At 44.8% G+C, this 60948-nt stretch overlaps 2 protein-coding genes across 3 annotated transcripts; both read right to left on the bottom strand.

The window, feature by feature from the left end:
* Nucleotides 1–584: 584 nt before the first annotated feature.
* On the bottom strand, nucleotides 585–20465 carry LOC120946573 (thymic stromal cotransporter homolog). Of its 2 annotated transcripts, none has more exons than XM_040361150.1 (6): nucleotides 19734–20465; nucleotides 17094–17225; nucleotides 12465–13585; nucleotides 10655–10738; nucleotides 6480–6636; nucleotides 585–1824 (listed from the first exon to the last, which is right to left on the bottom strand). In XM_040361150.1, the coding sequence occupies exons 3-6, from the start codon at nucleotides 13498–13500 to the stop codon at nucleotides 1737–1739; spliced, it is 1365 nt and encodes a 454-aa protein (XP_040217084.1). In that variant the 5' UTR covers nucleotides 13501–13585; nucleotides 17094–17225; nucleotides 19734–20465; the 3' UTR covers nucleotides 585–1736. The 2 variants fall into 2 exon arrangements, with proteins under 2 accessions (XP_040217084.1, XP_040217085.1); XM_040361151.1 differs by lacking the exon at nucleotides 19734–20465 and adding an exon at nucleotides 19233–19263.
* Nucleotides 20466–43315: 22850 nt separating this feature from the next.
* Nucleotides 43316–50754, bottom strand: LOC120946557 (thymic stromal cotransporter homolog). Its single transcript, XM_040361149.1, has 4 exons — nucleotides 49412–50754; nucleotides 48518–48601; nucleotides 45626–45782; nucleotides 43316–43625 (listed from the first exon to the last, which is right to left on the bottom strand). Exons 1-4 carry the CDS (start codon nucleotides 50472–50474, stop codon nucleotides 43571–43573), a joined length of 1359 nt encoding a protein of 452 aa, XP_040217083.1. The 5' UTR covers nucleotides 50475–50754; the 3' UTR covers nucleotides 43316–43570.
* Nucleotides 50755–60948: the final 10194 nt, after the last annotated feature.

Below are 60948 nucleotides of genomic sequence, written 5' to 3'. Positions count from 1 at the left end.
ACTGTTAAGATGTTAATTAATGTTAATCACCTCCAGCTACCTGGCTGTAGTGATAAAAGCTTGCTGTGATTGCATTCTATTGTCTATTGTGATAATTAAGTGATAATTAAATCAAAGTGAGGAGGACTAAAGAGACACAGATTACGGTAATCTAGCCTGGGAGAGGCTAAATGCTTTGACCAAACTTAAATGTAAGGTCACACGCAGCAAAGTGAGAGCATACCCACAAGGGGGGAGCACGAGTGTGGTCATATACTATATATCATTTTATTGAACCTAGCTCTTATAGCTCTCCTAGATACAAGTAGCCATCTGAAACAAAACCGGAGATCGGGTCAAAATATGCCAATGTTTTGCTACGGTGGACCTAACTTCTTCTCATTGAGATCCATAGTGGCTGATGATACGGACTGGAATGGACGAGTGCTTGAAAGCCTGGGTTGTTTTTTAAATTATTTCCTGACAGCGTTGTCGTGAATGTTTTATTGATGGTATGGTGAAGGATTTGATTCTGCTTTTTTGGTAACTGATTTGCTGAAATATTTTGATTGTATATATGCTGCAGTAAGTTTCTATATGGAGTCTTTTTTTTTTTTTTTTTGACAGATGTTCCTTTCTGAGCTCCAGTTATACATTTTTGCATATTGATCTTTATACTAGCTTTTTGGGGGAAATTCTACAAACAAGGTCCTTACCTTGAGCTAGAGAAAAGTCTTGGTACACTGCAGCCTGAGAGACCCAAGCCTCAATACACATTGTTTTAGTGTTAATAAAAGTCAGTGCATTTGATGTTAGAGTTAGGTGTGACATACATAATTATTCATTTTACATATAAGAGGTGTAGCAGCTCATGTTTCCTACCCTCTGACTAATTAGTACATAGTTTTGCTACTGTAGTCTGGCAATACACATACATGTACCTACATCTTGTAAAGCAAAACTTAAAGAAGAGTTCCAGGCTCTCTCAAAAAAAATTCAGCAGCTACAAATACTGTAGCTGCTGACTTTAATTAGGGCACTTACCTGTCCAGGAATCCAATCCAGTGTTGTCCTCTCCCAAGATGATTTTTCAATCAGCTATAGGGTGCTATCACCGGCATCTCCACTAAGGGATACTGGCAACGAAGCCTTGCAGCTTCACAGCTGGTTCCCTGCTTTAAAGTGGAGCTTCACCCAAAAGGGGAATCTCTGTTTATCTGTCTCCCCCCTACCACATTTAGCATCTTTTTGGGGTGGGAGCAGGTACCTGTCAAAACCCGCTCCCCCCCCCCCCAAAAAAAAGATAGGCGTTCTCTGAATGACACCTTTGCTAAATGGGCGATGGGATCCTGAAGATAGCGAGGATCACTGCAGTAATGGTGACTACCACAGTGATTCTGCACTCCCACAGGGACTGTCCAAGTATGGAATATGTATACTTGTATGGGTCCAAGCTGGACTAATGTAACTGCAAAAAAAAAATACTTAGAATTCACCTTTAAAATTGCTTGGCACCACCCATATCACTGAAGCACATCAATAAATACTTCTGAGGAAGTCCTTTATTTTGCATTTCACATTTCCAGTCCAAATTACATAAGTCTAATAACGTGTTTGGTAGTCTTACTAGGTCAAAGACCTAGTGGAACTTTAACCAGACCTGAATATAAGGAATTCCCCTTTCGCTCATAATGTTTACTCTACTAGTCACAGTATATGTTTGCATTATTGGCTCCTGGTAAGAGGAATACCAGAGCTCAGTTTTCTTCAGGAACTTGACTTGATTTTCCTGTGATTCTGATTGTCCTTTGATCCATATTTAAACACCTATTGCAGGCTGCAATTCTAAAATAAAAAAAAAAGAGAACAATAATATTTAATATATAACTAGGAAATACATCCACAATTCCCTACAAAGTCAAAATGTAGACTATTTTGTTTAAGATCCAAAATGTAGTTCTTCGACATTCAATAAAACACAGACCCAGATGTGGGCAAGGGCCCCTTGACCCCCCAGCACTACTGTAGAAAAAAAAGTGAGGATTGGGCTCTTGTTCCTCCCAAATGTTCATCTTTATACAACCATAGTGGTAAAACAATTCAAGACTGAATGTAGCCTGGGGGTAACATACAAGCATATTTATTAAGCAGTGAATGTGACTTTCACCAAACATTCATTGGCTGTGAATCAATCACAAATACATTTTTTTTTTATAAACCTTTGTACCTGCATGTGCATTGTTCATGTAGTTTCATGGTGTTATTTGTTGCCCTGTCTGCACAGCCTATAGTAGGCATGTGGGACTGCAAAAGGTTATGTATGACCTATGTCTGTAGTCTAAGAACTGACAATTTCTGTGAAGAATTTAGATATTCTAGAATCCGTAGGTTTTTAAAGTTTAGTGCTCATCAAGTAACAACTAATTAATTCGATTTGAAAAAGACACAAGCAGGCTGAGCAAATAACAGAGCTCAACATGCAGTTTTTTTTTTTTTTTAACATTAGTGCTCCCATATTTGTGATGCAACATAGAAGAAATTGTGAGGCATGGATTGTGGCCTGGTACAAGATGCCTATCCCTTAAGAACAGAGCCCTGAGGTACCCTACTCTTAACAATTAAATACATATGCCATTAACCACTACCTTCTGGACATGCTCCTACCACCAGTTTTCTATCCAGGTACATAAAATATCTCCGATGCCAAAAGACCTTAAAGTGGAAGTAAACCCACTTTTATCCTTTCTAAACTACTGCCATAGTGGTTATCTATAAGGATATACATGCCACCATGTCAAATGTCTCCCTTCTGTCTGTTATGAGACCCTAAAAACTGCAGATTCTGTGGGCAGGTCTGTTGTTCGGAGCTCGTGGGTGGAGTCGTGATGTCAGTAGACTCCCCACCCACCTCTACACTCCCCTTGGCCAGGCATTGATATTTCTTACACCAAACTTCTGCTGGTCTTGTGGATTATGCCCAATGATCACCAACATCCAGTCAAAACCCAGGAAAGCCACCACATGACTTCAGCATGCCCAATCGTGCTGAGGTGTGGAGCAGCCAATCCTGGGAGAGCTGGAGAAGAAAGCAGGAGGGGAGCTGAAATACACAGATTGTCTCTCTCACACTCATGCATGAGATATGTAAATCACCTGTCACTCACAGGAAGAGGGAGAAGCAGACATTTATTTCTCAGTCTGACCGTTTTTATCTCACTGAAAAAAGATAAGAGGACTGCTTAGAGCTGGATTAACTTTTCGTGGCAAGACTTGGCATAGATGACATGAAATCCTATACTGTACAAGGTGCAAACTTTAATTAAAAATTAAAATGGTTTACATCCACTTTAAAGTGCAAGTAAACCCCCCTATCATTTTCAGCCAAGGAAGCTGCCATCTTTGCCTTTGTTTAATCTACAACTGCCATGATGCTGCACATGTGATGAGTTATGACACCAGCCATTGGATGGTTTGACAGTTTGGTTGAGAGCACAACCAATGGGAGTGTTACATTTCCGGCCCATGCCTGAAATGAAACTTTTATGGATAAGTTTACTTCCTCTTTAACTTGTAAATTAAGCATTTATGGGGGTTCTGTGCCAAATGCCTTGGGAAAATCTCGATATGCTGGATCCACGGATCTTCCTCTATCAAAATTACACATCACCTCCTTATAGAATGTTAAAAGGTTGGTCTGACAAAAATACAGGTTGGTTACTACTAATGATACTATTTTCATCAGCAAATTCTTGTATATGGTCCCTTTATCATTCCTTCTAATATCATTGATGTTAGGCTGACTGGTCTAATAGTTTCCGGGTATATATATTTTGCCCCTTTTTTTGAACACTGGTACTTCATTTGTTTTTCACCAATTTGCTGGTACCATTCAGTCAGTAAAATTAAGAGTAATGGTCTGACTATGACATGGCTACGTTTTTTTTTAGAAATCTTAGGTGTAAGCCATCTGATCCCAATGATAAATTCACGTTTTTCACGTTTTTCTAGTCTATCTTTATTATCAGTTTCGGTCAGCAAGAAAGGAGGGTACATTCAATATATTGTAATTAACATTACTGTTTTTTTTATTATACCCCTTATTTTTGTTGTTGTGAATGGTCCTACCAAAATGTGTGGTCAAGAAGCCACCAGATGTCTGAAACAAGTTGTACCTGCAATTATAGTTGCCCATTTTGCTACCTCTTACATTTGCTGCTCAATACATTTCAACAGCGTCCCACCCCTTATCAGTACCAAGAGATCAAGTCGTGTCGAAGTCATAAAGTTGTTAAACCTCTTTATTGTGCTATATTCTCTCTGTACAAGGGCCTATTTAGATACCAGTGTAAAAAAGTGTCCACATTTTTACTAACTATCTCGACCGTTTCATTTTCATTAACTTAAAGCGGATGTCTGCTGAAAAAAAAATATTAAAAGCCAGCAGCTACAAATACTGCAGCTGCTGACTTTTAATATTAGCACACTTACCTCTCCTGGTGTCCAGCGCCGTCGGCAGCAGAGGACGAGCGATCACTCGTCACTCTGCTGCCCCCACCGCCATCCTCGGTGAGGGAACCAGGAAGTGAAGCGCTCCCTACGGCACATGCGCGAGTCGTGTGCGCCGTGCTCACTGGTCCCTGCTGTGTTCTGGGAGCTGTGTGTTTCCCAGACGTCCTGCCCCGCAGTCTACCCGCAGACTGTGTGGCCAGAAGTGGGTGCAAATATCTGTCTTTAGACCATTTTGTCGACGTATATCGTCGTGTGGCGGTCCTCAAAAAAATTATAATAATTTCTACTTTTGGTTATAAAACATATCCAATTTCTTCATAAATGTAGGCCAAAATGTATCCTGCTACATGTTTTTGGTAAAACAAAAAACAAAAAAAAATCCCCAATAAGTGTATATCAATTGGTTTGTGTGAAAGTTAGTGTCTATAAACTATGGTATACCTGTATTTGAAAATTGATCAATCCTGATGTACTAATGGCCTCTCATTTCTTGGGTCCATTTAAATGCCAGGACCATACATATACCCACCACCTGATAACCCATTTTTGGAAGGTAGACATTCTAAAGTACTTAGTAAGAGGCAGGGTGAGTTTTTTAAAGTTGTAATTTTTTGTTGTAAAAAGAAGATAAATATATATATATATATATTTATATATTAATACCAGTAAAGCATCATCAGTGACTGGTGTGGCGGTGACCAGGGAAACTGACTGGGGCAGTATGTAAAATGTAACCGTGCTTTGACGTTGAATACCGTTCTTATGGCAGCAGATAGCACTTTTATCAGTGGCGGAAGAGGTGGTCACCCTCCTCCCACCACTTCTCGGTGGTCTCCACCGCTTATCCAGAGCCATTGGTAGCGGCGGAGACTATCGGGTCCTTTCCCCTGCGAGGCATGTATTTGAGTTAGAGAATGATGGCCCCCACTCAACTCCATACCATTGGATGATGGAAGCAATGTCAAACGTCATTTCCACCCACTGGTCTTAAAGTGAGAATTATAATTCTAGCACTAGATTTCCCCTATAACTAAAAACAGGTAGCCTGTAGAAAATGTTAAACATCACCAATGGAGATATTTAGGTGCCAAAGTTTGTCACCATTCCACGAGCGGGCGCAATTTCAAAGCATTACATGCTGGGTATCAATTTACTCAGCATAACATTATCTTTCACAATATAGAAAAAAATTGGCCTAACTTTACTGTTTTCTTTTTTTTCTTAATCATAAAAGTGTATTTTTTCCCCCAAACAACGGTTTGTAAGACCGCTGCGCAAATACGGTGTGACAACGTATTGCAACGACCACCATTTCATTCTCTATGGTATTTGAAAGAAAGAAATATATATATAATGTTTGGGGGTTCTAAATATTTTTTCTAGCAGAAACAAAATGTTTTTAATTTGTAAACAGCAAATTTGAAAATTAGGCCCGGTCCTTAAGTGGTTGAATACTTTTTCTTACAGTGGCACTGGAGTACTTAGGGGGGAATCAGGGATTTTTTTTTCTTTTTTGATGATCACTGTATAAGCAATAGTATTAGCTGTTATGACTTGGTTAACATTCATGAACAGCTTGCTTATGGTTGTGATCTGTGATTGGCTACATCTAATCACATGATACAGGTAGCCAGGTACCATGTGACTTCTGTGGGCCAACTACAACCGTAAGCACGCTGATCAGCAATCACAGATCACAACCGTAAGCAAGCTGTTCATAAATGGAAATCCATTGACAGCTTGGTCACATTGTTATCATGTGATCACTATGATTGGTCATAGCAACCACATGATACCCCGCTCATAGCTCTGATGGACACAACAGTCACAGCAGTGCATGGCTTCACAGCCAGGGGGCATGCTAGTGCACCTGTGCAGCTCCTGGCCTACAGGTACACGATTGTGCCTGTATATGCCGCATGGTCGGCAAGTGGTAAAATAAAACGTTAACCATATTAAAAACGATTCTCAAATATATATAAATGACTTACCCAATAGGAATAATGCTGAGAAATCCAAGGGTGCCAAATAAAATAAAACAGAATCCACTGTTCCAATCTAGTGTAGCTTGATAAAGTTTGTTGAATCCAGCTGAAGTGCTCACTGCCACAACTTCTATTGTGAGCTGAAGTGCCACAAACACTTTGCCTGAAATAAATGTCATGACAAGTTTGAGTTATCAATTTTTTATGTGACTGTCAAAATGAAGTCAGTTTTATACAGTGAAGATTCAGAAAATAGCATGGGGTAAATTTGTACAAATCATACATTTTATTATTAATCGAGAATATGGTGACACTAAACAATATCCTTATTCTCAAAAAATCACCTCATATACATCCATGTAAACCCTTACAGACCACTTCCTACAGGTAAGCCTAGATTAAGGCTTACCTGTAGGTGCAACAAATATCTCCTAAACCTACACGGTTTAGGAGATATTTCCAAAAGACATGTACCGATGGCTACGGCGCATGCACCGTAGACAATGGCGCTCAGTCGCACTGAGCATGAGGTTATTAACGGCAATCATGCCGTTAGTGGCGGCACCCATAGGATGTGCAGGAGTGACGTCATTGACGTCAATCACAGCGCTGGAGCCACAATACAAGGAAGACACTCGGGGAAAGATGGCGTAGATGAAGGAGAGGAACGAGCACCGCTGCATGGGCTTCGATCTCAGGTAAATAATACATAATGAGCTAGTATGCTATGCATACTAGCTCATTATGCCTTTTTCTTTCAGGGATTTTAAATTTTTTTTAAGAGGATATACTTCCTCTATAATGGCCCAGTAATCTGTTTGTCATTAAAACATTCTTATGCCTCGTACACACGGCCGGAAGTGTCAGAAGTCAGATGGGCTTATTTTCTCAGAAAGTCCGACCGTGTGTAGCCTCCATCGGACTTTTTTTGTCGGAAGTCCGACGGACCTTAGATAGAGAACCTCTCTTTTTGTCCGTCTGACTTCCGACTTTTGCACAGTTAAAAGTCCGGCTGCGTGTATGAGGGATTACTGTGTTTTTATGCCATCTTGTAACATCCCACTTCAATTTGTTTGGAATGAGCAGAGCATGTTAGCGCAGTCATGTGCAAATTCCATAGACCATCTCAGGAGCAAGCATGGTGGCTATGTTCCTACATACAGTGTGAGTGTTGAGAACAAACATAGCCACCCTCTAACCAGAATCTGGATTATAGCAGATGAGACTGGGGCACTTTAAGGTAGAAGGTACTTTGAGTTAAAAGTGAATTTAAAACTTTCCATTTGTTTTTAAAACATGTCTTACTTACCTGCTCTGTGCAATGGTTTTGCAAAGGGCAGCCCCTTATCTGCCTCTCTTAGGGTCCCCCTGGTTCTACTACTGGTTTTACCTCCCCACCAAGTGCCCCCATTACAAGCTACCTTCTATGTGGGCACTCGTGCGTGTTCAATGCCGGGCTGTTTGTAGGTTTGCCACCTGTCCGGGATTCACCGGGTTTGGAATTATACATCCGGGTTTCAGACCGCCTAAAAACCAGACACACTATTCAGACCAGACTATGGCTTCCTAGCAGGGTTGCTGGCTGCAGATGTGTAAGCCGAGAGTTTGTGTCACTCTCTTTCACACTGCCCAAAGCCAGCACTAACAATCCCCCCCCCCCACACACACACACACACCAGTAGTGTATTTAGGTTTTGTGCTGCCCTAGGCCTGACTAAACTCATGCACCCCCTAATTTAAATATGACCCACCCCTTTCTGTCAAGACCACACCCCTTGCTGTTTAAGACCCACCTTGAAATTTTTGAGTGCGGGCTGAGGGCCGTGTGGGGGTGGGCAATGAATGCCTTTAAGGCCTCGTACACACGACCGAACAGGTCTGCTGAAACTGGTCCGCGGACCAGTTTCCGCGGACATGTTCGGTCGTCTGTACGGCCTATCGGACAATGTTTCGGCCGACCGGACAGCATGCTAAGAAACATGTCCGCTGGCACCATGTCCGTCGGACATGTCCGATGGTCTGTACGACTCATCGGACATGTCTGCTGGGCCAAAATCCCCCGCATGCGTCAAAGTGATTCGACGCATGCGTGGAAGCATTGAACTTGCCGGGTCGCGTACCTCACCACGTCATCGTCGCGGCCACGTCACCGCGTATCCTGTTCGTGGGGAATTTGGTCTGATGGTGTGTACAGCCATCAGACCAAATGATCCCAGCGGACATGTCCGATGAAAACGGTCCGGCGGACCGTTTTCATCGGACAGTCCGACCGTGTGTACAAGGCCTTAGATTTCCTCTCACTTCTTGTTTGGCTATGGGGCAGGAAGTGAAGGGAAATCTCTGCAATGGGACAGGGATGGTAAAAAATAAACTGACAGGGGCTATAACCCTCCCTTACTCTATCCAACATGAAAAGAAAGTGTTGCCTATAGTTCTACTTTAAGCACAAATTTCTGAGAATTTCATGGAGAGGACTAAGAAAATATAACCATGCCAATGGTGCAGCAGAAAACATAGAGCACAGTGAGGAATGTTTGTGGTCCAGAATGATAGGACAGTCAAAATTATAAGCATCGCGCCCCCCCCCCCCCCCCACAGTTGCAGAATGCCAGCCGCCCGCATACCGGAAGCAGTGCGGCCGCTTTATGGGGCGCTAAGACTGGCACTGCTCTAACAGTGTAGCGCAATCCGGCGGGGACTCTTTCCGTGCTTCCCCCTGCAAAGTGCTGCCCTAGACCTGGGCCTTGTTGGCCTAGGCCAGGATACAGCATTGCCACTCCCCCTTACATAAGAGTCATCTCCATACATGAAAGTTATAAGTGTTCCCCCTGAAATCAGGGTTCCCAGAGCATCCCTTATGTCAGAGTTCCCAGAGTTCTCCCTTACATCAGAATCTGAAGAATCCTCCCTTACAGTGTAAGGAAACTCTGCGAGTTCAGATGTAAAAGGGGAACTCTGTGGATTCAGATGTAAAAGGGGAACTCTGCGAGTTCAGATGTAAAAGGGGAACTCTGTGGATTCAGATGTAAAAGGGGAACTCTGTGGATTCTGATGTAAAGGGAGACTTGTGATTAATTTCATATGATCACAGGAAAGTTTAAGCAATTCCTGAATGCAGCTTTATTGCGTTATTACCCATCTGCAATGGTTAGCCTTACTACATACCATAATTCTAACCCTCACTCCTACCTGTTACACATTTGCAAGTTTATTTTTTGAGAGGAGGAACCAAGTACATTTTCAGGTACTCACTCCCACTTCCTCGTCTAGATGAGGATTTTGAAGCCCTATGTCTGCCTTCCCTTGTCCGCAGCCTTTTGGGATATATGTCAGACATCCCAGGAGGTTTCAGGACAGTCTCTTCCAGTTGGCGGATCTCGCACATGTGCAGTGGTAACGGGAGCTGGATGTTGGTCATCAGGAAGTGACCGTCTGCTTCAGGTCATGCTTCCCTTAATCAGTGGATCTCACTCATGCGCAGCTGGAAGCCGGTTGTGAATTAGAAAAAGGCCAACCAGCTCCCAAATCTGACCTACAGCACTCTGCATCCTATTCAGAGGCGTATCTAGTGAAAATAGCGCCTATGGCAAGCACTGAAACTGCGCCCCTGTCTAAACATTTAAAACCCATCTTTCAGATAACCTTAACAAAAAAAAACAGCTAACAAAACTAGTGATATTTATCATCCCTTGTGATATTTATCATCCTCTTTATGGAGAAATCTGGGGTTTATTAGACCCCTGATCCATTATCTGCCCTCCGAGGCCAGGTAAATGCAGAACCAATACTGGAAGTGATTAAATCTTCATCAATTAAGGCCTCAGTTTTCACAGAGGAGAGCGAGAAACTGATGTTCCTCCTTCTTCTTTGTGTGCTGCCAATCCGACCAGATGAAATGGGAGAGCCTGGGAGAACAGGGGAGGGCTGTGGCTGAACGCAGCAGGGATAGCGCTGCCATTGTCCATTAGCAAAGGTGCTGAAATGGAGATCATGCCTATGCTCAGGAGGAGGGAAGAAGAGACCCTCAGACCCTGGTAAGTGCCTTGCTGCCCAGCCACTCAACAGCGCCCCCTTCATATGGCGCCCATGGCACTTGCCATGGCTGCCATACCCTAGATACGCCACTGATCCTATTACTTAACATTTTCTGTTTGCATTTCATTTGAAATATTACATCTCACCATATGATGATCCTTGAATTTGTTTAGATATCACTGATCTGATGGTTGGTGTAGGTATTTGTGAGAACATCATTACACTTCGAGCTTAAAAGAAAAAAATATAAGATTATTCACAGATGCAGGTTTGGAGAGAAAAGTTTATATTAAAATATATGTTAGTACACCTATGTATCTGTAGGGACACCCTTCAGGCAGCAATTGAAATGCGTAGTCACAGCCTTTTGGTAACAGCAACATTTAAATGTAGTGAAGGCCACTGTGTGCATAAACAGCTCAGCGGCAGGCTGAAATATTCAATATAATGTACTTACTTAGCTATTAGCATGTCTGGGAAATTTGTAAAACAGTGGGCCTCAGAATGAGGGTGGATATCAGTGCAGAACCAATAGTGGCACCTGAAGCTTGCCTAGCCAAAACATATGTAATGGTTGTGGCTTTTTCCAAACGGGTTCCAATAGTGGTGCACTATTGTCCTGCAGTACAATAGGAGTTTTAACAGTAGAGAAAGGATATACCCTCGCTTCAGAGGTGTGACTGGACGGAAAAAATGTGTCTGCATTGACGTCAATGGGAAAAAACGTCACTGTGATAATGTAAGTGGGAGGAAAAAAAATGCACCTGAAACTGGTGTCAATCTGAGGAGAGCTAGTTTAGCGTATCTGTCAGTGGGATGAAGGAGGAGGGCTGGAAGGCTGATTGAAGCTCTCTGTGGTGCACTGAACCAAGGGACCCTGGGTGGCTCTAGGGGAGGTAGTATGGCTGACAGACACTAAAGAAAGTAGGGTGGCTATAAGGGTCTTATGGGCTTTAAGGAGAAGAGGGGGGCTGAATTGCTCCACCTACGCTCTGTGTGCCCACAGTTCAGAGCACACAGGAGGCAGCTTCTCCTTCTCATTTCTGGTTATGTAGTATGTCACATGACAGTAGAAGATAGTAAAAAAGGCCGTCCACCCTCACCTGCCCATACTGGGAAGAAAGTTAGATCTTAGCAGATGCCCCTTCTCACTGCTGTCTTCAACCCACAGTAGGCTGTTACTGGAGGGAAAATAGAGCAGACAATTCCCTCCTGCAACCAGTAACCTTATTTGCTGCTTGCTGCTGGGGCAATGAGAGGGAATGGAAGAAAGGAAGGGGATGATGGAAGGGTGTAGGAAGACAAAAAAGGAAAGAAATAAGGAAAGGAGAAGAAAAGCAAAAGAAAGGAAGGAACAAAGGAAGAAAGGTGAACAAGGGAAAACTGTTTATATAGGCACATTTATCCTTTGACTAAAATATTCTAAAGTACTTAAAGTGGAGGTCCGGCATTAAAAAGAAAACAATTAAAAGTCAGCAGCTACAAACACTGTAGCTGCTGACTTTTAATAAGGACACTTACCACACTTGTCCAGGGTTCCCGCGATGTTGGCAGCCAAAGCCGAGCAATCGCTCGGGTCTTGGCTGCCACGCCACCATCCTCGGTGAGGGAATCAGGAAGTGAAGCATTGCGGCTTCACTTCCCGGTTCCCTACTGTGAATGCGCGAGTCGCGCTGCACTATGTTATTGGGCGGATGTCTCCTGGGACACACACAAGGAGAAATTTCCCTGGAGGCAGCGCGAGAAAGAAGACCACCGCGGACAAGGAAGTGGCAGATTAGGACGATCTGCCTAGTAACAGCCACTTCTGGTACGTATAAAAACATTTTTATTTATTTTTTACAAATTTTTTGTAGCCTTTTTGGCTTTATTTTTGGGTAGACCTCCACTTTAATTTAGCAAATATCTGAATATTGCTGAATATTACTGACTGTATCAAGAATGCATTCTACTTACCAATATAGTACATAAAGGTCCAGCGCACAAAGGCCATTATTAGAAGTCCAGAACTGAATGAAATTATTCCAATGACAATCATTGCCAGGTCTCCCATACATTGGCTCAAAATGAAAACTCCTAGAAAGCTGGTGATGTATGTCATGTAAGCTGCAGCATTACCATAGCCAACATCAACAGGACCCCAACTCAGTGGTGCTTTCAGTACAAAAACATTGATCACATCATCAGCAGCAGTGAAAGAAATATTAAAGAGGACTGCACTAGTAAACATAGTTATAAATATAAGCTTGGATGGAAACACATATGTCGATTCCTCAACTGAGTGCCCCTGTATCGTAGTATTATCAGTGTCGTTGATCAATGATGATCTGCTCTCAGAGCAATTGTCTTCCTCAGGTGTCCGCAGAATAAACATACTATATAGAAAACATAAGGCATAGCAGCCAGTGCTGCAACACACAAGAATAGTCCCTTCACGGTTTGCAATATTTAAATGAACAAATATGTGTCCAGAAACCAAACTTCCCACAAATCCAGCCACGCCATACACCATTTCAATGATGATGAGTCGTTGAGAACGTCTCCTCTCTGAAGAACATAGGGAGGCCCAGGCCATAACCCCAGCCCAGTAGGTTGTGAACCAGCCAGTTAAACCATTTAGAGCAGCAGAGCCAAACATGATTTCTATAGGCCATTCCCAAAGAATGATGAACAGCAAAAAAATCCTTGATAGAAGATAGCCTAGCAATGGTACACATATAGTCACTTTTTTGCTGGTTTTGTCTCCAATTTTTGCCAACATATAAGCAGACAGTAAAGGAGTTAGACCCATAATAACATTGTAAATGATATAAAAGTTTGAGATGGCTTTCTGCAACACATCATCAGTACTAGAGTTGGTAGAAACCGGTTGGTTGTTGATGGTCTTGTTATAGTGATTTCTTACAACCATAAGAAGAGCAGTGTCATAAAAAGAGCTGCCAATCTGTGTCCCAGCAACCACAGGCTCAATCCAGGTCCTTGCTGTGTCCATTGTACCGGAAAAAAATTCTATATCAAATAATCACTATGAAGTATTCTTGTGTGTCAGTATGAAGGTTGCCACTGAGCCTATTGAGCTGTAAAGAATATTTGTGTTATTTATGACATTTTTTTAATTATCATTCTAACTAAAAGATATTTTACAAAAAGACATACTGGAGAATTTAATAAAGTTATACGGACCATTTTCTGGTGGTAGTTTCCTCAAGAATTACCTGCACCATATTTAATCAAGCATGTGTGCTAGTTTTGCCAACATTTTCAACACGTAGCAAATTCAGGCAGTTTAAAATACTGCAACTCTAGGAACCTATCACTATGGCAGCAACAGATTTCTGAAGTGGAAAGCAAGTCAAACCCAAACTAAGTTTAAATCTTCTCCAAACTCGATTCAAAGCCTATTCTAACTACTCTGTAAAGCAAATACACCTATACTTAACCTATTCTGAAGGTACTCCGGTCAATGGAGGGAGGGATGGGAATGACAGCCCACAAAGGATGCCCCATAGTAAGCTTTTGGGTGATGACATTGCCCAGGGCAGGCTCTGCAACAGCTGTCGATATCTCTTCTACACTGAAGCCAGCGCTAGAGATATCATGGCCGGACTGGAACGACTTTAAAATAAGCAAGTATACAGATCTTTCCTTTTACAGGGTAGATAGAATAGGCTTACAATGGGGGTGGGAGTAGATTTAGGGTTATTTTATGGTTTGACTTGCCCTCCACCTTAAAGAATTGCCACCAGTTCTCAGATTAGGAAACTGGCGGTAATTAGGACCAACTCTGAGCTGGCATGCAACATATCCATGCTGGGAAGCTGGTGTGTATGACAGCTACCAACAGCATGCTGTATACCCGGCCTCATTCAGCTGTCGTCCAGGAGAATCCCCAGAGGAAAGATCAATGTAAACAAAGGGTTTGGGGATACATGTGATGGTGCTACCTAAATATGGCAAAGCCCATGACCCAAATATGGCAAAGCCCATTGGATAGGCCGAGCCTGATGGGGAACTGAGAGACTAGCATTTTTTGTTTGACTGACAGCGCACACAATATGCAGATTAAAAAGCTGATATTGCACTAGAGGCAAGGTATCTGTCCACTACTTTTTCACTGTGAAACGTAAGTAAAATGGACCTGATGAGGAACTAGTCCCTGAGTTCCCCAACAGGCTCGACCCACACCTAGTACAAAACTCCTCAGCCATGCACTTTTCAGTGTCATGGGTGCAGTGGCCTATGAGGAGGAAGGAGTATACACATACGAGTTCGCAGCCACATGAATAAAAGTCCACAAACATCAAGTGAAAGCATCAGTTACAAATCTTCTAAAAAACAATAAAGTCCAGGAACAAGCAACATTTTTCAACTATCCACAGAATGTATTAAGAGATGACCAATACACTCGTGTCCCTTCACCACAAATAAAGTCGGCCTCTTACCAAATATGAGTGTAGCACTACCCCCGGAGGAGCCGCTGGTTAGATTTGGGATCAGCGTATTTAAGTTACCTCTTCGCTGTGTCTAGGGGTGATGGTAGTGTTGAGAGCAATAACCAAATGTCTAGGACCGTTGGTTGATGTTTTCAAATGCTTTATTTTCCCAGTCAAACACGACCAACATGTAAACTTGAGGTAGACAGGATAGGTTGGTGAAGGAAGAGCAACTTCACAGTATCAGGCTATGGATAGTAAAAGGCAGTCCTGCCCCTCTTTGTAATTATATTCATCTGCGTCGCCACTCCAGCCAGAGTGGGTAAAAGTGCCCCTGGACAGACCCCTCTCACAGGCCTGGCAGCCAGAGCGCCACTTAAAGCTTCTGGGAGAAACAAGTCTCTACCACCGACTTGGCTCTAATCAAATTGAAATGTTAGGTGAGACCTCTGCCACAGGCCTAGTGCTGAATTTGTGGACGTTAGAGCGAATCCTCCCAGTATGTCCTTTTGGGGTTACCGACTGACAGGGTGAATATGACCTGTCAATGTCCGGTCACCCAGATCCCTGATGGTTCGTTCAAGCCCTGTTGAACCCTGCCTCCGGGTTCTCCTCAGACCGATCCCCCACCGAACAGCACCCAGCTTGGGATCTTCTCAATAGAAGTGGGGACCCAGTAAGTCACTGGGGCCCCTTTGCAGCATCAGTTGCTCCAGGCTATGAGAGCCCAGAGCCAGGAACTCTGTGTAGCACGCGACCCTGGCCAGGTAGGCCATAGTGGTGGGGCCCGTGATGTGCGCACACCCTGAAGGTGGGTGCCGCACCTGGAACCAGGAACCTGTGAAGAACCCCGAACGGCCTCCGCCACAGAAATACCTCTCCCCAGCATGCCTCGCGAGTGAAAACTCCTCCAATTGGCTGCTGGGAAGAAGCGGCTCCGCCTGGACCCCTCTGGCGCCACCTACCGCCCAGAGATGAGACTGCATCTCTGCGGCACAGACTGACCCACAGGACAATCCAGATTTGGCAACAGCCAAATTTGTCAAATCAAAGAATGAGAGTAACATAACTCTCTCATTCTCCCACTAAATTTAAATATAGCACCTGTACGAAAGTACACAGGCGCTACATGAGAAATCCTCACCACAGAGAACAGTCATACATGCGATTAACAGACCTCCAGACATTCATAAATGGCAATAGGACACCAACTTCAGGTTTCAGTGATTCCAAGGATCAGTATGTCAGATCAGGCTGCATCCGCACTGGAGGTGAACAGAGACCACGCATAGTATAAAACCTGCCAAACAATTTATTTAAAACAATAAACAGGTACTTAGAGGTGAGGCTGGGTTCAGGCAGGGGTCCAGTGTGTCCCTATTATCCATTTCAGGGACGAATCTGGCCCAAATTTGTGCCGGAATTTGGACTGAAACAGAGCCAAAGAATCACAGGACCCCTGTGCAATTCACTCCACAGCCACTCCAAAGCTGTGTAAACCGACTCCATTGAGAACTGGTCACAATTTCCTGTCATGCGAATTGGATGCGGGGAAACAATTTTAATCACTGAAACCGGAAGTTGGTGTCACTGAAACCGGAAGATGAATGACTGGATGTATGTTATTCACATGCCTGGCTGATCTCTGTTGTGGAAATCTTTCATATTTGGAAGGAGGCCAACCTTATTTGTAGTGAAAGATACAAGTGTTTTGGTCATCTCTTCATACATTCACAGAGTCCGTGGATAGTTGAATATTTTCACTTGTTCCTGGACTTTACTGTTTTTTAGAAGATTTGCACATCACTGATGTTTTCACTTGATATGTGTGGCCTTTTATTTGTGGGGATGTGCAATCATTGTATATGTATATCTATATATAGAGTCTGACATCCAATATTTTGATGTTTAATGGGTGCTGCGCAAAATAGTATTTTTGTAATGAGGAATGAGTGTCTAGTATGGACACTTTGATTCCAGTGTGGGCACTAGCAGATTCATATACTTGTCTCCGACAGATATACGAGTCAGGCACAAGCACTGATACTTTTGGCGCTATGCTCCAACAGAATTCTAAAGGATGTCTACATAAAAAAACCTTCATGAATTCCCCTGACCTCAGTGCAGACATCAACAGATTCATGTACGGTACCTCTGGCAGGTCCTAGGGTGCATCCATCCCCAGGGTGAAAACGCTGCTCCTCCATAGATACAGTCAGTCACTGTGTAAGCCCTGTCACCCTAGGACAGGAAGTATGTGGCAGGATCACCAAATCAGTTACACCTGCAAAAAATAAAAAAAATTCAGTCACCACAGTAGGCTGCAATAAGGAACATTTTTTTTGTTCTTGAGTATTGATACATATTACGGCACTTTCACCCCCTTCCTGCCCAGGCCAAATTTAAGCCTTCAGTGCAGTGGCATTTTGAATGACAATTGCGTGGTCATGCAACATTGTACCCATCTGAATTTATTTATTTTGTTGAGACATATAGAGCCTTCTTTTGGTGGTTTAATCACCACTGGGTTTTGTATTTTTGCTAAACAAATGAAAAAATTAAGAAAATTTTAAAAAACAAAGCAAAAACAACCTTTCTTTGTTTCTGTTATACAATTTTGCAAATAGATAATTTTTCTTCTTCACTGGTGTGCACTGATGAGGCTGCACTGATGGGCACTGATGAGGCTGCACTGATGAGGTGGCAATGATGGGCACTGATGAGGCTGCACTGATGGGCACTGATGAGGCTGCACTGATGAGGTGGCAATGATGGGCACTGATGGGTCAGCACTAATAATCAGGGCACTGATGATCAGTGTAAGTGTGCTCTTGCATGCGCAAGTAGGGAACTGGACAGTGAAGCCGCAACGCTTCACTTCCTGATTCCCTCACCGAGGATGGCGGCGGGGGCAGCCGAGAGACGAGCGATTGCTCGGCTTCGGCTGCCGACATCGCGGGCACCCTGGACAGTTTTTTTTGTCAAAGCTTAATTGAACAAGCTGAATTAGCCGATTAGCTACCATGCACAGCTACACCAGATTGCTCGAGTTTTAATAAATCTCCCCTATAATGTCTTAAGGCTGTGTCCTTAAAGCAGAGGTCCATACAAAAAGTAAACCTCTGCTTTTCGGACCCCCTCCCCCCCCCCCGGTGTCATATTTGGCACCTTTTTAGGGGAGTCACGCCCATTCCCGTCTCCCCCGCTGTCTTCTGGGAAACACACTGGTCCCAAGATACAGCGGGGACCAGTGAGCACGCACCGCGCCGCTCGTGCATGCGCAAGTAGGGAACTGGACAGTGAAGCCGCAACTCTTCACTTCCTGATTCCCTCACCGAGGATGGCGGGTGGGGGCAGCCGAGAGACGAGCGATTGCTCGGCTTCGGCTGCCGACATCACGGGCACCCTGGACAGGTAAGTGTCCATTTATTAAAAGTCAGCAACTGCAGTATTTGTAGCTGCTGGCTTTTAATATATATTTTTTTAGGTGGACCTCCACTTTAATACACCTATCAGGCAGAAACCCTTCCTACCAGCCTTATGAATGATATATCTACATAGGCTGTGATTTATAGCTACAAACATATCATAGGATTTCCTGCAAGGAATGATCGGAAATCAAAAAGGAACATCCGAGTCTAGATTATTTTCTAACCTTTTTTAGGCTCAGTTCAAACTCTGAACTGCACCATATCCCTGTTCAATTCACATTTAGTGAGGAGGGATTTCGGTACATTAATTTTGAATGGGCTCAAATCACACCAAAGATGTGCATGCAGCAATTTTGGAACCAAACTGCAACCGGATCGCATGGTTGTTTTGCACCATGTGATCCATTGCCAGAAAATGCACTGCATTTGCGACCTGGGTTTGGGGTGTCCTTAGGATTGCACTGACCCCAGCTATAGATCACAAGAGCAGTGTGATTTCCAGGAAATGCGCATTGGATTATGCACCACATTAATATAAACCTGGCCTTAAGGTAACCTTTTTGTAGTCATTCATACTGCATACACTATAAATTAACTTTCAAGCATGTTAAAGTCCTGCACATCATGTAATGATTATCTAAAGTAAATTTTATTTAAACACCTGATCTGTCATTCGGTGATTACAGTCATATCACCTAACAATGAAAAAACGAATACAGTCATGCCAAAACATTTCCGATTAGCGTCATAGAAATATTTTAAACCTGATTTAGACATCTGAATTCAGTATCAAAGTGTTACTAAACCCACAACAGTAAAAACAGTGTGTATATGCAGTAAAGCATGCTTGTTGTACACACTGTGGAACCTAAGGGGTTAATCCTCTGCATTGTGTAAAAAGGCTGTTTGATCCTGTATGCACAGAATCTCCTCTTCTTCCACTGACTCCAAAACCTGTCCAGATAAGACAGTCACTCTGCACATGCTCAGTTTGGTGTTTATTGCTAGAGAGTTTTTTTTTTTTTTGGGGGGAGAGTGTATATGATCAGCACAGGGCCAATCAGCACTGTCCAGACAGAGGGTCAAGGAACGTGCATCCTGATAGGACAGCTAGTGCAGTATGAAACTCCTCCTACAAGCTTTACCAGACACTGATAGAAGTCACTGCTATATACTGCTGATGAGAAAAGGTATTTAGCAGTTTAGATTTACAAAAAATATTGCATTCAGATGTCCTGTGTACTGTGGGAGACCGGATTTAATGAATGCAGGTTCTGGGTTTAGTTACACTTTAAGAAATAAGCAAAGTTTAAGTGCCTCTGATATAGTCAGCTGCAGGGAATACAAAGTTTTATACTCACTTTTATGTGCTCAGAAAACAGCCAGCACACAGGCACACACTGCTCTGCACTAGTCCTGAAATGCCATTCTTTGGGATTTGAAAGTGCTGACTGCAACAGACTCTGCTCTGTTTTACTTCCCGACTTCTGGTGTAAAAAAAAAATCAAGCTAGATTCAAGGGAAATCCCTCCTCCTGGTGTCATCTACGCAGAAGAATTTTTTTAAGGCATAGAAGGCGGGGAATTGTTACATTTCTTGTTGCTTCACACTGCACTTCTCATCCATAAACCCTGAAGTACTCCTTGCTGTACTTCATTCCCTGGGATTAATTAGAAGCAGAGCTATTAGGTCTAGTACTTATTTTTTGTGCAAAATTTTAGGTGGTCATCAGTAATATCTAAATATAACAATTTTATATTACATTTTTTTATGGTTGTTCACTTTTACAGAGATGGCCAGTTTATGAAGGTGAGATCTGAAGATCTTACTGGCCATCTCTGTACAATATCTCCGTCCAAGCTTCTTCAGCCCAAAGGTGGAGAATCTGTTAGAGAAGCTACTTTCTTCCTAGATCAGCACCAGCAAAATGTAAAAGAGAGAGAAAGAGAGTGATATAGAGATCTAGATAGATAGATGGATAGAAATATATACAGCATGCTTTTGGGTGCTATTCATGGTTAATAACACCCCAAATGCGATCAGCAGCCATGCATTTTGCCACACATTTTGTCATTTGACAAATGCACTACAAACGCGCCAAAACACAAAACAAAACACACACAATGCTCCATACTCAAAAGTTTCCCTTTGGCGCTTTTTTTAATTCACATTTTGGTGCAGTCTTTTTTAAAGAACGTCCCGGAGCAAAGGGAACCTAAGTGGAGTGGCAAAATGACTGGGGGGACGCTGTGTAGGTTGCACAGGAAGTGATGCAAGTAAGAGGGCAGTATTGTGTGTACACAGGGCTGTGCTAGCCATATTTATCTGTGTCTATTAGCAAGGGCGGATGGGCGGAGCCAGGCATTCGGGCGCGAGTAGCAGAAGAGGTAACACACAGCACTGATATTTCTGTGTTGTTACCTCTTCATGGAGCATTTAGACAGCCTGCTCAAGCGGTTGCGTCGTATGCATCTTTTGACGAGGTGGAGCACAGGGCCATCTTTTCCATTGGGCACGCTGGGAAGTTGCCCGGGGGCCCCGCTTGCCTGGGGGGCCCCACCGGCTGCCCAGCAACTCCAGTAAAAAATTGTGGAGAGTGACGGGTTATGCCGCGTACAGACGGTCGTTTTTTGTGATGAAAAAAAAACGACATTTTAAAAAACGTCATTTAAAATGATCGTGTGTGGGCAAAACGTCGTTTTATGTCTTCAAAAAAACGACCAAAAAAAAATTCGAACATGCTCAAATTTTTTGTGTCGTTTTTCAAAACGTCGTTTTTTGTTTCACAGAAATTGACCGTGTGTAGCAAAAAACGACGTTTAAAACAACGTTTTTAAACCCGCGCATGCCCAGAAGCTAGTTATGAAGTGAGCTTCAATGGAAAAAAGTGGTGAAACGTAACCTCGCTTTGCTAGAGCATTGTGAAATAACGATGGTGTGTAGGCAACATCGTTTTTAAAAATGATGTTTCAAAAACGTTGTTTTATTTCATGATTTAAAACGTTGTTTTTTTTCATCACAAAAAACGACCGTCTGTACGCGGCATTAGAACTGCCCATGCCCAGTTTGCGGAAATCACAGAGAAGATCCGGTCCTCCACGAGTGCGGGGGGTTGCTGATGTAAAATAATGTAAGGGGGCACTGATATAAAGGTTCCCCCTCCTATATTAGTGACCCCCCTTACCTTAGTGTATTAACTCACCAGAGTGCCCCCCACATCAGAGTTCCCCTTTACATCAGTGTCTGCAGGATTCTCCCCTACAATGCAAGGGGGAACTCAGTCTGCGGACCCTGATGTAAGTGGGAAAGAGAAAGCAGTGGACTATAAGGTGGTCTCTGGTCACCAGAGCCCCCCTCCACATCAGAATTCCCTCCTTAGATCATGATCTGCAGCGTTCCCCTTTACATAAGAGTTCCCTTTCACTGTAAGGCCCGGTACACACGAGCAAACATGTACGATGAAAGCGGTCCGTCGGACCGTTTTCACCGTACATGCCTGCCAGAGGGCTTCTGTACGATGGTTGTACTAACCATCGTACAGAAGTCCGCGCGTAAACAATACGCGGGGCGTGTCCGCGTCGTCGCCGCGACGATGACGCGGCGATGACGCAGAGACGTGGGCGGGCCTGCCATTTAAAGGCTTCCACGCATGCGTCAAAGTCATTCGACGCATGCGAGGGACGGCGGGCGCCTGGACATGTACGGTAGGTCTGTACTGACGACCGTACATGTCCGAGCGGGCAGGATTCCAGCGGACGGTTTTAAAACACGTCCAGGAATATTTGCCCGCTGGGAAAAGGCCCGGCGGGCAAATGTTTGCTGGAATTCGGCCCGCTCGCGCCTACACACGACGGAACATGTATGCTGAAACTGGCCCGCGGACCAGTTTCAGCATACATGTTTGGTCGTGTGTACGGGGCCTAAGGGGGAATCCTGCAGACTCTGATGTAAGAGGAAACTCTGTGCTGGCTGGGTTATAGTAACCTGACCTTCATGTCGATGAAGACATTTTTTTTTACTTTTGTTTAACTTAAACACATTGCTAATAGCACTAGCTACTGTATATGTTTATAGTTTAAATGCTGACATTTGCATTGTTCGGCACTGAAAACTGTAATTTTAGGTACTTTTTTTGCACTGGCAGTAAAAAATGTGGTTCTGCCAGGGCCCCTGTGCACTGTATTGCCCGGGGGCCTATAATGCTCTTAAGATGACACTGGTGGAGCAGTGGGTTCAGCGTTTTGGGAAGGGTACACTTATAGTGTCAGGTTGTTGGGGTGCTGTTGGGAGGGGGACTATTTTGTAGACAGATGTTTAACCATGGGTTGCGCAATTTCCTTGGGTGGTCAAGGATTTGTCAGGCCTTGTTTAAATTTTGCATTATTTAGATGATTTCTTGGTGATAGGTGTGCCGAACGATCGGTCCTGTCTCATTTTGTTGTTCACCATCTAGCACGTTTTCAACGTTTTTGGTGTTCCGCTAGTACAGGACAAGACTAAGGGTCCTGTTATGATGTTGAAATTTGTGGGTATCATTATTGATACCAACATTATGGAATGCTGGCGGATCTTCGTGAGGCGGTGGCGACAGTGTCCCTCCGTTCGAAGGTCAAGTTGCGAGACTTGGAGTCATTGTTGGGAAAACTCAACTTTGCATGCCGCATTATGCCGATGGGGAGGGTGTTCTGCAGACGATTGGCGGCTGCCACGTCTGGGGTCAAGGCCCCACATCACTTTGTTTGGTTGAGTCAGGAACATAGGGAAGATTTGCGGGTTTGGGCGGTTTTTCTGGAACAGTACAACGGCAGGTCGTTTTGGCTAGGACCTGAGGTACAGGCAAGAGACTTGGAGCTCTTCATGGATGCGGCAGGTTCTGTGGGTTTTGCGGCTTATTTTCAGGGGTGATGGTGCGCTGACCAGTGGCCGGAGGAGGTGGCGGGATCGGCGTTGATCAGGAATTTGATGCTGTTGGAATTGTTCCCCATATTGCTGGTAGTGGAACTTTGGGGGGCGGAATTTCAGAACCGGAGGGTTCGTTTTCATTGTGATAACCTGGGGGTAGTGCATGCGATTAACTCATTGTCGGCATCGTCCTTTCTGGTTGTTCATTTGTTACATCATTTGGTGTTAAGGTGTCTAACATTGAACGTTGTTGTGTGTGCTGTGCATTTCCTGGGGGTTGAGAATGAGGTGGCTGATGCGCTCTCTCGTTTGCAGTGGGACAGATTCTGGCGGTTGGCTCCGGAGGCGGAGCGGCTAGGGGTTCCATGCCCCAGTGGTTTATGGGATCTCGTGTTAGAGCACTAATGTCATTGGTTCAACGGTCTGTGGCAGAATCTACCCGGCGGTCGTATGAGTATGTGTGGCGGGAGTGGCTCGAGCTGGTGAGTGATCTTGGGGTTGGTTCCAGTGCTGATGACAGGCTCAATGCGTTGCTGTATTTTCTGGGCCGCAATTGTGAGCAAGGGGTGTCTGTTGCACGTTGAATGTTAAGATGGCTGTTTTGGCATTCTTGTTTAAATTGGGGGGGGGGGGTTGAGGATGTTACAAAGGCATTTGTAGTGCGCAAGGCTTTGCGGGGTTACTTCGAGTTGTTAGTGGGGGTGTTACCCCAGGTTTGCCTTTTTGCCTTTGAAGTTCAGTTTTTTCGGACAGCTTTCGTGGTGGCCTTTTTCAGGGCGTTGAGAGTGGGCAAATTGGTTAGCCCTTCGAAAGTCAGTAGCAGGTGGGTTGGACGTCTCTGATGTATGGGGAATCAGTCACGCTGTTTATATTGAAGTCTAAAGCCCCATACACACGGTCACACTTTTTGCCAACCAACTTCAAAATCTGCAAGTTTTCTAATTTGTCTGACTGTGTGTACGCTCCATCGGACCAACTTTTTCGGGTTTTATCCAACAAAAAGTTGGGTCTGCAAACGGACCAACTTTTCGGCAACAAAAGTCTGATGGTGCCTTATCTGACTGTGTGTACAGCAATCCAACCAACTTTTGGACAAAGTGCAAATACGCATGATCAGAACCAATGTTAAAAGCAACAAACAATAGCAGAGATTAACCAAAGGGTGGCGGTAAAGAGCAGAAAATAGCAAAAAAAACACGTGATGTTAGGAAAGTTTTAGAAAAGTTTGCAGAAAAGTCTGACTGTGTGTATGCTATGGGTGTGCCCGGACAAATCAATTAGGAAAAAAATCCAAGGGAAATTTTGTTGGATGTCTGACTGTGTGTATGAGCCTTTAGACCGAACCATTGGGTAAAGGGACTAAGGTGTTGGGGAGAGTTCCTGGGCTGGTGTTGTGCCCGGTTGCGGTACTCCAGGAGTGGTCGGTAATACAGCCTCCTGGTGTGGGCCCCCTTCTTGTTCACAAAGACGGGTTGCTGTTGTCTAGGTATCAATTTGTGGCAGTGTTCAAACGTTGCCTGGGGGCCTCAAAGTCGCAGACTATTCATCCCATTCCTTCAGAATTGGGGCAGCGACAGAGGCTTCCCGCTGGGGTTTGAGTGATGAAATATTGCAGCGTATAGGACGTTGGGAATCCCACCGGTTCAGGCTGTATGTCCGCCCTCACCTTCTGTGGGGGGAGAAGTTTGGCTGTGTTCCCCCTCAGTGTCCGTGTTTTGTGTTATGTGGGCTGTTTTTTCAGGGGCTATGCATTGTGGGTGGTATGTATGGTGCCGGACTTCTGTATCTATGTTTCTTTTTTTGTTCTCTGTCTTTCAGGCCCAGTATGTCTGATGTGGATACTGGGCCACTCCTATGTGCACTGGGGGGCAAAACGGGCTTTGGTTAGGCCGGAAAGGCGGGCAGATGGGTTTTTCACGGGCGGATGTCACGGTACGGTGGATAGGAATTCCAGGCATGTTGTGGTCCAGAGTAATGCCGGAAATACAGCGGTATGCTCGATTGGACAGGCCCCAGGATGTGCTGTTGTTGCACGTTGGGGGCAACAACCTTTGCCTCAGGGCCTCCCAGGATCTTATCAGGGATGTAAAATGGGATTTCCTCCGACCACGTTCGGCCTTCCTGGGTACCATTGCAGTGTGGTCTGACATCATTGGGAGGTTGTCTTGGCGGGGGGCCCGGTTTGTGGAACATATCAATAAAGCCAGAGTGAGGGTGAATAAGGCGGTGGCTAAATTTGTGGTCCGTAATGAGGGTTTGGTGGTTCGCCATTGCGAACTGGAAGGGGAGAATAGCCTTTTTTTAAGGGGTGATGGAGTACACTTGTCCGCGGTGGGCATTGATATGTGGGTCCTGGGGCTCCAGGATGGTCTCCAACGTGCCTTACGGCTGTGGCGGGCCACCCATGAGTAAGCAGTCACTGGTGGGCGTGTGTGGCAGGGGTCTCTGGTTCCTGAGGATCGGATGGTGGTTAGTATATATGTGTATATATATCATATATGGTTGGTACGGGTTGGGGCCTGTCTCGGTATGTGCACCTTCCCTATCTGGTAATATGGGCCATTGGTCATCGAGCTGAAAGGTGAAAGAAGGTTCAAATCATTTGTCTCTGAGCTGGTGGGATCACAGCTAGAGGCCAGGATGCTGTGGTGATGGTGGACAGCCAATGAGATAGCATTTTACCTTCGTTCAGGAACCGCAGACGCAGCAGTTAAAACATTTTTGGGTTATATGTTTATATGTGTTAAATATATATATTTATTTAAACACATATATATATATATATATATATATATATATATATATATATATATATATATATATATATATATATATTTATTATTATTATTATTATTATTATTAATAAACAGGATTTATATAGCGCCAACAGTTTGCGCAGCGCTTTACGTCAGGGAAGACAGTACAGTCACAATACAAATCAATACAGGAGGGATCAGAGGGCCCTGCTCGTTAGAGCTTACAATCTAGAAGATGGCCATTTAATCCAGAAGGTGTTATGTGTTTAATTTATTAGGTTAAGGTTAAGTAGTGAGGGGTGTAGGGAGGGTTAGGGCAGCAAGCACACTAGCCTTATGCCCTGTACACACCATCACTTTATGTGATGAAAAAAAACGATGTTTTTAAAAACGTCACTTTAATTAACCGTGTGTGGGGGAAAACGTCGTTTAATGTCTTGTAAAAAACGACCAAAAAAATTTGAAGCATGCTTCAATTTTATGCGTCGTTTTTCAAAACGTCGTTTTTTACTTCACAGAAATTGACCGCGTGTAGCAAAAAACGTCGTTTAAAACTACGTTTTTTCACCCACGCATGCCCAGAAGCTACTTATGAAGCAAGCTTCAATGGAAAAAGTGGTGAGAACGTAACCTCGCTTTGCTAGAACATTGTGAGAAAAACGATGGTGTGTAGGCAACTTCGTCTTTGAAAATTGAAGTTTCAAAAATGTCATTTTTTACTTCACAGAAAATGTCGTTTCCTGACGCATTCATGGCAGCACACACTGGGTTGTGGCTCCGCCCCCACAACCTGACAGGATTGGTTAGCTATAAATTTGAAGGGGAGACACCCGGCATTATTCTCTTTTTTTATCCTCACCTGACAGGACGTGGACGTACAGCTTGTCTCCTACCGCTATCGCCCCAGCAGGTTCAGCCTCTCCTGTTTGGAAGTCCCCCTTGTACAGTCTCTAATAGAGCTTTATAGGGGGAACCCCGCTCTGGTGGTCTCAGGGGTTAATCCCGGCTAATTTCCTGGCATATAGACAAGCTTTAAATAAGCTTAAATAGGCAGTGGGCTCTCCCTCTCTCCTTCCCTCTTGAGGTCCTCCTTCGTTTTTTTTTTTATCTTTACTATTTCCAAACAAAACGAATCTCTACACCTCTACTGTGCCCACTGAAGTTCTATTACTGTGCACTTAAGTACCCTTTCATTTTTTAGTACCTTTTCAAGCCGCTTGCTGTATTCCTACAAAGCAGGCTCTCTGAGCCATGTAGTTCCTCAGCCGCTGCGTCCCCCGGACGTCCTGCGCAGGCGCGCAGCAGTGTAATGACGCCAGAGAGCTCCCTCGCCCTCATCCAAGATGGCGCCGGGACGCGCGAGACGCTACTGCGCATGCGCGTACGCGTCATCAGCGCCGCGACGGCGGCGCCAAATTTAAAAAGACAAAAATTTCTTTTTGCTCCCTAAGGCTGCTGCTTTGCCCGAAATCTACAGGGATTTCTCCCTGGGTATGCAGATCATCTTCCCCTTCTAACCTTCCCAGTCAAATGGCTCATAGCTATTTATTTTTTTATTATTTTTTTTTCTTTAACCAAATCTGTTGGCTTCCCTTTCAGCTTCCACTTCCGCTGCTTCCTGCATTCCTTATGGAGCCCACTGCCCTCGCAGACCACTACCAGCAAACAAGGTATGGAGACCGCCTTATTATTAGGTAAGTAGAGAAGAGACAAAAAAGAGAGCCGGCCGCTAACACTGCCTTCTGTTGCAGTCCCATTAGGCCAAGAGACGCAAGCCCACGGCGCAGGGAGAGGTCCAGGCATGCATCAAGCAGGAGGTCCCGTAAAAGTCGGTCAAGATCTCCCTCCCGACACCATCGATCAAGGCATAGCCGATCACGCCGCAGCCGCTCCCGTCACAGCCGGTCTCATCACGAACGGTCTCCCTCATACCACCGCCAGCGCTACCATACCCGTCCTGCAGCAAATGCCTGCTGGGTCTGCGGTGCTACTGCTTTGCCAGGAAAGCTAGCATGTCACACTTGCTTCAACGAAGCAACTAAAGAAAAGGAGACGGACGCCAGGGTGACTACGGATCTCTCTTCCCGATACCACATAGAGGAGCCAGCACAGGAATCTATCTGGACGGCACATCCTCTGGCCCGTGATGAACCCACCCCAGGCACTTCATCCGCTTCGGGCCCATATGCCCAGCTAATAGAGGCTCATTCCGATCAGGAGGATCGGGAGCTCGTGTCCGGATTTGACTTTAGCCTGGTCGAACCCTTTGCTCGCTCGGTTAAGGAGACAATAGGTTGGGAAGAACCCGCGTCGGAACCACCAAAGGTTGGGAAATACTTCCCCGAATTAAGGAGGGATCCAGAACTGTTCCCTTTCATTGAGGAATTGGAGGACCTCATTAAGGAAGAGTGGGAAAAACCGGACAAGCGGCCCGGTCTGTCTAACAAACTTACTAAATTGTATCCTCTTAAGGAATCTAAGATCGCTTCCCTCATCAATGCTCCTGTTGTGGATTCATCACTTATGCGGCTCGCCAGACACGTCACTCTGCCAATAGAAGACGCGGTCTCATTCAAGGACGTTCTCGACCGCAAGATCGACCTGGAGTTGAAAAAAGCATACTCCACGGCGGGGGGAGCATGTAGACCAGCAATTGCCACAGCGGCTGTCGCCAAGGCCATTTCCGTATGGGCAGCCAGCGCTGAGAAGGCTCTCCTAGAAGGTGCCGACCGGGGGGACATAATATCTTCCTTGCAGGAGATCAGGCTAGCCGGCGACTTTGTGGCAGGGGCCTCGGTGGACGTCATTTGTTCTTCGGCCAGGTCCATGTTAGCCTCAGTGATGGCCCGCAGAGCCTTATGGCTGAAACCTTGGGTCGCTGACACATCTTCAAAATCCAACTGGTGCAAGATTCCGTATGATGGCACAAGCCTGTTCGGTACGAAATTGGACTCGGCGATCTCCAAAGTCACTGGAGGAAAGTCGGGACTTATTCCCTCCGACAGGAGGCCCAAGCCTCAGAAAGGTCCTACCTTCAGGCGCAATCTGCCCGAGAGATACAGGGAGGCCAGGTCCTATCGTCCCGGTCGTGGAGGTTCCTTTGCAAGGGATTGGAGACCTACTCGCCCTCCCTTTGCGAGGGGTCAGAAGCCCAGGACCAATACTGCAGGGGATCAGCAGAAGTCCTTTTGAAGTATTGCCTGCCCACCCAGCTCAGGTGGGCGCCAGGCTCAGCAGTTTCGCACAAATATGGTCAGAACACATAGAGGACCCATGGACTCTTTCCACAATAAGACATGGCCACAAATGGATCTTTATGGGGGCATTGCCTCGCGCTACTTTCCAACCCACCAAGATACCGTCTTCCCTAGACAGAAGGAAGCTACTCAATCAATACATCTCAGAACTACTCCAGAAGAAGGCTATCGTGGAGGTTCCTTTGCACCAAAGAGGCAGGGGATTTTATTCCCCTCTCTTTTTGGTGCGGAAGAAATCAGGGGATCTACGGCCCGTGCTGGACCTCAAAAGGCTCAACAGAAGGATTCAAATAGAAGCGTTCAAGATGGAGAGTCTCCAGTCAATTCTCATGGCAGTGAATCTTGGAGATTGGATGCTGTCGATAGACCTATCAGACGCCTACCTTCATGTGCCAATCCACCCCGCATTCCAGAAGTTTCTGCGCTTTTCCATCGGCCAACATCACTACCAGTTCCGATGTCTACCATTCGGGATCTCTTCAGCTCCTCGGACATTCACAAAGGTCCTTCTCCCCCTCATAGCATTCCTCAGGGAAAAGGGGCTGCGGGTACATCATTACCTGGACGATATCCTGCTCTTAGCAGCAAATCGGGAGACTCTACTCCTCCAGCGGGAGATCCTAATCTCGTCCCTCCAGAAGTTCGGCTGGCTAATCAATTGGCAGAAGAGCAGCCTTCAGCCATCACAATCCATGGTATTCCTGGGGGCAGAATTGGATACCAAGCGGAACAGGGTACAACTACCCTTAGAGAAGGTGCAGCCGTTAGTACGGAAGGTTCGGAATCTATTGTCCTCAAGTTTCACGTCGTCCAGAACCTGCCTCAGTATGCTGGGCTCGATGTCATCAACCATACCCATGGTACAATGGTCCCAATGGCACATGAGAACCTTGCAAAACACCTTTCTCAGACAGTGGGATGGAACCTCGATGCACCAACTCATCAGCATCCCCAGCCATGTAGGACTCTCTCTTTTGTGGTGGACTCGCCCTCCCAACCTCAGAAGATTCAGGCCCATAGCCCCTCCAAAACCGGAGATAGTGACATCAGATGCCAGCGAGAGAGGTTGGGGGGCTCATTACCGGGATCAGACAGCCCAGGGTCACTGGCACTTCCCGGCTCGGGGGGTAGTCTCGAACATACTGGAGCTCCGAGCGGCATTCCAAGCCCTCTTAGCCTTCGCACCTCTACTACGAGGGAAGAGCGTCCTAATTCGGATGGACAACAGGGTAGCAGTGGCATACATCCAGAGGCAGGGCGGTACCCGGAGCCACACTCTTCTAGAAGAAGTTCACCCCATAATGGAATGGTCCCAGGTATATCTTCTGGACCTGAAAGCGGTCTATGTTCCAGCGGCACAGAATACGCTAGCCGACTTCCTGAGCAGGGAACTCCTGTCCAACAACGAATGGTCTCTGAACCCCCGGGAGTTCTCCGTTCTGACGAAGGCATGGGGGGTTCCGGAGATAGATCTGGCAGCAACACCAGCAAATGCCAAATGCTCAAGGTTCCTTTCCAGGGTACCCTTCCCGACAGCAGAGGGGACAGATTGCCTTCTTCACCCATGGAACTTCAAGCTGGGTTACATCTTTCCCCCGACTCCTCTTATAGCGAGGTTTCTATCTCGTCTCCGAAGGTCGTCGGCCACAGTGATCACAGTAGTGCCATTCTGGCCGAGGAGGCCGTGGTTCACCACGCTCCTACAGCTCAATACCCGACCTCCAATCCGCCTACCGGTCGCAGCAGATCTCCTACTCCAAGGTCGGGTTCTCCATCCAGCCCCAGACAGGCTCCACCTGACAGCCTGGAGGTTGAAAGGGCTAGGCTAAGAGAACAAGGATGTTCCCAGGCGGTTATAACAACCTTAATGCAAGCCAGGAAAGCCTCCACAAACACCATCTACACCAGGGTGTGGGAAAGATTCGCCCAATTGGCGCAACTTAAAGGCTGGAATCCCATCTCTCCCGATCCTTGCCAGATCCTTGAGTTCCTGCAAACAGGAGTTGACAAGGGCCTAAATTCAAGCACCATAAAGGTACAGATCTCCGCTCTGTCCGCCAAAACTGGCACCAGATGGGCCTTGCATCCTCTGATCATCCAATTCATCAAGGCATGCATAAAGATCAGACCGCCCAGAAAACCGTCCTTCCCGGCCTGGGATCTTTCGGTGGTCCTTGAAGCGTTTTCCAACCCACCCTTCTTCCCACTTGACTCGATTTCTCTATGGGATCTGACCTTGAAGTTATCCTTCCTCATTGCCATCGCCTCGGCAAGGAGGGTGTCGGAGCTACAAGCTCTCATGTCTAAGGAACCATACCTGGTTTTTCGGCCCGACAGGGTGATACTGAGACCTTCAGATCATTTCCTTCCCAAAGTCACCTCGGCCTTCCACTATGGCCAGGACATCGTCCTTCCATGCCTCTCTAACGAGAATGGCGAACCTCATGCCTTGGACATCAAGTCTACAATTTCTAAGTATCTGTCGGCTACTACTCATCTCCGGTCAACAGACGCCCTCTTGATTATACCTCACGGGGCCAGGCGAGGCCAGGCGGCCACTTCCCGCACCATCGCCTCTTGGCTTGTCAAGGCTATCGGGAAAGCATACTCCATTCAGCAACTGGAGATTCCGGAAGGCATCAGGGCTCACTCGACCAGGGCAGTGGCAACCTCTTGGGCAGCATATTGCGGCGTTTCTTCGGAAACTATATGCAGAGCAGCAACCTGGTCTTCCAGGCATACCTTCATCTCCCACTACAGGGTGGACGCCGCCCTCTTGGCTACAGCCGAATTTGGCAGATCTGTCATCAGGGCCAATTCCTCTGCTCTCTAGGGAATAAAAATCTTTTGCATTGAACCCTCCCGACTGGCGAGTTATTTCCCAGTGTGTGCTGCCATGAATGCGTCAGGAAAACGGAAAATTGTATACTTACCTTTCCGTAATTTTCCTTTCCTGACGCATCTTCATGGCAGCACACAGCTGCCCACCCTACTGTTCAATGATGATATTTACGGAGAATAATGCCGGGTGTCTCCCCTTCAAATTTATAGCTAACCAATCCTGTCAGGTTGTGGGGGCGGAGCCACAACCCAGTGTGTGCTGCCATGAAGATGCGTCAGGAAAGGAAAATTACGGAAAGGTAAGTATACAATTTTCCGTTTTTTTTTCATCACATAAAGTGATGCTGTGTACGGGGCATTACACCAGTCATGCACATTTTGTATGTTTTTTAAGCGCATATTAGCTAATTTTCATGTGCATTTTGGTGCTTTAACGTATATTTTGACTAATTTACGCGTGTTATTCTGTGCATTCCCGAAACACACGCAAAATATGTGTCATGCTTGCGGTGCCATTAATTGTTAATGGCACCCAAAAGAGCAGCTAGCAAATGCTTGTTTTGTTAAAATGTGCAAAAAAGAATGCGCCAAAATCCATCTTAAAAAAGCTCCAAGATACACGTTAAAAGAAGCACCAAAATATGTGTTAGAAACCACACCCAAATAACCTGCGCCAAAATGCGTGTTTAAGTGCTAAAATGTGTGTTTAGAAAAGCACCAAAATGCACATTAAAGAACCTGCGCCAAAATGAGCATTAAAATAGTTGGCAAAATACACATAAATAAAAGTGTGTTAGAAAAAGCACCAAACCATGCGTTGAAAAAGTGCCAAAATTTATATATTTTTTTTATTCATTTTTTATCCATTACAATTTTTTTTTTACTTTTCATTTTTATACTTTTTTTTTAATTCTTGTAAAAGTTATTTTTTATTCATTTTTTTCTCTCTCGGTTTTATTTCAATTTTTAGTAATTTTTTTAATCAATTTTCTCATTTTTTATTTTTGTCAGTTTTTTTTTTCATTTTTCATTTTTCTCCCTGAAGTTTTATGGTTATAATTTTTTTACTTTTAATTTTTTTAGAGTTTTTTTATTATTATTTTTTTCTCTCATTTCATTCAGGTGAGAAAAGTTCCAAAAGGTTTGAACTTTGTCCACCTGAAGGGGGGATTATTGCATAGACCTGAAAAAAAAATACAAATAATGCATTGTTTTATTGCCCTTTTGTTAAAGAACTATATATATATATATATATATATATATATATATATATATATATATATATATATATATATATATATATATATTTTATTATTATTCTTATTATTCTTTGGTTTGGGGAAAAGCCTCTAAAATTATTATTTATTTTTTTAGTAATAAGTACAGTCGGGTTTGATTAAATTCTAAAAGTGTTTTGGCAACCATTGTTTAGTCTCTACGTTGATCACTAGTATGAGAAAGGAGTCGTTTATAACGGAACAATATTTTATTTTTATTTTTTTTCTCGCTGTCAGCTAAAGTTGGCAGGGCAACTAGGTATTAGTTTTTTTGGATAACGATTCAATGCTCTTTAACAATCTAAAGTGGAATGTAAACTGGAGATCTTGTTTGGAGCAGCATTAAATCTGTAGTATTTTTTATGTTTATTATTTTTTTTCTATTTTCCTTATTCTTTTTCATTACTCACCTCTCGTCCTTTCCTTCTGTAATGCCGCGTACACACGGTTGTTTTTTGTGATGAAATAAAACAACGTTTTTTATCATGAAACAAAACAACGTTTTCCTGACTGACTCCATGGCAGCCTACGTGTGGGTTAATCCCGCCTCCTCTCCAATGTGATAGGACCCCATACCCATAAAAGTTAACTCACCAATAGACTCAGTGTTCCTTTTTTTTCCTCCTCCATGGATCAGATTCATTTTCTTCAAGGAATGGAAAAGGGCACACTTTAAGCGGTGCAGCTCGGATCCCAGCCATGGGCGGGTGGAGAGCTTGCCCAGCATATCTTGTTATATGCTGTGGCGTGTGCTGAAGACCGGATTCGGCTGGCAAGGTCCATCTTTATCTTACTCCATGGCAGTCGCCTATTTGTTATTCTATGTTGTCTGTTTGTACATGTCTGGCGGCTGGAGCGCTTCTGCGTTCCAGCACGCCTGTGGCTTCCTGGTTCCCCATCGCCTGAGCCCCGCGCATGCGCTGTACCCACTCCCGGAGCGAGGCTTGGTCGCGCATGCGCAGTCCGTCGGTTCCCGCGGCGGCCGCGCAGGCGCCGTGGGTTCGCGGTCCACTGCGCAGGCGCGTACGTGGAGGACGTGTGACGTCACCGGCGGGCCTTTTAAAATCAGCTGCTGGCCTGTGTACATTGGGTTTCCCTACAGGCGAGCAGCTGATTGACCGTCTGTGCTACTCTGCTAAGCTGTCAGGTCAGTGAGAAATCCTTTTGCTTCTGGCTAAATTGATTTTACCATTTCCTGCTGTGCACTTTCTACATTGTCTATTCCATTTAATTGTTTAACTATTTTCTAATACTAAATTTAATTTATTTATATGCATTGATTTTATTTGGTTGTTTCTGTTCATTTATTTAAAAAAAAAAAAAAAAAAAAACACAGATGATTTAAGAAATTTCTTAAAGGGGCAGTATACTCATTTTATTTTGTATTATTCGGCACCATAGGTTCCTTTTTGGTTCCGAATTAGCGTCACCCTTTACACGCAGGTCCGGGAATTATGGACCAGTCACCGTCTACAGGCGGCCAGCCCTCACGCACAAGGTATGTGCGGGAAAGGGTTCGGGTTTGGGGCTGCTAGTCACATTTTCATGTGTGTTGACAGTTTCCTCCCTAAATGTTTTTTATTTAGCCCTTCCAATCCAGAACCGGAAGACCTTGCCAGACCGCAACGCACTTCTTCTTCCTCAAAGTCGAGGTCCAAGCGTAGATCTCCATCTACTTCTTCCCACCGGAGGAGAAGCTCACATTCCTCCTCAAGACACCGCTCCCACCGCCATGATAGTCGCTCTGATCGCAGAGCCTGCTGGGGATGTGACACTCGTGTCCCGGAGGGCAAGTCATTGTGCGACCGATGCTACGCCCATGCGGTCAGGGAAAAAGAGACTGAAGGTCATCGTATCGAGTCTCTGGTGGAATGTGTGGTTCAACAAACTCTGAGAGAGAACATGCCCCACACGCAGATTCAGACCAACACTGACGGGTCTGTTTCTCCAAACTTGGAGATCCTAGAGGATCCAGGTCCTTCCCGGCCTCAAGCCTCCACTCCGGCTTTTCCTGAGGGTGACCTAGAGAGTGATGAAGAAGGCTTAGAATTTGACTTCGCGCAGGTGACGCCACTCGTCAAAGCGATTAAGGAGGCTCTCTTATGGGAGGAACAACCTGCTTCTCCAGCCAAGCAGAAAAAATATTTTAAGCGCTTGGGAAAAGAACGCCCTACGTTCCCGTTTCTGTCTGAACTGAAGGGTATCTTTGAAGAGGAATGAAGCAAGGTGGACAAGAAATCTTCCATGGCTAACAAAGCCTCAAGGCTCTATCCCTTCAAACAGGAGGAGGTCAAACATTTGGAGAATGTTCCTCTAGTAGATGCGGCAGTAACGAGACTTGCTAAACACGTCACTTTACCTATTGCTGATTCCGTCTCTTTCAAAGATGGCCTGGACAGAAGAATGGACCAGGACCTCAGAAGAATTTATGGCCTAGCGGGCACAGCGTGCAAACCAGCTCTAGCTTTAGCGGCATTATCAAAGGCCATGGAAGCCTGGATGGAAAACGTTGATTCTTTCCTCAAAGGCGTCTCTGAAGAACTAGCCAAGAACTCAGCCACGGCAGAGCTAAAACTGGCGGTCGCATTCCTGGGCGAATCCTCCGTTGACTTAATCCGCCTGTTAGCTAGGATTATGCTTTCTTCTGTGACCGCGAAACGGGCCCTCTGGCTACGCCCCTGGGTTGCTGACCCGTCATCGAAGCAGAACTGGTGCAAGATTCCCTTCGAAGGGTCAACCCTGTTTGGTAACAAGCTGGATGATGCCATCTCCAAAGCCACGGGTGGCAAGTCTGGTTTCCTTCCTCAGGACAAGCGCCAAACAGGAAGAAAAACACCCCAATTTCGGCGATACAGCTCGGATCGCGCTAGGGAAGCTCGCGCTTACAGACCTGGCGGAAACTATAGAAGGAATTGGAGCAGAGGTAGAGGCTCCTACCGCAAACCTACTCCAACTACTCAAGCGTCAACTGGACGCGACAAAGGGAAATCTTTTTGAGACAATGCCCGCCCAAGCGGATCGTGTTGGAGCTCGTCTACTCCTTTATCGGCACGTCTGGGCGGCCTCAATCAAGGACTTTTGGGTCATCAAGACCGTGACCTCAGGACACACATGGTCCTTTTCCAGTCCTCCCTGTCCAAAGTTCATCTCCACCCTTCTTCCAGGGTCACTGGAACAGAGACAGGTCCTTCTAGATTACATTCACCTCCTGAAAATTCAAGGGGCAGTGGTACACGTCCCAAAAGACGAACAGTTTCTTGGGGTGTACTCCCCTCTCTTCTTAGTACAGAAGAAGAACGGTACCTGGCGTCCAGTCATAGACTTAACGTACCTGAACAAATTTATAACACACAAAAAGTTCAAGATGGAAACTTTATCAACCATCCAACAAGCAATACAACCGGGCGACTGGATGATTTCTGTGGACCTAAAGGATGCCTATTTCCACGTCCCAGTAGCAGCAGAGCTGCACAAGTTCCTCAGGTTCTATGTCAACCAGGAACATCTTCAGTTCGTATGTCTACCCTTTGGCCTAACAACATCCCCACGGGTCTTCACCAAAGTTCTTTTGGCACTGGTAGCCCTCATCAGGCTGAAGAAAATTCGTTTGTACCATTATCTGGACGATCTCCTGGTCTTGTCCCAAGACAAAACCCTTCTCCTGGCACAGAGAGATCAGGTCATCTCGACCTTGTCCGAATTCGGGTGGCTCCTGAACCTGGCAAAAAGCCACCTAGAGCCAACTCAGTGTCTAACCTATCTGGGAGCTCAATTCGACACGGTAAGGAAGACCATCTCCCTACCAGTAGAGAAGATTCCGGTAATTCAGGGGAGGATTTCCCGGGCCTTGATTACTCGCCACCTAAGAGCTCATCAATGCTTGAAGATCATTGGGACAATGGTATCCACAACACCAATGGTGAAATGGGCGCTTTGGAGGCTACGTCCCTTCCAATCCGGCTTTCTCAGGCAGTGGAAATCAGGGAGCATGAGTCAGCGGATCCACATTTCAACGTCAATGAGAGGCAGCCTCTTCTGGTGGCTTCAACCGAAGAATCTGCTGAATTGTCACTCCATCGCTCCAGTTTCGTGGGTCACAGTGACGACAGATGCCAGTGGCTCCGGTTGGGGGGCCTTATGCGGCACAAGCATGGCGCAAGGCAGGTGGGACGCTCGCCTCCACAATCCAGGCTCGAACACCCTGGAGCTTCGAGCGGCCTGGTGTGCCCTACAGTCCTTTTCACAACTGCTGAAGGGAAAGTCAGTAATTCTAAGGATGGACAACACCACAGCAGTATCATATGTCAAGAGACAAGGCGGGACTCGGAGCTCATCCCTTCTCCAGGAAGTAGAGCCCATTATGAAATGGGCCCAAGTGAACCTGGTCAACCTGACGGCTGTTTTCATTCCAGGCATTCAGAACTCCCAGGCGGATTTCCTGTCACGAACTCAGGTGGACGTCAACGAATGGTCTCTCCACGATCAGTCCTTCCGTTGGATATTATCCCTGGGAGTCAATCCCCAAGTGGATCTCTTTGCTTCCCCGAACAATGCCAAATTGAAGAAATTCTACACGAGGGGTTACTACAGCCAGGCAATCGGGACAGATGCCCTAACGGATCGGTGGTGGTTTCAGAGGGCGTACGCCTTTCCCCCGATCCCAATAATTCTAAAATTCCTGAAGAGACTTCTAGCGGAAGAAGTGGAAATCACAATGGTGGCTCCATACTGGCCGAACAGGCCATGGTTCCCTCTTCTGGTTCAGCTGAGTCTTCAGGACCCAATTCTAATACCATGCAGACCAGACCTTCTCTCCCAGGGGACACTCCTTCACCCCTGTCCGGCTCAAATGAAACTAGCGGTCTGGTTCTTGAAAGGGAAAGGCTAGAATCCCTTGGCTGCGCCTCTCGGGTGATCTCTACCCTTATGAGCTCAAGGAAAGGAAGCACAAATAAAGTGTACGGTAGAATATGGTCTGTGGAATTTTCTTTAACCGCGGGCAGTTCCTTCAAGAACCCAGAAATCCAAAACATCCTAAGCTTTCTTCAATCAGGGCTAGACCTACCCCTGTTTGTAAGCTCACTAAGAGTTCAAATCTCAGCACTTTCAGCCTTTTCTGGAATCCCTTGGGCAACCCATCCACTAATCAAACAGTTTTTTCGTGGAGCCTCAAGATTGAGACCTCTGAGGAAGCCAAGATTCCCCAAATGGGATCTCCCGTTAGTACTTGACTTTTTGAATGGACTTAGTATGTCGGGGCCCTCCCCGTCCTCGTTGAAGAACTTTTCAGCCAAAGTAGAGTGTCCGAGATCGGTTTTCTGGGTCACAAGGAGCCATTTCTCACCTTTTTCCCAGACAGAGTGGTTCTGATACCTATGCTGGGCTCCAAACCGAAGGTCTCTTCGGTTTTCCATGAGAATCAGGAAGTAGTTCTCCCTACCTTTAAAAACCCAGATTCTGATGAGACTCACCCTCTGGATATGGGCAAGATACTCACTGAATATCTTCAAGTTACATCTACATTCAGACGTTCTGATCACCTGTTCATCCTGCATTCAGGCAAGAACAAAGGGAAAAAGGCATCTTCAAGAACAATCGCATCCTGGATCGTCCAGACGATACAACAGGCTTATTGTGCAAAGGGCTTGGCTCCTCCGCAGGCGGTAACAGCTCACTCCACGAGAGGGATGGCAGCTTCCTGGGCAGCAGCCCGTCATGTGGCGCCAGACGTTATTTGTAGAGCGGCCTCTTGGTCTTCTATAAACACCTTTATGTCCCATTACTGTGTTGAACCTGCAGCACTGTCTTCTGTAAATTTTGGTTTATCAGTCTTGTCGGCTGACGGGACAAATTAAATATATTTCTGTTCAGCATACCCACCCGTGTGTTTGGCTAGTTATTTCCCACACGTAGGCTGCCATGGAGTCAGTCAGGAAAAAGGAAAATTTATTATCATACTTACCGTAATTTTCCTTTCCTGATGGACTCCATGGCAGACGGAGTTCCCACCCTGAAATTATGGAGTCGGGATAGTTACGGAACACTGAGTCTATTGGTGAGTTAACTTTTATGGGTATGGGGTCCTATCACATTGGAGAGGAGGCGGGATTAACCCACACGTAGGCTGCCATGGAGTCCATCAGGAAAGGAAAATTACGGTAAGTATGATAATAAATTTTCCTTTTTTCAAACTTCATTTTAAAAAACGACGTTGCCTACACACCATCGTTTTTTCAAAATGCTCTAGCAAAGCGCGGTTACGTTCAGCACGTACGTCGGCACTCTGTTCCATTCAAGCTCGCAACATAACTTGCTTATGAGCATGCGCGGGTTTAAAAACGTTGTTTTAAACGTCATTTTACCCACACACTATCATTGTAAATGACACAAAAAACGACGTTTTGAAAAATAAAAATAAAAAAATGAAGCATGTTCGAATTTTTTTTTTGTCGTTTTTCAGAAGACATAAAACAACGTTTTCCCCACACACGGTCATTTTAAATGACGTTTTTAAAAATGGCGTTTTTTTCATCACAAAAAACGACCGTGTGTACGCGGCATAATAGTATGCTCTCTAAGTTTTTCTTTTGGCTCCTATCATACATCTTCTCAGGATAATGTAACTAGGGCATCAGTCATATCATTTTGTTTTTAAGGCGCGTGAGCATTCCTGCCCGCCAGTGCCATATTGTACACCCAGTAAAACCAAAGTATCCCTGGACATCCAGGTTTTTATGTCTTAAAGTAATTCTACCTCCCCTAGTCTACCTACAGCTTTATAGTCATAAAAGCCACCCACTGCTCCTGTCTGACATTCCTCCAATAACTGTACACTGACGTTCTCCTTTTGTATTCATACATGACTGTCCGGAGGCCCACCCAACCACCACCTGAAGAAGCAACGACAACCAAGTCATTCTTTTTGGAGACAAATGTGCCATGAAAAAGACTATCCTGAACTTTCCCTAATCATGCTGAAAAAGTGCTGTCTCGCGGTCCGATCCAATGGTGACAATCATAACACCATATTTCCAAGATACAGGACTAAATATATAAAGATCCTGCCATCAATGTTGGAATTCCACTCCTCTAATGCCGAGGGACGATGAAACATTGCAGTACAGACACTCATGGTTCGGATCTGAAGACTCAAAGGCACCAGGACTGTCTCAAGTCTACCTTGATGAGTTACGGCGAGTTCAAGAAAGGAGGCCGCAGTGGTGGTGGGGGAAGGGTCGGGGCTTCTGGGCCCTTGTGGGTGGGTACCAGATCATTGAAGGAGGACATAAGTTCAAGGATGAACTTCAGGGGGAACTGTGGTAGATATTTTTCATATCCATAATTATAAGATTTGTATGAAGAGGTATATGTCTTTCTTTTACAAGGCTTTATTATTAATGTGACTTGGATTTGTCTTTAGATTACATTGTGAGCTGAGGAGCATGTTTTTGACCATATGTTGGCATATGGATGTTACCTCAATGGGGGGGGGGGGGTGTAATAGGAAATGCCCCCTCATTGTATTAAAAGAAGTTCCTGTCATCTCCTGTCTGATTAAAAACCACATTTAGATTGCCTGTGTTAGAAATGTGCAATTATACCAGGTGTGTATAGAGCTCGGCCAGACAATTAGCCAGGGGTCCTGTGATATGCTAAGGGTGGGAACTGAATGAGTTAGTGATCATAGGGAAGTTTGTTGTTGATAAATATGCAAACTCCAAGACATTTTCCTATGTCAAGAGGATGTAACAACAATAGGTTACTGGGTGGGGGGTCCTTATGTGTCATTCTGAAAAGACACATATTCAACCAATCAGATCAGAGGGTTTTTGAATTCTTAGAGAGGCAAAATGAAGACTGAGGGCTATAAAACCAGTCTTAGTTTGACTGGTGGGCAGACTGAATTATGATGGCTGACCTGAGCTAGACATGGTGAAGTAATATCTCTCTCTCACTCTCCTTCCCCCTATCTTAAGATTGGGTCTGAGATTAATCTCACTTCACCTTTGCTTTCCTCATAGATTCATTTAACTACAACTTGTCATTACTTACTGCTGTGTCCAGTGTAACCATATCTGAGTTAGGCCTTAGTCATCCTTGTACCATGGCAACACTATACCTGTAACATCACCTAGTGATATTTGGTAATTTCAAATCATTAATTTTCTTCATCTTTTTCCCTTCCTTACTGCTTTTCTTAACATACTGTTGAATCCTCTATAGCCATATTCTTATTTATACCATGTATGTTGTATCAGTATTCAGCAGTATCCTCTCCGTTTTAACAAGTGATATCATTTATGTTATGGTTGTAAATATTGAATTAATATAAGTTTCTTCTCTGTATCAATAAATGTAACCCTTTTCTCTTTTTCGCACCGCTATTCTTCGTTTAAATTTGTATATAGACAAAAAGGTTTTAATCGCTGATTTTTAAGTATTTAAGTGCAATATAAATATTTCTATGACAACTGGGAAAAATATTTAGATATTAACCTAACAGAAGAAAATTGGGAAAAAATTTACATGTACGCACATAAAGGATCTCTAAACGTGGCCTCACAAGAGTGTGGCTTTAAAATCATTACCAGATGGTACAGAACCCCTTCGATTTTACATAAATTTTCTTCACTAAACTCTGACCGATGTTGGAGATGCTCGATGCTACATATATGGTGGTCCTGCCCATTAATTCAAAACTTCTTTAAATCAGTTCACGAAACCATTGCTTCAGTTACCTCGAAAAACTTAAGTTTTAATCCAGCACAATACCTCCTGCACTTCAACGCTCTCCCCAGAAAACAATACTTAAAGTCACTATCTATGTTCACGATTAAGAGCCGTTTCACACTGGGGCGGCACGACTTCGGGGGCCCTCGGCAAGGCGTCCTGAAGACGACTTCAGAGGCGACTTGCAAAATGACTTCTGTATAGAAGTCAATGCAAGTCGCCCCGAGTTGCCCCCAAAGTCGTACAAGAACCTTTTTCTAAGTTGGAGCGACTTACGTCGCTCCTAATAGAACGGTTCTATTGAATACAATGGGACGTGACTTGTCAGGCGGCTGAGTCGCCTGATGAGTCGCCCCAGTGTGAAACGGCTCTAACGCAGCACGTCACTGTATCCCATTCCACTGGCTTTCAAATACCATCAAAAGCTGAATGGTTCAGGAGGATAAATAGCATTGAAAAAATAGAGAAACTCATAAGTATATCTCAGGAGAAAATAACTACATAATGGCATACCAGATATGCATGGCTGTGATAGAGGATGGAAAGAAAAACGCTCATTGCGCAGACATCCAAAAACTAGAACATTTATTAAATGTATGCTAGACATAAAAACTCACATTATGTGAAATGGTAATAAGCAAAAGGAAAGCATCCAGCGCTTCCTACCAACAAGATGGTGGCTGTAAACTCCGTCTGCTCCAGTGCATCACACGACCCTCAATCCACCCGACATTTCGTCAGCAGCGTGACGCCCCTGAAGATGCACACTGGTGACGAAACGTCGGGTGGATTGAGGGTCATGTGATGCACTGGAGCAGACGACGTTTACAGCCACCATCTTGTTGGTAGGGATGAGCCAAACACCCCCCCGTTCGGTTTGCACCAGAACCCGCGAACAGACCAAAAGTTTGTGTGAACTTTAGAACCCCGTTAAAGTCTATGGGACTCGAACGTTTGAAATCTAAAGTGCTCATTTTAAAGGTTAATATGCAAGTTATTGTCCTAAAAAGTGTTTGGGGACCCGGGTCCTGCCCCAGGGGACATGTATCAATGCAACATAAAAGTTTTTAACACGGACGTTTTTTCAAGAGCAGTGATTTTAATAATGTTTAAATTGAAACAATAAAAGTGAAATATTCCTTTAAATTTCATACCTAGGAGGGGTGTATAGTATGCCTGTAAAGTAGCATTTGTTACCCGTGCTTAGAACTGTCTCTGCACAAAATGTCATTTCTGAAGATAAAAAATGTCATTTGAAATCACTCGCGGCTACACAAACCCTTGGCTAATCAAACCTGGGCAGATGCACCGTCATTCTAATTCAACAACCAAAAACATGAAACGATTCTATTCACTGTTAATTGTTAGAACACAGCAGTCAGTAAAATACTTTACGGCATATTCCGTAAAGTTATCCTTCTGTGGGTCTGGTCCATTATCCCTGTGTTGCATGTGCTTCCTTTCTTGCATACGTTTGCCAGGCTATAAAGCTGTAAAATATGATTAGAGAACTATAAATTATTTAACAACATAAAGTAGCTAAATGTTATTACTGAGAGCCGGTTCACACAGGTGCGACTCATCAGGCGACTAAGCCGCCTGACAAGTCGCACTCCGTTCTGTACAATGGAACCATCCTAATAGGAGCGTCTCTAGTCGCTCCGACTTAGAAAAAGGTTCCTGTATTACTTTGGGAGACTTCAGGGCGACTTGCATTGACTTCAATACAGTAGTCATTTTGCAAGTGGCCTCTAAAGTCGTGGGCAGATCGCTTTGCTGAGTCACTCGGCAAGTCGTGCCACCCCTGTGTGAACCGGCTCTTAGCATAGTATTTTTTTAAATAGACATACATAATAGAATTAATTGCATAATAGTTGTGATAGTATGGGATTATGAGCATTATTACATGAAAATTAGTTAGTCTGTGTAGAAAATGTTAGGTCGCTGTATTTATAAAGACAGCTTTGAGTTAAAGTGTGTGTAAAATATTTTTTTCTTGTTTTTTTATTACAATTAGTGTGGGGCTTTTACTGTTATTCAGGGCTCTGATATTTACCCTACTGAGGGAAAATCTGCAACAGGAACACAGACAATAAAAATCATACAGTGGATCTAGTGATCCCATACTCTATTAAAAAAAATAGAAATGAGAAATTACCCAATATTAGAACAAGGTGGGAAAATAGACAAGTGACATACATTGGTCTGGCAAAACAAATAGCTACACATTGCAAATCTGATAGCTAATTAGCTAAGGGGAGATGTTGTGTTTACACTAACATCTCCCCGTTCTATATCTCCGTGAGATGATCGCAGGTATGCCCACGGCGATAGAGTCCGCGGAAACCACGGTCACGATCATGGAGATCGCGGCGGGCGCGTGCCCGCAACAACCGCTTCTTAAAGGGGACGTATATACAGTATATGTCCTTCTGCCTGCCCGTGCCATGCTGCAGATGTATATCTGCGTGCGGCGGGGGGCGGCAAGCGGTTAAAAGTCAGCAGCTGCCGTATTTGTAGCTGCTGACTTTAAATTTTTTGGGCAGAACTCCGCTATAATGCCCCGTACACACAATCTAAATTTCCGTTGGGGTAAACTCCGACGGATTTTTCAGTCGGAATTCCGTTCAAGCTGTCTTGCATACACACTAATACCAAATTCCGACCGTCCACAGGAACTAAGGCTATCAATTACAGGCTGCGTGCAGGGGCTTCCTCCTGTGTCACGTTTTTTCTTTTGGTGTCAGGAAAACTTGTCAGAAGTGATTCATGCTGATAGCAGAGGAACGAAGCAGCAGACAGAAATTACACTTAGTGCTCTGGATTGAGAATAATACTGTACACACTATAGAGGAATTTACTGTACTTTGGTCATATATCATGTCTGAAGTTTACAACCTTCAGCATATGGACATGCAGCAAATATGATGACGCCTAGAATTGTCTCTCCCCCTCCCAATTTAAATGCTGCTGCACAGTGTTATCAGGAAGTTATAATAAACACAAAAACAGGCATTTACACTAGTTGCAAGTGTTTACCAGGCGTTTTATCAAAATGAATACTCAACATTTATTGATTTTTATATCTGCCTGGAGTTCAACTGTAGATACGATATGGCAAAACGTTGAATTTGTTTGTAGAGTATGTTGTATTAATAATTTACAATGTTGTAATTTAGCTTAGCTCTGCATATTCATTTAAAAGCGGGGCTGCCATCTTGTGGTGAGTTAGATGTACAGCTGGTATAGCTCCTATTTGTATTACATGTTCAGCTTATATGATATATGTGTGTGTGTATATATATGTATATATATATATATATATATATATATATATATATATATATATATTTCTTTTTATTTTTTTTCATTTATAGCATGGGAATACTGAAATTTGTTAATGGCAACATGCATGTATTATCTATCAACCCTTTTGGGTGTATGATGAAATAGAATAGTACAAAAGTACAAAAAAAATCTACATTGTTACCTGATTGGAATAAAACTTATAAAGGCAACGATAGAGATCACAATGAAACTGAAGCCACTAAACCAGTCTAGAGTAACTTGATATATTGCAATATATGCTGTTGATGTTGCCACAGCCACAACTCCCATGATGATCTGAAGTACTGCAAATACTTTTCCTGAAAAATAACACAGTTGTCATTCAGTTATCTGCCAACAGGAGAATACAAATATGCTTATGTTTCCTCAAAGCTAACCTGTGAATGGCCCTGCTCATCTTTATTCTCCAAGCTCCCCCACCACTCAGGTCAGCCAATGAAAATACTTACTACTTCAGGGTATGGGGGAGCAAGTGGGACAGTGCTGTAGCTGTTGAATCGATAGTCCTGTGTGCGCCATGGCAGGAGCCTGTAGCTTACATAGGGCTTTGCTTTCATCACCAACAGCGTAAAGGATTGCCGGGGGAGCAAAAGAAAGCTACATTTATGCTGCTGGGAAGGTCTGAATTAAAGTTTAACTCAATGAAAAAAAGTAAAGATTTGCTATTGTAGCACATGGTTACTTTAAACTCTGATCTGGTTAAAATGTTCAAATTGGGTCTCTGTCTCAGCTTGCCTGTGCTGTGGGCTCATTCTGTTGTGCTGTTGTACTTCCCACCCCAGTGCAGTAGATGGCAGCAGTGAAGTCAAGGTTTGATTGCTCTTCCCCAGCAGCCAATCAGGGGGGTTGAGCCTCGCTGTGCATGCTGGGGGAGGGTATTTATGGGGCAGACGCCATTGGTTCTGGGTCTTCTTCAAGTGTGGCACCCACCTTTAGGGTGTCTGCACCATGGCGACCCGGCATTGCGGCCTACCTGGCCGGGGTGTGCGTGCCACGCGGTGTTCCTGGTTCAGGGACCATGTTGGTCCGGAACATTTGACCAGCGGCGGGGACCCAGTGATTGACTGGGTTCCCCACTTTTGAAGATCCCAAGCGGTATTGCTGTTCGGTGGGGAGTCCGTCTGAGGAGCGCTAATGAGAGGCTGGCGGTCCAAAAGGATTTCGACAAACCACCGGGGATCAAAGTAGCCGGACACTGAAGGATTGATCACCTGTCAGTCGGTACCTGGGCGACGTTAAGAAGGAGATCCAGGCGTAATTTTTCAGACGTGGTTTCCTCCGCATTTGCAATCAGAGCGGGCCTGTGGCAGAGGTGTTTCCCTGAAGTCCAATCAGGAGGGCCTGTGGCAGAGACTTTTCCTCAAATCCAAGTTCATTCCAGGAGGTTCTGTGGCAGAGAATTTTCCTCAGGGGTTCGAGTGATACTCTGGCTGCCAGGTCAGTGAGAGAGGCCTGTCCAGGTACGCTATTCCCACTCAGGCAGGAGTGGCGCAGAGAAGTGTTACACGTGGGAGCAGGACTGTTTCCCTATTGCTACGCCTGAATTTGCCATTTTCCTTCTTCCTTCAACTCTACTTTGATTCATTCACAAATGTTATTGTTTTTACCCGGCTGGGTAATAAAGAGCACAGCAAAGAGCACCTGCGGACATTCCTTTACTTCTGCTATATGCACCATTCACCCCTAGGAATTTGGAAGAGCCACGAGGTAAATGTGCCAACCAAAACAAACCAGCAGCTCCTCCCGGGGTAGTGCTACACTATGTTATAGGAACATCCATAAATGTTAAAGTGTAACTAAAGGCAAAACTTTACTTTGGATAGAGTAATGGAGGGTTATAAGACAATTATAAGTTATAAGTCGGTTTTCTGTCCCATAGGGGAGATTTACCTTCACTTTCTGTCCCATAACCAAAACAGGAAGTGAGAAGAAATCTCTCCAAAGTGAGGGAATCCCGGGGGTGTCACCAGAACTAGTGTCCCCATTTGAACATTACCTCTCTATTACCATTCTGATGTCAACCCCAAATTTTAGATTTTTTTATACTTTCACTTTCAATGATAATGGTAAACAGTACAGGGTGACACTCCTTAACGGGGCACAGACAGCAATAAAACCTGACTGGTATTCTAATCCACCTCCACTCTATCCAAAACTTGAAAAAGTCATATCTGCTGTCAAGCAATCAATTATTGGAGCACTAGGTGCTGGTCTGAAGTGAACCACAGGGAAGCACATGCAGATATATGTGTATAGATTTTGTCACAAGAACATTATTTATACATTTTCCAGCAAGATGGACATAAACTTATGTGTTTGTTTTTTCACATAAATAGTGGAGGATTTTTTTTGTATGTGTGTGTATTGGTGAAACTTTGATGCAAGCAGTTTTTCTGTTATGCATATAGTATAAATTGTGCAGCACAATTAGTTAATTTAAAGGTATACTCCTTTACATGGACAGCGCTGACCAATAGGAAGCCCTGACCGCTCAGGATCATGGAGGTAAGTACAGAGTTGACCGGGGTGGCAAGAGGGTCCAGTGTTAGGTCACTTTACAGATTGGTTTCTATTTTTGCCTGTGACCCCAATGGTAAGACTTTCTGTCACTTTCTGTGTGGTCACTGGGAGAGGATTTGGGTAGAATCTCTCCAGCAGGGATGTAGATGACAGTAAATCCTCCTTTTCTTTCTTCTTGTGTCACTGGGACAGGATGCAAACAGAATCTCTCCAGCAGGGACACCGGCATCATCTGTCAGGCTTTTAGTCTTGTCTGTATCCTTTTTGAGGATATTTTCTCTCAATTCCTGTGCAGTTTCTGGCACTGTTCTTAAAACCCAACACAGGTTCCTGACCCTTCCCCTCTCTACTGAAAACCAAAACGAATTGTATTGACTGTATTGTGAATCTACAGAAAGAATAAGTAAATAACTTTTCCCAAATAATATTGATGACAGACTATAGTGATTGCTCTGCATGACAAGCTTAGGTATGTAGTTGTCAATCATTAGAAATATATTTATATTCCCCTTACCATAAGATGACTCCTTTGTGAGTTTGGATAATATAGCCCTGATTGTTGGCATGGGGATCAGAGAAAACATCATGACAAGTCTGGCTAGAATATAAGAAAAATAGTATCAGAAATAACATAAAGTATTCATTTCAGAGTTAGAATTTTTTATTTGCTGACTTCGAAGTGTATTTAGTTCCCAACAATCTGATTTATGAACGTAGCATAAATCATTTTTTTCTACAGCAAAATCTAACAAAAAGGGAACTAAATGTGATTTATATGCTCCTAAGAAACCTAAGAATATCATATGCAGACATCACAAGCAGCAAGGGTGAGTGGGTGAGTGAGTGAGTAACTTGTATAGCGCTACAAATGCAAACAAAATCGCCTCAAGGTGCTTTTTGCAGTCAGTGTCCGCCTTTGTCTTCAGAAGAGATGGGTCCTAAGCTTCTTCCTGATGCAGTGCCATCTGATGCAGTTCATTTCTGGCTCAATTTAATATGCATCCATTATTTACATAGTTATTTAAAAAATAGAATGCTATTTAAGAAAATATATAATACGATTAGGAGATGCAAGTTTATAAATGTACCCCGTGTTAAGAAATTGAGTGAACTAAATTGTGTGTGGGGGATAAGCCTTCCTATACTGATATATTTTGAACGTGAAAAAATGGCATATAGCATAAAAAGGACCACAAGGTCTATGTAAATTCATGTGCATATATCATAAAAGACCACACCCATATTTTTACCACACCCACAGTTCACCCATCTAGTGCACCAGAGTCTGTAAACACAAAACGTTTAAAAAAAAAAATCCAATTTCCTTTAAATTTGCACACAGGGAAATTACTATGAGCTGCCATTAAAAATTATATGAATAACCCAACATGGAGTTTTTTTTACTTACCGATGTAATATAGATAGGTCCAGCGTACAAAAGCCATTATAAGAATTCCAGCAAAAAACGAAAACATTCCAAAAATGATCAAGCTCAAATCTTGTAAACATCTGGAGAAAACAAAAACACCAAGAAAACTGGTAACAAATATCATGTAGGCCGCAGCATTTCCATAGCCAACTTCTACTGGGCCCCAGCTCAGTGGTTTCTTTAGCACAAAAAAATTGATCACATCTTCAGCACCATTGACTGCAGAATTATATAAGGTAGCACTCAAAAACAGGAGACAAATTGTTACTTTAGAGGAAAATATATATGTTTGCTTGTGTGTTGCAATCTTTTTGGAAGAATTAATTAGTCTGCTTCGTTCTGTAGGAACTTCTTGAGGAACTGCTTGGTCTTCAGCTTGGTCTTCAGCTTGGTCTTCAGCTATTTCAGAGATAATCTCCTCACAATGAGGAGTCTTCAAAATAAAAAGGATATACAAGTGACAAAACGCATAACTTGCAAGGCTGCAGCACACCAAAATAATCCCTGGGTGATTATCAACTTGGTAAATAAATATATGGCCGGAAATTAGGCTTCCAATGAATCCAGCCAAGCCAAACGTGCACTCTGTGATAACAAGTCTGAGAGACCTTTTCATAGTGGAGGAATCCAGTGAAGCCCACGCCATAACCGATGACCAGTAAGCTGTGAACCAACCACACAAGCCATTGAAAACAGCTGTGCCAAACATGACTTGTATGGGCAAGTCCCAGAGAGTTACAAAGAGAAGACATAAACTGGATATAAAAAACCCAACAAGTGGAACACCGAGTGTTATCTTTCGTTTCCCTTTATCTCCTATTTTTGCCAGAATGTAGGCAGAAGGCAGAGGGGTCAGTCTGATGATGAGGTTGTATATGATGTAGAAATTAGAGATGGACTTCTGTAATACATCTTCGCTGGAACTGTTCGATAGTGTGCTTGTCTGGTTGTAGTAATTTTTTACCACCAAAAGTAAACCAGTTTCATAAAAGGAGCCAGCTAACTGGGATCCAGCTACCACTGGCTCAATCCATGTCCTCATTTTTATCAACTTGAAATTGTTTACCTTTTTAAAACAAGAGGTCTTCTTCAGATGATTGAACACTAGAAGTTAGAGCTTCTTTTGTAGCCAAGTTTAACACGAAACCAACTAGCCTAGACTTTCCATAGTCTAAAGAAAACGTTAATATGTCTGCAGTAAAGTGATGAATGTTTAAGGAGGAGCTGTGTTTATAGGTTAGTCCTGACAAACCAAACTGGTTTTCAGATATGTAAAACTTCCTCCTTTGCCAGACTATTGTGATTAGCTGACTTAAATAGAGAAGTAGGTATTGCAGTGTAAGAGTGATACAGCTTGGCATGAGGAACAAGGAAGAGATAAATGGTTACCACATCATTTTAAAAAGTACCTTGTAGCTGAAATGATCTTTCTAAAATATTGTGATAACCCTATTGTGTAAAATTCTGTGCTGAAATATGATGAGCTTTCTGCAGATAGTAAAAAAAAACAAAAACAACTATTGAAGTCATGTAAAACATTAAATATCTTTCTAGATGCAAAGAATTTAAAGTGTTTGGAAAGATTAATTTTTTTTTTTTAAATAACAAACATGTTATACTTAAAGGGGTTATAAAGGTAAACATTTCCCCCCTAAATAGCTTCCTTTACCTCAGTGCAGTCCTCCTTCACTTACCTCATCCTTCGATTTTGCTTTTAAATGTCCTTATTTCTTCTGAGAAATCCTCACTTCCTGTTCTGTCTAACTCCACACAGTAATGCAAGGCTTTCTCCCTGGTGTGGAGAAAGCCTCTTGAGGGGGGAGGGGGCGAGCAGGCAAGTCAGGACACTCTCTACTTTGCAGATAGAGAAAGGAGCTGTGTGTTAGTGGGCGTCCTGACCCTCCGACTCACCCCCACCCTCCTCAAGAGGCTTTCTCCACACCAGGGAGAAAGCCTCGCATTACTGTGTGTAGTTACAGGCAGAAGAACAGGAAGTTAGGATTTCTCAGAAGAAATAAGGACATTTAAAAGCAAAATGGAAGGATGAGGTAAGTGAAGGAGGACTGCACTAAGGCAAAGGAAGCTATTTAGGGGGGAAAAAAATTACCTTTACACCCCATTTAACTATTTTGTGCAATGGTTTAATGGTTTTGCACAGAGCAGCCCAGATCCTCTTCTCAGGGTCCCCTGCAGGCGCTACTGGCACCTTTCCCCTGCTTTCTCTGGGGGCACTTGTGCATGCTCACACCTGAGCCACCTGTGTGTGTCTATGAGACACACAGAGCGTGGTTTTGCCCCTACTTCCTACTCATTGTTTGTAATTGACAGCGCTCCCGCTGCTCTGTCTGGAGAAGTCCAGCCTGAGCTTTTTAGGCTAGGCTTCTCCTAAGGGTCACAGGAGTGCAATTCGTTTTTCACTCCTGTGACCCGTTCTCAGTGGAGAGCAGTCTGAAGTCCGCTCTCCGCTGACGTCACTTCCATCAGTTGGGGCAGCGCGTCATCACCACTTCCAATTAGGGATCTGCCAGCTGCCCTGATTGATGGCAGTCTCAGCGTCTCAGCGAGCCGCTGAGACAGCTTCTCCCCACCCCTCCACGGCTCAGCGCTCCAATGGGGGTGGAGAATCAGAGAAGAAAGAGACTGACTGACAGTCAGCCTCTTTCATCTTGAGGATCTGTGAGAAACGAGCCATCGGCGGTGTTCGGTGGCTCGGTTCTCAGTAAATAGACAGCGGGGGACACATGCTCCATCCACCGAGGTAAGTATGAATATAAAATAAAAATGTAACCCATACTTACCTTTTAATGCATAGAATGCATGATGGTAAAAAAAACTTTAGCCTTTATAACCAATTAAAATATATTCATTTGTCTTGATATTTGCCTCCTGTAATTATGGTACAGTAAAACAGAGGATAGTTAGCTCTCTTCTTTGCAAGCTGAGAAAAGTAGAGAAGAAAGATGACCTTGCAGTCTATGGCAGGGAGATAACCTGGCTGCATTGCTTAACCACTTAAGACCCGGACCAATATGCAGGTAAAGGACCAGGCCCCTTTTTGCGATTCGGCACTGCGTCGCTTTAACTGACAATTGCGCGGTCGTGCGGCGTGGCTCCCAAACAAAATTGGCGTCCTTTTTTTCCCACAAATAGAGCTTTCTTTTGGTGGTATTTGATCACCTCTGCGGTTTTTATTGTTTGCACTATAAACAAAAATAGAGCGACAATTTTGAAAAAAATGCAATGTTTTTTACTTTTTGCTATAATAAATATCCCCCAAAAATATATAAAAAAAGAAAAAGTATTTTTTTCCTCAGTTTAGGCCGATACGTATTCTTCTACCTATTTTTGTTAAAAAAAAAACCGCAATAAGCGTTTATCGATTGGTTTGCGCAAAATTGATAGCATTTACAAAATAGGGGATAGTTTTATTGCATTTTTATTAATATTTTTTTTTTACTACTAATGGCGGCAATCAGTGATTTTTTTCGTGACTGTGACATTGTGGCGGACACATCCGACAATTTTGACACATTTTTGGGACCACTGTCATTTTCACAGCAAAAAGTGCTATAAAAATGCATTGTTTACTGTGAAAATGACAATTGCAGTTTGGGAGTTAACCAATAGGGGGCACTGTAGGGGTTAAGTGTGACCTCATATGTGTTTCTAACTGTAGGGGGGAGGGGCTGGACGTGTGACGTCATTGATAGTCTTTCCCTATATCAGGGAAGTTTACACACACCTCTCCCCGTTCTTCAGCTCCGGTGACCGAACGCAGGACACCGGCGGCGATCGGGTCCCGCGGGCGCGGTCAAGGAACTTAGGACCGGGTCGCGAGCATGCCGCCGGCGGCGCGCGACCTCACGGCTGTGCTTAAGGAATCACATACGGGTACGTGATTGTGCCCATCCGTGCCATTCTGCCGATGTATATCGGCGTTAGGTGGCCCTTAAGTGGTTAAAGTGTTAGTTCAACTTAAAAAATTTTTCTGAAAAGATGAACTAACACTATTCACCCTCCTCACCCCCTGCACTTACCTCTGGAGATGCTGATGCTTCTGTGACAGATCAGAGAAATTTACTGTGCAGGTGCTAAAATCATTCTGGTCCATTCCAGAAGTGCTGTACAGAGAAGAGGGAGCACAGCAGGGATTTCAAATCCCCAGACCTTTGGACTGGCTGTGTGGGCATTGACAGCTCAGCATCCCTACAGCTACAGTACAACAGGGGCACGGCAGGGGAGTAGGCAGGGTGTACAGTGTTAGTTCACCTTAATTTTTTGCAGAAAAAAGTGTGTAGCACCTTCTACCTTAGGTGAGTAGGTGCTAGAGTAGTGGGTTTGTTTTGTTCTGTCAGCGCAGGTAAATTTAGGCAGGCCTATGTTAAGAGCTGACAACCGCCTCCTCTGGTTTTCAGAAGGTTCTGGAAAAGAGACAGGGCAGAGAGCTGGAGTGACATGGGGTGTATGTGGGAGCCCTGACCGATCCCCAACTAGGATTGGCAGGGAGCAGGCCCCCTATATACCCACAGTCAGCCTGCTGTGGGAGGAGTTGTCGGGTGGAAGAATTGAATGATGGAGTGTTAGACTGTCATGGTCTGAGGGAACCCCCATTCTGGGGGGGGGGTGGTGAACTCAGGCCTGGTGCTCGGGTGCTGGGAGGGAGCCAGTCTACACGGTCATTGAGAGGTGTCCTGGAACAGGAGCAGGAAGAGGACAGTTGGAAGCACTACCTCCCAACCCGCCCTGATTCTGCGTGAACTTCCCGCACAGACTGCATCCTCCCTCAGCCTTGCGCAGGGGTTAATTTACCCGCACCGGAAGAACAGTCACAGGAAGAAGAACAATGTCAGAGGGGAGACATGCTTACCGGAAGGGTATGCGGTCTGCGGCAGCTGAAGGGAAGAGGAGAACCCAACAGGCTGTGTGCACAGATAGGAGACAACTACTTCACCAATTAGCGCCACCCCCCCTCAACAACTTCGATCGCGGCAATCACCCCCCGCTCAACAACTTCGCGATCCGCGGCAACCCCCCCGCTCAACAACTTCGATCCCGGCAATCACCCCCCCTGCTCAACAACTTCGAGATCCGCGGCAACCCACCCCCCGCTCAACAACTTTGATCCCCGGGACCCCCCGCTCAACAAGAATGTCCCGCAGTGGATTTTAGAAATGTTGGGAGGTATGCCCCACAGTGTAAAGCTACAGGATTTGGATGTGGATCCAGAGGGAGAGACTGTGGTGTTGTTTTGGAGTCAAGTCGTTGCAGCCACCAGGGCTGGAAAGATTTGCATTGGATGTGCTGGGATCAGTAGTCCACCAAGTGTCAGTTAGCACATTTATTCTTCTCAATTAAAATGGTTGCTATCACAAATATCCATTCCAGACCCTTCAGGTCTGGTGTGGTTTTAAGGGGAACTTCACCCCAAATTTAAAAAAAAAATGGCGTGGAGTTCCCCCAAAAATTCACACCAGACCCCTTATCCGAGCACGTTAACCTGGCCGGCCGCAGAAAAGAGAGGGGACAGAGTGCGGCCCCCCCTCTCCTGAACCCTACCAGGCCACATGCCCTCAACATGGGGAGGATGTCCCCATGTTGATGGGGACAAGGGCCTCATGCCCACAACCCTTGCCCGGTGGTTGTGGGGGTCTGCGGGCGGGGGGCTTATCAAAATCTGGAAGGCCCCTTTAACAAAGGGGACCCCCAGATCCTCTTATATAGGGGAGGCGGGGCCACCCGTCACGTGACCCCGGCCCCTCTGACGCACCCTCTGCTACGTCACTGGGGAAGCCCAGTCTTCCCCCTTGCGTCAAGACTGGGCTTCCCCAGTGACGTAGCAGAGGGTTCGTCAGAGGGGGCGGGGTCACGTGACGGGTGGCCCCACTTACCCTATATAAGAAATGTCACAGCTTCAGCCGCGTCATTCGCTGGGCTTTGTCTAGCGGAGAGGAGGTCGGCGTGGCTGCGCTCTGGATGAATGGATCTTCTCATCGCTGGACCAGAGATCACCCGCCCATCGCTGGATACCGACAACAACGTTGGAGCAGGGAGCTGGGACCGAGTAGATTACCACCGCTGGATTTTTTTTATTTAGTTTTTAATAATAAAGGACTTTTTTCTACGGTGTGTGTGTGTGTGTTTTTTCCAACTATTTACACTTCCTTCGTGAAATGGTAGGGGTACAATGTACCCATTACCAATTCACATGGGGGGGGCCAGGATCTGGGGGGTCTGGGGGTCCCCTTTGTTAAAAGGGTCTTCCAGATTCTGATAAACCCCCCCCGCAGACCCCCACAACCACCGGGCAAGGGTTGTGGGGATGAGGCCCTTGTCCCCATCAACATGGGGACATCCTCCCCATGTTGAGGGCATGTGGCCTGGTACGGTTCAGGAGAGGGGGGGCCGCACTCTGTTCCCCCGTCTTTTCTGCGGCCGGCCAGGTTAATGTGCTCGGATAAGGGGTCTGGTGTGAATTTTTGGGGGAACTCCACGCCATTTTTTTTAAAATTTGGGGTGGAGTTCCCCTTAAAATCCACACCAGACCTGAAGGGTCTGGAATGGATATTTGGGGGGAACCCCACGTCATTTATTTTTAACCACTTGCCGACCTCCTCATGTAGATATACGTCAGCAGAATGGCACGGACAGGCACATGCACGTACCCGTCCTCTGCTTGACGTGGGTGGGGGGTCCGATCGGGACCCCCCGCTACATGCGGCGGTCAGTAAGCCTTGGGGAGCGATCCGGGACGACGGCGCGGCTATTCGTTTATAGCTGCCCTGTCGCGATCGCTCCCCGGAGCTGAAGAACGGGGAGAGCCGTGTGTAAACACGGCTTCCCCGTGCTTCACTATGGCGGCGCATCGATCGAGTGATCCCTTTTATTAGGGAGACTCGATCGATGATGTCAGTCCTACAGCCACACCCCCCTACAGTAGTAAACACACACTAAGTGAACACTAAATGTTACAGAGCCCCCTGTGTTTAACTCCCAAACTGCAACTGTCATTTTCACAATAAAGAATGCAATTTAAATGCATTTTTTGCTGTGAAAATGACAATGGTCCCAAAAATGTGTCAAAATTGTCCGAAGTGTCCGCCATAATGTCGCAGTCACGAAAAAAATCGCTGATCGCCGCCATTAGTAGTAAAAAAAAAAAAATGCAATAAAACTATCCCCTATTTTGTAAACGCTATAAATTTTGCGCAAACCAACCGATAAACGATTATTGCAATTTTTTTTACCAAAAATAGGTAGAAGAATACGTATCAGCCTAAACTGAGGGAAATTTTTTTTTTATATATGTTTTTGGGGGATATTTATTATAGCAAAAAGTAAAAAATATTGCATTTTTTTCAAAATTGTCGCTCTATTTTTGTTTATAGCGCAAAAAATAAAAACCGCAGAGGTGATCAAATACCACCAAAAGAAAGCTCTATTTGTGGGGAAAAAAGGACGCCAATTTTGTTTGGGAGCCACGTCGCACGACCGCGCAATTGTCTGTTAAAGCGACGCAGTCCCGAACTGTAAAAACCCCTTGGGTCTTTAGGCAGCATATTGGTCCGGGGCTTAAGTGGTTAAATTGACAGCGGGGTTCCCCTTAATATCCATTCCAGACCTGAAGGGCCTGGTAATGGAATTTGGGGGGATTTTTTTTTTATGAATGAATTCTCTCTGAATTGCCAGAGCCGTCAATTCATTATAGCCGCAAGTCCGGTTTTAAAATACTTTTTTTCCTTTCAGAAATGACACTTTGTGCAGGGACAGTTCTAAGTACAGGAAACATGCGCTATTTCACATACTAACTTTACACCCCCCCAGGTACAAAATTTAAAGTAATATTTCACTTTTATTGTTTCACTTTTAGCATTATTAAATTCACTTCTCCCGAAAAAACGTCCATTTTGAAAACTTTTTTTGCATTGATACATGTCCCCTGGGACAGGACCCAGGTCCCCAAACACTTTTTAGGACAATAACTTGCATATTAGCCTTTAAAATTAGCAATTTAGATTTCAAATGTTCGAGTCCCATAGACTTTAATAGGGTTTTAAAGTTCACACGAACATTTGGTGTGTTCGCAAGTTCTGGTGCGAATCGAACAGGGGGGTGTTCGGCTCATCCCTACTGACCAGCAGGGTGAAATGTGTGGATGTTAGAACGCGTAGTGACCCCACGAGGGCACTGCTACATTTTTGATGTCCCACCAAAATCCACATTCACAGTTAACGTGCTGACTGTCGCCTCTAGCAACGCAGAAGAGGGGAGACTTTGCTTGTCCTGTTGCATTGAGGATTCAAACAGGGAAAAAGATTGTGTGTTTGCCTGCAATTCAGCTTTTACAAGTGCCGTTGTCAATAGCAACCGTCCGGATTCATCAGTATTGCTGTTCCTGCTACCCAGTCACCTTAACCCGTGCTGGGGCGGACACTTGTACCTATCCTGCAATTCAGTGACTGTAAAATATGTGCAGTCACCCGTGGCAACCACGGTGGGCGATCGCGCCAATGGATAACCAATATGTCCCACACTCTGCATGGCGTGGACATTTCCCATTGGATTACAGAAAACTTGAACTTTACTCCAAACTTCTGCTTGACAACAGTAAGGAGTGTGTGAGAATGTCTACTGTTACCCCGGGTGATAGGGTGCTAGAAAGCAGCTTGGGGATGCCTGCTGGCAGGACTATGTTAAGTCAGTTCTTTACAGGGAGGCATTGGTAGTTGTCTTTATTGTTGCCATAGTCAACTACTGGACAATACACCTTCTATCAATCTCCAGTTACTGTGGCACAGTTCGCACCAAGCAACATGTCTGGGCAAAGCCTGCTAGCATCAGCATGCCTGCTAATTCCAGCTTGAGTCCCAAGGGGTTAACGCAGCGCATGCAGAATGGAGCATGCTTATCCGTTCCTCAGGCGCCGAGCAGACAGAGCTGGTGGGTGGAGCCACACCCTGGAGGAAGCTAACAAGTTCCTGCTAGCAGCAGACACCACAAGGTGGCTGAAAATGGCAGAGGGCAATCGGCTGATGCCCATGTCGCAGTGGTTATCTGACATGCAGGAGTGAGCACTAGTAGACACTAGCGTTCAGCTGGAGATTTGTGGAGGGTTCAAATTGGGGGTGATTGGAGTGGCTGTGTCTACTCTGTCCCATATGCCAGATCCCAACAGCGGGAGTGACTACTTGGGCCCGGTGCGGCCATTGTATGGAGCCACAAACCTGTTCAGCAGGAGTCAAGGTACTACAGTGTCAACCTGTTTTCAGGACTTTGTATGCGGCAGCAGGCAACTTGGAGGGCCAGAGGTCAATAGCCAAAGGCTGAGAGGTGTTGTGGCCTGGCGACTCCTCCGCGAACATACTAGACATATGTGACAAGGAGGACGCTGCCATGACCTGTGGCCTGGCCAGGGGCCATCTTTCGAGACCGAGTCCTGGTTGTCGGCCTACCAGGAGTCGCTCGGTCTCTGTCAGAGGAGGTGGATAGCAGAAGGAGCAGGACTGTAGAAAGTGGCAGGTTGTTGTTGTGATATGTTGGCCGATTTATGTGGGATATTATATTATAAGTCCAAAATTGACCAGGCCATTTCAGTTGACATTTGGTGCCTGTTGAGATGGTTGCACATATCAAAAGAGGCTTGTCGATTGTCAATATGCAAAGATCCAGGATAAGTCTATTTTACACATCAAACCTGCCACATTTGGTATCTGTAATCTATTTACACATATTAAAAAAAGGGGTTAGTGGCCAAGCAAGATTTACTACACATATCAAAGGGGACAGGTAATGACTATGATGTGCTCAGGCCATCTTTGTTATCTGTAATCTAATTGCACATTTTAGAGGAGGCTTGTTAATATGCAATAATGCAAATTAGGGCATGTCTCTGGCTTGGGTCATTATCTGTCACTCTGAAAGACAGGATGTAGATCAAAAACGGCCAATCAAATTGCTCAGCCATTCAGTGGATAGGCAATATAATTCTGGAGGTCAGTCTAGTCATTCTCAGAATATTCTCTGTATATTCTCTGAATATGAAGGCACAGGTCTAGGAAAATATGGGACTCTAAATCTACTTTTTGTTGTCATATTTATTCTGTGGATTTGTATCATCTGTGGAATTTGGACTTTGTTCTGTGTTGGAAGCCAAATAAAATGCACTCTCCGGAGAACTTGAGTATTGCTGCGGAACATAACTTATAGTCATCATACTAATACCTAAATATCAATTATCTAACCGGACTCCACTATACATTATGTCACTACAGTTGTTAGTGGTTTTCCTCTCTGACATTTATTTTTGCAGGGACAGCTTTTGCCTGCTACCCAGTGTGCCTTATTCTTGATCACAGATGCTTTGGGTGTACTGTACCTGCCCACCTCTTTGCATCCTGTTGTTCGAGGAGAGGCCCCTCCTATCAGGAGCAAAAGAAGGACTGATCACAAATTGTTCATATGTTTGTTATTGTCCTGTTTTAGGGTTAGGTAGTTACCTTCTGACAGAATAGCAAGCGGGAAATATATGTGGTGGTGTTGATTTGATTTCTCTGCTGGAAGGATCATAACCTCCTTCTAGTAGTGATGTATAACGTACAGTTAGTATGTAAGTGTAGGATGTGATGCATTATGTCTTCTTTTGGGACCTTCTGAGATGGGGCGGCTGTCCATCTCCATTGCTCCAGGGGACAAGAAATGCGTGAGTCAGAATATTCTTCCTGTGGGAGCAATGCTCTGGTTAAAAAAAGTGTTTTGAATGTCTAGCTGCAGGGACCTGTAGTTAGGGTTGTATATTGAAAATGTACAGTGTATTTTAGGGTTGCCACCCGGACAGTTCGGGTTTTGAATCATGGGTCCAGGTTTCAGACTGCCTGAAACCCGGGCACATTATTCAGACTGGACTATGGCTTTCCAGCAGGCTTGCTGGCTGCAGTTGTCTAAGCCAAGCGTGTCTGTTACACTCTCTTTCACACTGCCCACACAGAGGTGAGGTGGCGGGAAATTTGAAGCCCAGCCACCACAGATAAATATGGATGAGAGGTGCTGACTGCTGACTATTCATCCCTGTCTGTGACTGAATTCTCCCCCCTCCCCTTCTCTCTCCTGCTTCTGAGTGAGTACCTCTCTGCCTAAGCATACTAAACAATAATGTTACTAATATAGCCACATTTTGACTTTTTGTCTAAAGTCAGCAGCTGAACCTTTATTTTTTTTCTCTAACCACACCTGCTGACAAATGCAGAGCATAGTGACACATAGCTTTCAGAGTGAGGACAGAGGTCTCTTATATTTGGGCAATGAGTGTCAGTCCTGCTTCACCTTCATAATGCTGTGGTATAAGTAAATTGAGGGAATAACTGGATCTCTGAGAAAACAATAAAGCAGAGTTTTGGTTCAAAGAATATGCACCAATGGGCATGACCTTTCATGCTGCATCCCTGCCTCTTCTCAACATCCATGTTGCAGACCCTCTAAAAAGCATTTCTGCTGCTGAAGGCATCGACTCTGTGAGACTTAAC

The sequence above is a fragment of the Rana temporaria genome, chromosome 1 (genome assembly GCF_905171775.1).
Source record: "Rana temporaria chromosome 1, aRanTem1.1, whole genome shotgun sequence".
NCBI lineage: Eukaryota > Metazoa > Chordata > Amphibia > Anura > Ranidae > Rana > Rana temporaria.
Note: the sequence above shows the minus strand (reverse complement) of the source record. Positions and strands in the feature narration are given on the sequence as shown.

Excerpts from the sequence above, each read along its gene's own strand:
- LOC120946573 (XM_040361150.1), bottom strand. The coding sequence starts at position 13,500 with ATGGACACAGCAAGGACCTGGATTGAGCCTGTGGTTGCTGGGACACAG. Across the intron at positions 10,739-12,464 it reads GACCTTTATGTACTATATTG|CTCGAAGTGTAATGATGTTC; the intron begins GTAAGTAGAATG and ends TTTTCTTTTAAG. Across the intron at positions 1,825-6,479 it reads CTCAGCATTATTCCTATTGG|AATTGCAGCCTGCAATAGGT; the intron begins GTAAGTCATTTA and ends TTTTTATTTTAG.
- LOC120946557 (XM_040361149.1), bottom strand. The coding sequence starts at position 50,474 with ATGAGGACATGGATTGAGCCAGTGGTAGCTGGATCCCAGTTAGCTGGC. Across the intron at positions 48,602-49,411 it reads GACCTATCTATATTACATCG|CCAGACTTGTCATGATGTTT; the intron begins GTAAGTAAAAAA and ends CTTATATTCTAG. Across the intron at positions 45,783-48,517 it reads CACAAAGGAGTCATCTTATG|GAAAAGTATTTGCAGTACTT; the intron begins GTAAGGGGAATA and ends GTTATTTTTCAG.